This window comes from Dreissena polymorpha, chromosome 12 (genome assembly GCF_020536995.1).
Source record: "Dreissena polymorpha isolate Duluth1 chromosome 12, UMN_Dpol_1.0, whole genome shotgun sequence".
NCBI lineage: Eukaryota > Metazoa > Mollusca > Bivalvia > Myida > Dreissenidae > Dreissena > Dreissena polymorpha.
The window spans coordinates 37,684,808-37,756,896 of NC_068366.1; the positions used below are offsets into that span (position 1 = coordinate 37,684,808).

At 33.0% G+C, this 72,089-nt stretch overlaps 2 protein-coding genes across 5 annotated transcripts; one reads left to right on the forward strand and one right to left on the reverse strand.

The window, feature by feature from the left end:
* Positions 1–14,624: 14,624 nt before the first annotated feature.
* Positions 14,625–27,914, reverse strand: LOC127852534 (dynamin-binding protein-like). The gene is made up of 10 exons (XM_052386489.1): positions 27,821–27,914; positions 27,148–27,231; positions 24,666–24,772; positions 24,000–24,108; positions 23,321–23,404; positions 22,910–23,016; positions 22,156–22,264; positions 20,028–20,054; positions 16,867–16,916; positions 14,625–16,750 (listed from the first exon to the last, which is right to left on the reverse strand). The coding sequence occupies exons 1-10, from the start codon at positions 27,912–27,914 to the stop codon at positions 15,581–15,583; spliced, it is 1,941 nt and encodes a 646-aa protein (XP_052242449.1). The 3' UTR covers positions 14,625–15,580.
* A 7,580-nt stretch (positions 27,915–35,494) lies between these two features.
* LOC127852905 (T-cell-specific guanine nucleotide triphosphate-binding protein 2-like) lies at positions 35,495–43,449 on the forward strand. 4 transcript variants are annotated; one of them, XM_052386943.1, is made up of 5 exons: positions 35,495–35,627; positions 37,777–37,876; positions 38,311–38,388; positions 38,530–38,621; positions 39,755–43,449. In XM_052386943.1, exons 2-5 carry the CDS (start codon positions 37,789–37,791, stop codon positions 40,940–40,942), a joined length of 1,446 nt encoding a protein of 481 aa, XP_052242903.1. In that variant the 5' UTR covers positions 35,495–35,627; positions 37,777–37,788; the 3' UTR covers positions 40,943–43,449. The 4 variants fall into 4 exon arrangements, with proteins under 4 accessions (XP_052242903.1, XP_052242904.1, XP_052242905.1 ...); XM_052386944.1 differs by having other exon boundaries at positions 35,509–35,627; positions 37,743–37,876; XM_052386945.1 differs by having other exon boundaries at positions 35,554–35,688; positions 37,743–37,876.
* The last annotated feature ends 28,640 nt before the right edge of the window (positions 43,450–72,089 follow it).

The window sequence follows — 72,089 nt, forward strand, 5'->3', positions numbered from 1 at the left end:
GAAAACGCATTTAACAAGCAAAAATAACCAATTATTAATCACAAGTTAGACTTTTATCTTATACTTTATCACAAATAAGCAAACCTTCAAGAAAAAGGGTACTTAAGTTTGCGAAATTTCGGTTTCGCAAAGTTTTTCCGGTGGCCGTTAACCTACGAATACATAACATGGTCTCAAATATGTATGTCTTGGACCTTAATAAAACAACTGAGCGAACTGTAAGTGACGTTTGGCAAGTTTTTAACGTTTATAAAGGAATTGTAGCAACGCTGGGATAGGTATTTAGTTTTATCTATTGATATTAAACTAAAGAGGTCTGCATAAAATTGTTCCTTGTGTGTTTTAAAATAAGCGTGTGTGCCTCTCTATATGTTCGTATCACAATTTAATGAAATAGTTATAACTTAATAGGAACACTCCATCACGAGTCAAATGAAGCATCAAATAATCTATAAATTATTAATTTTATTATACATGTTTAAAATACGAATGATTAAATTCTTCTATATATTAAATAATTATGCAATGTCACCACGCAAATGTTTTATATTGTGTATCGTATTATATAATATGTTATCAGGATATGGAATTGAGTATATTGCCTCAATTTGAAAAATAATTTGTTGTTTCTAAAATTTAAAATATGATCGATTTGCTATTCTGTGCATGAATTAAGACATCAATTCTTTTTTTAAGATATTTAGAAAGGCGCACCGGCCGAACAGTTTGACTATTCAGCATAATGTTAGAACAACAGGCTTTACACCTATACACGGTCATCAATCCCGACCAGATCCTGGCCTGTCTTCTTTGTCGCAACAACTGGTCACGCGTCAGGAACTGGAGAGATTTCATCTGTCTTAGAGTATGCAAACTACCCTGTCTTAGTAGATTTTAATAGATAAATTAATATATTTGTATTTAAAGACAATTCTATGTGCTTCCTGGTTATATAATTAGATTAACTTTTTTTTTTACCTGAGCTTTTTATATTATGTTATTTAAATCAGAGGATATCCATAAGCGGGTTCGTTTCCTGGACCATTCTCTTAACTTGAATGATGATTGGGCATGAAATTATTTTAACGCAATTGTCCCCCAATCTCTAGTAGTACAGTTATTGTCAGTTACTGACTCAAGTATGATCACTTAATAAGTAAATACTGGAAAATCAAGTAACCAGGAATAGTATTGGTAACTGATTGGCGTTATATGAATGAAAAACTGTTTGAAATAGCAAAACAACGTAATACATAGTTTTTATTTTAAGTTTTAATGTTACCATCAAAATTACAAGTATGCGAACATATTATTTCAGAGTAAATTACAAGGCAGCAAACAATAGGACAATGGTGGCGATGAATGTAAGGAAGGGATACACGAATATTCCATGCTTGCATGTTGAGGATTTTCACTGGAGATCAACAATGAAAATTGCGTTTAATTGAAGTTCCTTCTTGATCAAGCTTATCCAAAGTTGATTGCCTCTAAAATCCCTCTCATCCGACTTTAGCAAATTCGGAGTTTTGAGTGTGGAAGAAGTCAAGGTTTAAGGGCAAGCAAGGCGGAAACAATTTGTACATTAACTCATAGAAATTGGTACATGGTGTCTATTGCTTTAACTAACTTTAACATACCATAATTATGATATAAATATAAAGAAGTGAAACTCCAGCTGCTGGAGCAGTATTGAATTTTTTATTATAAACACTAAGTTGGTCCTTTATTTAAGGCAAGTGACAAATCGCCCAAACAGTACAAAACAGCACAAAACGGCAAAGTACAAACCAACATAAACACATATAAGAATAAAGCAGGGGACACCCCCTTGGAACGGTCAATGCAAAGCATTGGGGGTTTAAATGGTTTTAGAGCGCTCAACCTCACACTTGGCCCAGCAATATTAATGAAACATTTAAGAGTAAATAAAATTTAACCTCATAGCATTGTAACTCAAATTTAACAGTAATAAAAGGGAATTAAAACGCATTCAATGTAATTACCATTTAATTACGCAATGGTAGGAAAGATACCAGAGCAACAGAGTGACAACTTTTTGAGGAACGATGAAATAAAATTATACGAACAAGTGTCATCTACAATTCTTCTTTATAGAACAAGATTTAAGAATATAGCGTCATGAAGTTAACATTTCACATCATCATCGCGCAATACAGGAAGAAGCAGCAATAATGGGTGTAAAAGATCCATATTACATAGCTTGGTTGTTTATGTGACTGCTAAAAAATAAATCAAACAACAAACGCCTGTAAGAGAGAAAATATAATTAAAATTGAACGCTTTAAACCCAATGACCTATGCATGTAGATTAAAACAGTTAAAGTATGTGGTATGAAGCAATACAAAAGCGATGACGTCACAAAAATCAATGTAGCAAGTAATAGAGAAAGAGTATCGTATGACGTAATTGATAAGCGAAATCACGATGACGTGAACACAATCAAGGGGCAGTACTGTAACATAAAAATAAAAATATTAAAGGGGCGGTACTGTAAAATTGAATTACCAATAACACCAGCTTAGGTGATTAAATATTTAAGAATCAAACGTATAAAATTGTAATTCCATTAATTGTTCCAAATTTTAAGAGAAGAAAGATACAGTGAATCGAAAACCAACAAGCATGTGTTTTTAAGTACGTTAACATCATATTCTTTTGATAAAAATGAGTTTATTAAATTGAAAAATTTAATATAAACGTTTTCTTTAAGATGTTTAAGTTTGCGAACACGCTTCAAAACATTTCCATTAAATGATGGGTGGGAAATTCCATTAATTAAATGCCATTTTAAAGAAACATTATATTAAGAAATTAAATCACAATACTTTGAGTGAAATTTAGCGAATTAACTTCAAAGGTTATGATACAAAAAAACTTGTTTTAGCAATTTCTTTGTTAATATATGATTACGATAGTTCAAATCTTTAATACATGAACATGCTCTGGCATAACGTACCAACTGCAAAATGTAAATACCATAGGATGGACCTTTAGGGCTGTTGCCATCTAGGAACGGTAAATTCACAATTTCAAAGTTAAAGTCGTCCCGTTTTTCGTATAAACTTGTTTTAATCATATTATTATTGATAGTAAGAAGAAAGTCTAAATACTTGTAATAAAGACTTGTCAAAGCTGTCTTAATGATAACAGACTATGGGTTGCAACATGTGTTGTGATTTTGGCAGCATGGCTTTAAAGGATATAATACCAGTGAATTTAAAAGTTCATGTTTAACGCTCGCTGTTGGTTTTGTACTGTCACTAGATAACCTTATTATTTGAAATGATGCTTGAATTAATTTTTTTGCAATGTAAAGGCATGATCAAATGTGTGACATTATGGTACTTATCATCATTATGAAATACTAGTCTTAAAACATTCTAATGTTTAACAATAAATTGTACACTGCTTATTAACAAAGGGCTAAAATATCATTGTTAAAACACTCATGAACATACATGGGAAAACAGGGCTTAATGTATTTGTGTTACTATTTTTAAATTACAAATCACCTGTACAGTCCGCACTTATCAGGGGGACACTGGCCGCTGTTATTGTATTTCTCGCTTTAAAGAAGTCTCTTCTCAACAAAAATCTAGTTGAGACAAACATTTCCCCCTGATTAGCTTGTGCGAACTACACAGCCTAGTCTGGGACAACACTATGTACATGCATGTAACCTCCTTTTCCCGTAGCGAGGCAAAGCGAGGAAGTTTTTATTAAATGTTTGATTAATTATTCTCACTTCAAATCTTTTTAAGAAAGACTCAGTACAATATGTTTATTTGATAACAGGTTCAGGAAAATCAGTAGTGCTTAAAGAAAGATTATTAATGAAATGTACATGAAATTCAATAGCAGTGTAGATGAGTATAAATTTAATTGCAGTTTTTCATTTGTATTATTTTTTACAGAAAAATACTATAAATATTGTTTATGGGTAAAAACGTTTAACACGTTTGAATATGCATTGCTAAGATAAATTTTTATTTTCTAAGGTCTTCTCATTTATTGGAGAAATACTGTAAATATGCCTAGTAATAATTATAACATTAAATTCAGTTTTCATTTAGTATACAAAGGATAAGCTTCTTGATGCTCGTATTACTTTCACTATAATCCAAGAAATTAAGATTATGTCATTTGATAAATAATGCATCACTGAAGATTCAAATTGTAACAACCATTTATCCACTTAAATATTGCAAACATTATTAAACAATAACACTTAGTAAGCTCGGTTAACAATGATTTTATTTATTGTTTTCCGTGCATAAAAAACTGAAAAACGCTAAAAGCATATAATTCCTAAGGATTTAACAATTATGATGCAATGTCACCATCCTACTCCTTGTCCAGGAACAAAACCTTAATAGTTTCCAGTAAGACTTGGATATTAAGCAGTGATCATCTTCACACAACAGGCAGGTACAGTTTTGCGGTCAACCCGTTACAGGAAACTGTACAGGTCATCCGATTGAAGGCATCCCTTTATCCAAAGGATGTACTGTTAAAGGCAGCATTTCTAATTGATCTAGTTGTGTCCTCCACATCTACAGTCTGATATGCAAACAAATTGTTCTGAAACGTTTGCTGGATATGGAGGGTAAGAGGAACAGTCACCGCAAATCCCATTTCCTGAAAAATATGGCCACATTAAAAACCTCAAAACACTGATAAATCCAGACATATAGCTATTATTGTCCAATCTTTAGGATGCAGGGGCATACTTGCCACTATTTTGACAGTAAATGAATTAACTTTTCTAATTTTTATTTAGGTGGAAACAATGTCATGGGTAGTTTTAACATTGTTTGATATTTATATAACACATATATATATATATATATATATATATATATATATATATATATATATATATATATATATATATATATATATATATATATATATATATATGTTAAATGGGTCGGATTCAACAACAGTCAACAGACCTGCCTCTGGCTTGTACAGTATTGTAGGACCATACCAAAAGAAAGCTGGTCTTTGTCACGGTCCATCAATTGACAATTCCTGCAAACACACCCAGAATGGTTTGATTAAGTATTGTCCAGACTGGTCTGGGACAGGCTGTCAGGAATTACTGCTATATGTCTGGCAGCAATTTCCTTTAATATCTTCTATGCTCCGTGAGAAGTCAGGTGGTCTATGATATCATAGAAAGGACATTTCTGCATTTAAACAAACATCAATTGCTGCAACATAATATCACAATTATTACATTAGCTATAATGATGTTTACACATAGAAAATCTAATTTTTCATTGACCTTATTTACCATCTGTTGCAGTTTTTTTTGTAAAATGTCAATATACATCTAGAATAGTGTCAGAGCATAATTTAAACTTCGTTAGTCATGTAGCAACACAAGCCTCCCTCTTTGACAGCCCCAGCTTCCCACTTTCTTTTTGCTTTGCAAGTAGGCAATATTTTTTCATATTAATCACCGGCAGAAGGTGTTGATGTTGATAAATCATGATTAACAAACAAATACTTTTTATGCATTAATGTTCTTAATTGTGTTCTTTTCTGTTTCAACATTATTTTCACAATCAAATATATATGTATCTAACATTATCTACACATACTTAAAATATTCTCCAAGGCAAATGTAATAAACTAAACCAAAATGCAGCTACACAATCATACCTCTTCTGTCCGTTGCTGGAAAGTGACAAAGTCGAGCCCTGATCCTTGTAGGACAATTCTTCGTGTACTTCTCCTTGATTTAATTATGGTTGTATCCTAGTAAAAATAGTAAATTCATACTAATTTAATTCTGTTGTATTATTACGGTATATGTTATCTTCAACATTTAGGAAAATACAATCTTGAGTAAATTCATTAAATTTCAAAAAGGAGAAAATTACATTACTATTTTTTAAAATATTTTGACATTTCAGGTTATTTATAAGTTGTCATTTATGAGAATAGTAAATACGTCAGTATTTTGTATAAATAATTACAGTATTCTGGTGCTTCCGATCAGTGATGATCAGTACTAATTGTTTACGCTTATTATCCTTACGCTTTTCGGAGAAAAAAGTGGGGATATTGTGGTTTTCTCCGTCTTCCATCCGTCCGTGTGTCCGTCCGTCCGTCCTGGCCACTTTCTCCTCCTACACTATAAGCACTAGAACCTTGAAACTTACACACATGGTAGCTATGAGCATATGTGCGACTCTGCACAATTTGGAATTTTGATCTGACTCCTGGGTCAAAAGTTATGGGGGTTGGGGTGGGGCCGGGTCAGAGATTTTTACTCATATATTTAGGTTATTTTACTATAATTTCTTCATTTCTACACCGATTGTCTTCAAATTGATACTGAACCTCTCTTATGACAATACGGTCTATCTAAACTATGCATGACCCCATAACCAACCCTGGGGCGCCCCGCCCACATTGGCCACACCCACCCAAAATTGCTTTTTACTATAATTTCTTTATTTCTACACCGATTCACTTCAAATTGATACTAAAACTCTCTTATGACTAAACGGTCAATCTCAACTATACATGGCCCCATTACCAACCCTGGGGCACCCCGCCCACATAGGCCACGCCCACATACGCCACGCCCACCAAAAATTGCCTTTTATTATCTTTTCTTCATTTCTACACCGATTCACTTCAAATTGTACTGAACCTCTCTTATTTCACTATGGTTAATCTCAACTATGCATGGCCCCATAACCAACCCTGGGGTGCCCCGCCCACATAGGCCACGCCCACCCAAAATTGCCTTTTACTATAACTTCTTCATTTCTACACTGATTCACTTCAAATTATGCTGAATATCTTTTATGACAATACAGTCAATCTTAACTATGCATGGCCCCATTACCAACCCTTGGGCGCCCCACCCACATAGGCCACGCCCACCCAAAATTGCCTTTTACTATAATTTCTTCATGTCTACACCGATTTACTTCAAATTGATACTGAACCTCTCTTATGACAATACGGTCAATCTCAACTATGTATGGCCCCAATACCAACCCTGGGGCGCCCCGCCCACATAGGCCACGCTCACCCAAAATTGCCTTTTACTATAATTTCTTCATTTCTACACCGATTCACTTCTAATTGATACTTAACTTCTCTTATGACAATACGGTCAATCTCAACTATGCATGGCCCCCATTACCAACCCTGGGGCGCCCCTGGGTCAAACATGCGGCGTGGGGATACGCGTCGGCCTCTGCCGCGCCGTTTCTAGTTGTAACTTACATTTATTCTAGACTAAAGTCAACTCGGCATCTTTTTTATGTCTCTACTCTACTGTAGACTCTAATTATAAACGACAATTATTATTGGCGCTATGTTTCCTGTATATGCGTTTATTTATGAAACAAAAACGAATATTGTATTGGTTATATGTATAAAAAGAACTACGCACAATTCAGGTAAACGATATATACAAACATGTTTTACTTAACTATTTCGTGTTTTATGATGCAGGTCCCGCCATTTTGTTTACGCTTTGTCTGTCTAGCTTAGCACGTCACGTCATTGTACAGTGCGTTTTTATTTTTAGACGGGCAAACGAGGTGTTTGTGATTGCGTTGGTGATGCGAGTGGAAGAACGAGACCGGTTGCTAACGACCTGTCCGCCATTTTTTAGACAAGCAGTATGCCTAGTTTTTATTTATTCACAAGTTTCGTTTATTTTGTTTGAAACAATTGGCAATGAAATATAAGGAAACGGTGTAAATAAGGTTAATGTAACTCGGACAGTCGTTATCTAGATATATACATTATAGGAATTTATACAATTTCCAACGCGGAAAGGTGGTCCTGACAATTGCGAGTTGAAGCCTCAATTTGTAGAATTAATAACATTACCGAAATCCCCCTGTCACGTGTATATGTACACTAACAGGGAATGTTGGTATTTGCGTAGCGTAACAAAACAAGAGAAAACTATTTGATGTTACTATTTGAATAACAACGTATCGATCCCACCGTTTAGTTGTTCAGCTCCTTCAATTATGATGATTGATAAATGTCCCATAATCATTGTTTAATAGTATTATTATATCACGTTGATACGTAATACTAGTAACATGTGGGATTTCGGTACCCGCTCGGCGTCAGAAAGCGTGTACAGCTTAAGCAAAATTCCAGTTTGTGTCAAATACATGTGGACAAAATGTTCCGTTAGTATTTTCGTAAATCAAGTGGGTAGTGTAGAGATGTTAATTTATTACTAATACTAGCATTACACTTAATAACAGGTTAAATTTCGTTAAAGGGGCAAGCGTTAGGGAGCGTGTTTAAAGTACCGAAATACACGTTATACATAGCTTATGTTCTTTATAAACTTATATTTTTGTGCATTGGCATAATATATATACACACAAACCCTTTTACCGATGGTATAGGGTGCAAAAAAGTCCATAAAAATCATCCGGAATGTCGCGTAATCTATAGGCAAAGAAGCTTCTTTGGTGTTAGCTTGTCTAGGTTTTCTAGGTTTTCTAACCGCTAAGCCACGTGACTAAATAGGCGGAGCGATCATCGTTCAGGCGAAATGTCAATTAAACGTGCTTTTAGTACTTATATGCAGAAATGTGTCAGTAGAAAGTGTATATACTTCATTTCTAGGTCATATTTACTAAGAAAAATAGCAGATATAGATATATGGGTAATCTGCGAAAAGGCCCCTTTAAAATCGCATACGATGTTTTGACTCCAACTGTTTATTGTTTTATCATTTTGTGAGGCATTTTTGCTCTCTCTATCTATGGTTTGAGAGTTCTTTTAAAAAATGGTATTAAAAACATCTCACGTTCAAAAACAGATAATTTGAATTCCAGCTAAATAATACTGTTCTAGCATTTCAATGTTTTCAATGAAGATTTGTTATATACGCGATTCTGGTTTAGCTACAGCAACCAAACATTCCAATTTATTTTCTTTGGTCTAGTATCTGTCCTATTTTGTCCTAATTTAGACTGTAAAGGTAATGTAAACTCAAACAATTGAACAGTTTCGTGGGGATATACGCGTTTGGATTTTTTCGTGTTTGACTGATCGTAACCTAATTTTGTTTTAAATCAATACAAATGTATTAAATGTAACTAATCAGAGCGTCTTTTCCCCATTGATTTAAAGTTAATGAAATACTTGCTGTTGATAGAATGATCAGGTATTCGGACGTTTTAAACTTGCGTACAAATTCGGTTATGAAATGTCACGAAAAATATCTTAATCGATGAATACTGAAGGCTTCCTGAAATAACCGTATATAATTCCATGTATATTTCCATGTATTGTGTTTTATAAAATAAAATTGTGGAGTCTCGTCAATTTTATTATACAGGAATATAATAGTGAAAAACAATATTTTTGCATGAACATATTTTCGAACTGTTTGAGTAAAGAGCACTGATCGTATTGGTACATTCCTGGATATCTATTTCCTGGTCAAAGCTATTCATGTTCATAAGTTCCTCTTTAACATAAAGTTTTACTATATTTTCATTCCAATAATTGTACAATTTTATAAAACAATAAAAATAATTCTCAGTTTCCATAAAACTATTTATTATGCTCTCACCCTACCGCTACAAAGAATTAGATGTATATTGTTTTTCACCTGTCTGTCGATAGTTCGGTCGGTTAGTCGGTACGTAAACCATTCGTTTCCATATGTATGATAGAGTAACCAAAACAAATCATGACCTTGTTAGCGTCTAATACAAATGTATAACTTAAGCGTTGTCAAAATCATGAGAAAAACCTTCACAACATTGTGTCTGCTATAACCCATGGACAAATAACTCAAGTTATGGATCACGGAGAATAATAAGTGTCTTGGACATTTACACTTTATTGTGATTCTTTATTTGAATTAGCAATCAGATCGATAAAGACATACGAGTGTTGCTCGTACCACAAAATTATAGCACTATATAAATCGACAAATCGACGGACAGACGGATCGACACACCGACAGAGTCTGAATTCTGAGCGATTCACATATTTCACCGCTAAAATGTCTCGCTTTTTTGGGGGAGGGGGTATTCACAGTAACTTATACAGTTTGTTTCTTTTTGTCGGGTTTTATATTTTGTGATTCAATACTGTGAAGGTAATTAAACAATCTTAAATAATTTTTTTGTCTAGGCAACTTTGCTTTTTAACTTGCCTGAGCGCATGGTAAGCTACTTTAGGCATCCTATGTCTGGCGTCCGTCGTCGTATGGTGTGTATCTTGACACGACAACCTTCAGCTCGATTTTGCACCAGAGGTCTCATTTTCATATTTTATCTAAACAAAACTTGCTCAGAATGTTTATCATGAAAATACATTCGTGAAATTTTAATTTCGGCCATGTGCTTCCAAAAAGTAAGTTTCCAAGTCAAATCTTAGAACAACACTGCCATCACTGTAGAGGCATATCTTTGACTCAATCTTGATGAAACTTGTTCGGACTGTTTATCTTTACAATATTAAGCTAGGGCTTGAATCTGGTGACGTGGATTCAAAACGTAGGCCTTAGATCGAATCTATGAATAAACTTTAATCAGTTAGGAAGCTGCATTTATAACCATCATGTTCGAAAGTTAATATTGACCATATGTTCGACAAGTTTGAATTTGTGTCATGTGCGTTCAACTTTGACACAACTCAAGAAACCACATGTGTCCCTCAATATTGACGACACTTTGTCAGAAGGTTAATGTTTGCTATATCTAGGCCGTGTTCGATTATAAGTCGCATGCGTCCAATATATACGTAATGTGATCACGTCTTTCATAACAAATAATTCATTTAACAAATCTTTCAACTTGACTGATATTGGTATTTCTATATAAAAAAGGTAGATATATCAATGCATACCATTATACAGACCCAAAACGCACATTTCACAAACACATACACATTTATGAAGCTTTTATTCATCTCCATATATCACAAAATTTATTGTAAAAATACAAGTTAATCGGTTAGCATATAATATAGTTCCTTTAATACATTTTTAAAATTGCTTGATATATTATATGTGATGTTATAATAGAGGCAGATATTTCAATGCATAACATTATACAGACACTTACACACATTCCACACACACTCATACTGTACATATACAGCAATCTGTTATTGTAGAAACAAATGTTTTACTTCCAACAAATATAAATCTTTAATCATTGACAAATCAAATGACCATGATAGTACTTATTTCAGGAAAATAATACAACTTACAGTTAGATTACACTATTGGTCTTCAAATAGTTTTACAATTGCTTAGTTCATTTTAAATGTCATTAAAAATATTAACGTTGAATAAAGACGAAACAACAATAACCTCAATAAAAATCAGTTATTGACTACAAACTAGTTTATTGAAGTATACCCATCAGTATAATGTTAAAGTATTTCATGAGACACATGATATATAGAACAATAACATTTATTATAATGCAGTTACATATTCATATAAACAATGCATAGATAACTAGTAAGAAACAAATGATGAGGCACTAGATGTATAGCATTTTAAATGCGTGAAAACGATGAACCTTTATAATTTGGTGCAATTAACTACATTGGTGTAATTTTAAGAATTGTGTACCACTTGTTTGTTAATACATGAACTTACATTTGTCGCAAACATGTTCGTTCTACTAATACTAACAACGTCATGCGCAATTTGCCGTAATGACGTTAATCGTAACAACTGAGTGAATTCAGTTTATTACGTGGCGAATATGGCAAGTCGGGCCCATTCTAATATGTTCAATTTATCTGTATAATTAAATATACAACAGCACAATGATAGATGAATCCAAGTCCGATGTAATATTCGTGTCCATCTAAGTCTATGCTCAGATTCTTTTCTAACAAAGTATGCGAGCTATATACTGCGAGCTATCTGCTCATCAAACAAACATCTCCATATTCAATTTTTGGTTAGTCAATAAAACTCCGTCCTCGCACGTGGTCATTGTTTGTCGGCTGATACACTGTTATGCTGAATAAATCACGTAGTAGGAATTGGCCTAGATTACATTATACTGTGTTTTAGTGTTGATTAGCGAATAATTCTAGAAGTATGGAAATTGCACTCTGATAATTAATCATTTTGATGTCTATTACAGGGTTTTTTTTGGCCCGATTTTATAGCCGAAATTCGGCTATGTTCCCAATCCCAAAAAGTATACTTTTTTCCCAAAATGTAGCAAAAAAATCCCAATTGCCAAAAAAAAACAAAAAAACAAATTATTATTTTTTTATATTTTTTTTTAGAAAGAAGTCTTATGTGTATTTTATTTCAATTTTAATTCAATTACATCTAACAAAGTATTATAAGATTTTTTTCTTTTAATTTGAATGATTATAAAGAGTTAAATCAAATTTAGTATTTCCCTAATCAGTGGACTTTTCGTGTGGAAAAAAAAGGCTAATGAATTTATTTTCCCAATTTCATGAAAATGCCGATAAAATTCCCAATTCCAAAGCCATGGGCTATCTTCCCAAAAAGTGGAAAAAAAAACAGTATTATGTATATTAATTATTTCGGCATCTGTTAGGTATATGAGCCTTCAGGAGAATTATTTTTGTAGGTACACGTCATATTGCTGGTCTGCAAGCAATACATATTCACATTATGTTTTCATAATTGCACTCCGGTAATTAATCATTTAAGCATCTGTTTCATGTTACTTTGTTGGTCTGGAACAAAATATCATATGCGCCTGCATAGGGCTGGAACGGAATAACATATGCTCATGCATGTTTGCGTTTTGTAAGGAATACATATTAAATTTTGCGTTTTCTTTTTGATGTTTTACGAAATATTTTATGTCCGTTTGATAAAAGATATATTTACTATATTTTCAAAAGTTAAATTATAATATATATTATATGTATACGAATTTTACATAATACTACAATTCATTATTAAATGTAAGCGCTATTAATTTTGCTTTAATTTTTAGTATATTTATATAAGTTACTAAAATTGGAAACTCAATAGGCGGTACATATCAAATCAATACATTATAGCACAGCTGACATTGAGCAAAGTCTTAGCCGCCTATATCAACATCGTCTGTGTTATTAATGTCGCCCAAATCAGTAATTATTGGATAATAGGTGTTCACACAACTCACACAATAACATAACATGAGACGAAAAACTAATGCATAATTATGTTCGGTTCTATAGCATATGTTAGACAGCTAAGTTGTAAATCAATCATTACACAATAAGTATCACTATAACTTATTAATCCGTTTTCAGTGTTACCAAACCCTTCTACCTTTATATTGAATGATATATCAAAACGTATATTTAACTTCATCTGAAATTTTAAACAGGACGAAATAAAAGACAGGAAAATATTATATCAAGATTGTGAACGCGGAGGTAAGAAATAAACAATTATATATGACCGTTGACATTAATAAAAGGTGATCTGGCTAAACGTTATTGGGATAGAGAAACATAGTAAGAAAAATAAGTAGAGAAAATGTATTTCGTTTCATGTTATTGAATAATTGTGTTCTGTTAAAATAAGATCATCATACAAAACAACTACATGAAAGGGTCAATTAATTTGAAAATATAAATTTATAACAGTGAGTGGTTAAAAGATTAGTAATTTCTATTGATTATGACCGAGGAATAAAACATATAACAAACTTTACGACCTTAGAAAAAAGATGACTGTATAATTTTTACAATATTCAATACCGTGTTAGCATTAAAATAATGAAATTCAATATATTGTTTATATCTTTTCAAAAACACTTCACATTTAGGAACATTTGCGAAGACACATTTATCACATGCGATATTAAGTCCAAAACGACCAAAAAAGAAAGAATAATGGCTTAATAACGAAGACAACATAACAATTAAAAACACATGGAGCATAATAATTTATGTTATGAAAAAATTAAGGAGCATTTGTATGATAAAAAATATATATAACACCTGTCGTTCAACTAGTGGCATGCAAAGGCTCAATTTGTAATACATCTTAATTATGATAATCTTTGCCAAAAATACATATTATTACAACTACTACATACCTACAGTAGAGAGATTGTAGTGTCATCAATCAATAAATACAACACAATAAAAAATAAACAATAGTAACAGTAGCATTTAAAGTTTGACTCTCACAATTTTAATGAATCAAGCTTGATGATATGTAAGAACCATACACTACACAGTTACAGACAATTATATTGAACTTACAAAGCATGCAATGGAGTTATAAATTAAAATCATTTAACAAGCAACGTGTAATTTATACATATCACATATAAGATACCACTAAGATACATAGAGAATAATAGGTTAGTGTTGATTATAGATCAGGTTTATCATGCGAGTCTTAGAAATCAAAAAGCACGAGCCTTGGCGAGTGCTTTTTCGTTTTCGTGCCGAGCAGGATATATCTGATCTATAATAAACACTAATCTATTATTCTATTTATCCCACGTTTTATTCAGTTAACCTTTTTATTTAGTCAAAATCGGTTTAACTGGATGATTTCGCTGGATATATGACGTCATTTCGTGCTGTTGATTATAGCAGAAATTTAATCAACGGGGCTTTAATCAACCGAAATCGCTGTAAAAGTGGGATAAAAATAAATCTTCCGAGCGCTCCATGTTAACATCTTCAATGAATATTGCAGATTTATAAGTAAATATTTCATAAGTCAACATTCAATTGAGTCTCTCGCGAAAATATTCATTCATTTAAAAATTATTCTTGAAACATATTTAAAAATGATCTTAAATATACATAGCATGAACGTTCAATCTGCTTCAAAAGTACGTGGTTTGCCAATTACAGATTCATAAAAGATATTACGGGAATCATCGAAAACATTATGTACAAAAATAGTAAAAAAGACACATGCTATAAATTAACTTCTTTTAACGGTTACACCAGTTTCATCCTTTTTCGTGTAAGTTTGTATTGTGAAGGTAATTGGTCGCTTAGTCTTAAGTAAAAGACTAACGCTTTGGGGATCATTATTCATACAACACAGTCAAATGCAATTCTTAAAGAAACAAATCGGAAGTGGAGATGGGATGGAAATCAAATAGTGGAGAAAATAGTGCGTTATTGAACAATGACAAATTTACACACATTTTGTACTTTTTACAAGTTTGTTCAAAATGCAATGCAGGCATTCATAACATTGCAACATGTAGCTATATACAAACGTATAAAGTATGATATATACTCAATTTACGTAACTGAAATTTACCTATGCCCTGATTTCTATTAATGATTTTGCATTTCATTGTTTAAAACCGTCAATTCGTAAACGTTCGTAAAACAGCAATTATCAAGTGCCTTGATTGAAAATTTGGTTGTGTACGTTTTTGAAATACATGTATGTTTACATTGCATCATCTTAAAAGCGTCATTAGTGTTGACGTTTATTAATAAATGTTAGTCAATACGCCGCATTTGATTCCTTATTTAGTAAGTTCGATAAGTATATTAAACAGTATTGTTCGTTTACGCGGCATTCTCATTTGTATTCATATGCTTTTAATTATATTCTTCTTGCGACATTATTGCTAAGTTTGTTTGAAGGCTTTGGTTTTCTTTTATGCATATGTCCAACATGCTTTTGAGAACCCGACCGCACTGCCTCTGGTATTTTCTAGTTCGTATAAATGGAATGATACTTCCACGTTTCGAACCGATTTTGTCATATCTGCTATAAAAGAATTCGAAACCTTGCAGTATTGCATGCGACTGGGAATTCATTTTAAGGTAAAGATCTTCAATGTCAATATTAAATCGGCTAGCCAGAATTGTCAAAGAGTTGGAGTCAATTCCAAGCTGATACTTGTAAAATTTAACTTCTTTTCTTAAAATGTCAATTTCTAATCGTTCATTCTGCACTCTGTTTGAGTTTATGGCTGCCATTGCAGCGCACTTGGAAGTGTGGCCGATTCTGTGTTTGAGTTGTTTGATTTTTTCATTCACAACTTCGTTGGAAACAACAGACAGGGAAAGTACTAAGGCGCCCCGTTTTTCAAGTTTTACCTTGTCGATAAGCATGCTGGACAACTTTCCAAAGTCGAAAACATTTACATCATGGCTGTTAACCAAAAATATACGTGGATTTTCTATATTTGCTTTCTGGAGGTTTTTAAGGTTTTCATCTTTTATGTTATCAAGTGTTTTTTTCTCCTCTTCCTTTATCAACCCACGCCTTTTTCCCTGTTTCATATTGTACAGATCGCTATCTACTTGTGTTCTCACAAAAAACAAATTTGCGCCTGGGTATTGTTCAACTATTTGTTTTGCCAGCCAGGTATCATTTGTCGTATACCGCTTTGAAGAAACTAGTATGATAAAATCATACTGTTGAAAATTTACCTGTTTAAGATAGGTACTCTGCGGAAAATTTGGGGTTCCGACTCCGGGTAAGTCCCACACCTCAAGGTTCCTATTGTTGGGGTGTGGATAAGGTGTTGGTTCAGAGGTTGGTTCAACGCAACCTGTCTTTGCGGCTCCCTCGTCATCATCTTTCAGATTTAGCAATGCATTGATCAGAGTTGATTTACCACTACCAGATTTACCAGTAACTGCAATTTTTATTTTGATATCCTTCCACGCAGTGTTAATTTTGTCAAGCCCCGTCATAAGTTCTATGTATCCACATTGATGAAGTACTTTTTGATAATCCTCGAACTCCTTTTCAGTTACCTATATTTTTACATGAAGACGATGTACTAAACATTTTTTAATTCATAATCCAACGGGGATTTGTACTTTAAATAACATGCTTTAAATAAAATGAGAAAATCACAATTCAAACTTACAAGGTCTTCATTTTCAATGAAATCACTCCCATCTTCAAGGTCACTTAAGTCTACAAAAAAATCACATAATGATATTTAAATACTTTAGGTAATCGATAATGTGTATTAATAATATATATACACATATAATTCAATAGATGTGTACTGAGTCTGTTGACAGCGTGTAGACGTTTAAGCATTTATACAACGGTTCTCTATTTCTATTACTATGAAAAAGTATAATTTTTAATTGGCATAAATACAGTCTTATATACATGTTAACATTTAAATTGTCAACAGTTTAACAACTTGTGAATTGCTAATATATACCACATGAGACAACAATGCACCGTATTGTAATATTTTTATGTTATGAGTTCGTTGAAGGGACTTAAGAATGTCATACATCTATTTATGATATGTATGTCGTTCAATGTTACTGTTTCGGTGGCAAAGTGGCAAATACCGTACTTTTTTAAATTTGAGCGGCTTGGTTGTTGTAATTAGACGGTAACAAAATCGCGGACTTATACTGAGCTCATTTGTTAAGACTTAAAGTAGAATGTAGAAAGTATTCTTAAGAAGGCCATCCGCAAAAAAACGCGTGTTATATATCAATTACCCTTTTATTTGTATGTTAACACACATAGCCATATGACATCATATTAGGTTACGTTATTTATGACGTACTTTTCTTTACAAAAGAACTTACTTATGCAAACAATGTATTGATTTGACCTTCATAAATACTGGTAAATTATGAAAATGTTTACATTTATTGTTATGCATATATCTTTGAGTAAAATGTATGTAATAAACCAGTAACAAGGGTCGTATTGATACTTTTGCGGAGTCATTGGCACATTTGCTAGAGCCCTCTGGCAACTCGACCGAAGGTGTTCCAATACGCGCCACTGACACACCATAACCGTGTTATAACCTTTAAAAACTATACTACGCCGCCAAATAACTTATCACCAACCGGAACAATTACAATGACAATATATCAAATATATATAATTTATATTTCGATGTTATTATTCTGGAAGACTAGCTGACGTCGTCCTGTCTTAACTAACGTTCTACAACCCTGTGAAGTAATTTAAGCTCCATTTCCACTTTGTTCAAAACAGTGACTAGGCGCAATATAATGAAGCGCTATACTGTTTGTTTTTACCACTTCATTTGATGTCTTTCACCTTGTGTTGTTTAACCAATACCATTTTCATAATAATGCCAGTAAAATGAAAGAAAAATGGGATTAAAAGAATTCGAGGCTAGTCGCAAAGGTTTTCATAGCATCGCTTAATACACGTTTTTGTATTTAACACTAACTTCGTATATATATATATATATATATATATATATATAAAGTCAAATTGAAAGCAACGTCATGTGCAATACAAAAACACCATCGACATTGTTAAATAAAAAAATCACAACAGCATGTTTCACTTGAATGTCAGAGCCTATAGACTACAAAACAACTTTGAGATTGAGTGGGGTTTTCTACAATCATGCAAAGTTGAGGGCTTCCGAGCCGACCAATCGAAATATTGACAGCTTGATTAAATGACAATTTTCGGAAATCACAATGTATACCATTTACAAAATAAATCAAATATTATTTTTAGCAAAAGAAATAACATTAACAGACTAAAAAATGCAACAATATAGATTCGTGTATGGACTATTGGTAAATTGGTAAAATAATTACGCGTGTGTAATGCTTCTCATCGATACATTGTGGAATACGTGTATCGTATGCATTTTCCCGTATTGCATGGATCATTGGTCACTTGTCTTTAATTAAAGACAACGGGTGTTAGATGGGATTTCTCTACTGATACTGTTCCTGGAGTTTGAGAGTTTGATTATCATTTGTATTACTTACAAAGCGTACACAATACGTTTGATATATATACGACAATCCAATAATACATTTATCAGTATTGCACAGTCGCTGTCAAATAAGAGCCCCTGACAACTGTCAATATTGGATGCTTCATTTTCTTTTGAAAAGTCGACCACTTGTTAAAAATCGCCCGAAACGGCTGTCCATCAGATAATATGCGAACCATTGTTAAAACCGCTGCAACCAAATTGCTTATATTGCGCCCATCCTCATCGGCACATTAAATGTCTATCTATCAGATAGTTTTCGTATAAATCCTATCACAACAGAATGGTCTTCATCTTTGCAAGAATTCAGGTGTTGTATTGAAACAACATTTCTCAAACAAACATTTAACAGTTATTTTACTAATCATTTAGATGCCATAATTCAATTCAATTTTACACCGTAACACATTTAAGCGATGTATGAATTTTAATTACTTTAAAATATTGCATTGATTAATTTCGAAACATAAATAGGTAAATAACAAATATATATGTTTTAAACTAAGACAAATGTGAGTATTGATATTACAATAATTTAAAGTTTAAACAAAACAAATATAGAAAAACAAATCTTAGTGGACTATTATTTTGCGACGGACGAGAGCTATTGAACCAGCTTAGAATATAACATTTCTAACTTAGTGAATTAAATTTTATTTTGAAATCTAGCCAATGCTTTTCGCAGATCGTATATTAAAACGATTAAAGTAAAGCGATGACAGACTGGCTATGACTTAAAACTAACCAGAATACATCTGGAAAAGAACCATGTCAGAAACACACTTTCCGCATTGAGCCCGAATTTCGCAGTGTGATATATAGCATAACACATTTGTTTTACAGCATAAAGAAACCTACTGTATCTAAATTATTTTTAACTTGAAAAAAATGTTATCATTAGTCTAATCTTTTTATACGTATGTGATTTATATATATATATATATATATATATATATATATATATATATATATATATATATATATATATATATATATGACCGAACTATCGGGAAAGCTTTCAATCATGACTATTAAAAACTTGTGTCGGCTTCATAAAAAAAGATTCACTCATTAAAGCTTGATCACACGGTTAGTTGTATAACACACAAGCGAAACACAACGCTAACATATATACCTACCGCATGGGCAAACATCCTCGACATGAATGACGGACTAATAGGGAGGTCTCGGATAAAAAACAAGTGCATAAAAAGTACATTGGAAAAGTTAATAAAACCCAGGGAACTTGTATTATTGCGTGACCGTCATGCATAACTCACCATCCGCAAAGTCGTCCGCCTGCTTGTCTGAAAATAAATAAATAAATTGTATATTAATAAAAATATTCGTGTAACCTGTGCAGTAATTGTTTAAATTTTTGTATTTTATCTTTACGAAGAACACGTACAAACTAAAGATATGTCCATATGACATCTTTATACCTGCTAAATGTCACTGGACACAACAACCAGTTAAGTGTCTCAGACATGATCTGCTTACAAAAAACCACAGTTAATACAATAATTCAGAGGTATAAAATAGGTCGATACATATGCAAGAGTTTTACCATGTTCACGCATGCTGCTTATGTAGATCCATGTTGTATTTACTTGCATATGCACAATGTTACTTGGAAACTGCATTTTGTTTCTTGCATATGTGGTGGAACAAGTATCGGTCATGCTTATTGATGATTATTTTTAGCCCCTTTAGAAATATTGCTTCTTTTACGTGAAATAGATAAATGGTTTTAAATTTTCTGCTTGCTTACTGAAACATTGGAATGTTTATTCATACTTCATTTAATTATTTATGTTTACATTCTCTGTTTGTCTACTGCATTTGACTGTGTTGCTGGTAAATCCAGCGAGCGAGTAGCGACCTCGCGGAGCTTTCTTGCATGATTATGCGTTATTAGATAACATATATTAACTAATGAACAGCAAAGAAGTATTGACGGGAGAAAACTAAGTCAGAGCAGAGGTTCAATAGTTTCCGGGATGAAGACTTTTAGATTCATAGGCGGTAATGCGGTCAGGATATCGCATTCTCGCATCATGATCTCGCCTTATCACAATCATCTTGAAATTAAAGGTCGATAATTCGAAATGTCGATGCGGTAATACGATGCCAGTTAATAAACCGCATTAAACTGTATACATAAAACACAATATCTCCTGACGATTCATATGGATCTGTGTACATAGTGATTAATTGGCAGGGACGGACGTATGAACAAACTGGCATACTAACGTATTAACTATACAGCAATTCGGCCCAAGGATTTTGCTTTAGTATACGTTTCCGCAAGGCCATGTTTTTCGTGTCGACGAAAATTAGCCGGTGGCTAACAAGTCAAGACAAAGCTTGGACTTTAGAATTCCCGAGCATTTGCGTGAAACTGCCCATATTTATGGTTTGTCGCTTTATATGAAAACATAAAACAAATTCTTAAGTGACATTTCATTCATACGTTGATTCACGTCTTACGAAATAATGTATATATATATATATATATATATATATATATATATATATATATATATATATATATATATATATATATATATATATCTTTGTATGATTACTGAGGTAATTACTAGTGTAAAGTTGTAACGTAAACACTAAAACACGATTATATTTAAATAATCATGATAACAAATGGATGCGTTTTCAATAACACTTAAGAATTCAAAGTTATTTTTGTTTATCTAATAAGGGCAATAACACTAGTAGTATGTACCACCAAGTGTTGTAAGGAAGCAAACACGAGCACAGAGTTGCAGTATGTGTTTTATTTATAACAACCATGCAAACAGCATTTGTCATTTACCAACATGCAACTGTAAAATGTCAGATCGGAGATGTCTTGAAGCAATACAAATGTCAATAAGTAATGTGAAATTGTCATTAGCAACATGAATTGACTGATGGACATTCTCATCAATATAAAAAATGTACTATAGATGTTCGTGGAATATATTTATCTTTATTTAACCTGCCGAGATTGCTCAAAACTTAAAATGCATATTCAGAGGCATTTACATATGGTTGACTTACTGATTACAAAGCTTAAGCGAAACTTCGATCGGTAAATCCTATGAAATTTTTTACACGGGTACGGTGTCGTGCTTTAAGCACGCCGATGTAATAGATACGTCACTCTTAGAATGATTTTTGATTTTTAAATTGATATTCATATTTGTAATTATAACATATATATAGGATCTGGCACGAGTTGTCATATCATAACATATGTTATTAAACGAGTTCAGGAATTTTGTTAGTAAGCGAGCCTTTATCAATATAAAGCATTTAATGACAAACTTCAATGCATGCCAAAATATGTGAAAAGGCCCCTTTAATCTTACGCCGTGAATTGAAAGTGACTACATTAGATTATTTTACCAGCTGCGTTAGCTCCAGCTGTTTCTCCTTCTTCGATAACATTTACATAATTAGCAGGGATCAAGCCTCGTTTGCCGTTCAGTTCTGCCATCCACCACGCGTCACAGACCTGCAGCAAAGCACTTTGTTTATGTCAAAGTTTTCTAAGTTTTCCGTGTGAAATTGTTCAACACGTATAGCCACGTAAGAACAAGTCATACTATACCCATAATTAGATAGGCATTAACAATGCATGGAAGAGAAAGGCAACTGGTACGTAGATAGAACCTTAGCACATTCATTTTGTTTATCGAGGCGAATTATCATTGACATAATATAGGTATCGGCATCCTGTTGTGTGGTGATCCTTACCAGTTGATAAACAATATACTGCTGCAGAGAAAACAGCGATTTGCTTATGTCAGCTAAGACAAACAATTGCAGATAATGAAACTCTATAGTCGACCAATACATGGAGCTGCATACGCCGTGGATGAGACGGGCATTTCTAAAACAGGGCCTTTAAAAGACACCAAAATATCTGACTGACAGACGGAACCATATCATTTGTCACATCACAACAGCATATCCTGAACACTGATTCATAGGTATGTGCAAGGGACGAAAATGTTACAATAATAATAATAATAATAATAATAATAATAATAATAATAATAATAATAATAATAAAAAGTAGTTACTGTAATAATAATAATATAATTATAATAAAACTGTTTACACGAGATTTGTATATTATTCATCGACGAAACATTACCTGCTTCACAAGTTCGACAATGTCACCAACTTTTAGCGCAAGCTCATCATCAGATGTCGGATTAAATGAAAAGAATACCCGTGCGTGTTTCTTTTGTGAGCGTTCATCTTAAAAGCAAGGGATTTTCATTGATTGTAGTTTAAATCGTCTATACAATTCATGTTTAAACATCATTATGGTTGTTGTTTATTTCATAACGACAACTCTGGTTGTTCTAAACACATTTATTGATTGCGATCATGCCTGTATACTGAATTATGAGATCATAGTGGATTTGTTTTGTTAAATGCTGACATTTGATACTAAACTGCCTTTGAATACTTCATTTCAACAACTCCGACAGAGGGACATAATAGATAAAAATGCTACCATAGTCAAGTATACATTATGTTTCAGCTGAAAAGCACTTACTGTGCGAAACATGAGACTCAACAGCATTGTCGTTTATTCGTTTAGTTCGAAGTCGTACGTCAACGCCGCCTGTAGCCCCTTGGTCTACATGGATATAAAATATAAATATTGCTTATTTATTAATAAGAGTTCGTATATTTTTTTCAAGATACATTAATTAAAGCCTTCAATACAATAGTATGAAGCAAAGTTGGAAGTGTTAAATCCAGCATTTAGAAATGTTTGTTGATTGACGTTTTACTTACTGCCTGGTATTTTAAGATGCCCCAAATCATCTGATAACGGATTAAATGAAAAGAATACTCTTGCGATGGGGAAAGTAACGTTTACTGGTACTTTATAAAGAATGAAACAATCGCTGATCGCTATTTTATATATGTAATTTTAATAACTGGTCTTCAATTGAAATGTTTATTTAATATGTAAAAATGTATGAATAATACAGAAGTGACTTTTTTCCCCGAAAACTTACAAATGTAATGCATAATGTATTGTGTTTCTACATTCGATTGTCTATCTCATGTTAACAGTTGACACAAACAGTAAGTAATATATAATATACATAGGCAAGTCGAATCCTACATGTAACTGTGAGCGTAAGTTTCAAATATTCAGAAAATGATGAATACATGTAAAACTCGCACTGTTGATCGTAAAGTAATTATACTAGACTATATACCAGCTGCGTGAGCTCTAGCTGTTTCTCCTATTTCCATAATCTTTACGTAATTTGAAGGGATTACGCCTCGTTTGCCGTTCAGCTCTGCCATCCACCATCCCTTAGGGTCCTGCAGGAGAATATTTTGTTCAAAAATATAATAAAATAAAGCTGTACAAACGACTTAAATGAAATTGAAACTGATGAACGAAACATTACCTGACACAGGATTTCGACTACGTCACCAACTTTAAGCGCAAGCTCATCATCTAATGCCGGATTAAATGAATACAATACCCTTGCGTGTTTCTACATTCGATTGTCTATCTCATGTTAACAGTTGACACAAACAGTAAGTAATATATAATATACATAGGCAAGTCGAATCCTACATGTAACTGTGAGCGTAAGTTTCAAATATTCAGAAAATGATGAATACATGTAAAACTCGCACTGTTGATCGTAAAGTAATTATACTAGACTATATACCAGCTGCGTGAGCTCTAGCTGTTTCTCCTATTTCCATAATCTTTACGTAATTTGAAGGGATTACGCCTCGTTTGCCGTTCAGCTCTGCCATCCACCATCCCTTAGGGTCCTGCAGGAGAATATTTTGTTCAAAAATATAATAAAATAAAGCTGTACAAACGACTTAAATGAAATTGAAACTGATGAACGAAACATTACCTGACACAGGATTTCGACTACGTCACCAACTTTAAGCGCAAGCTCATCATCTAATGCCGGATTAAATGAATACAATACCCTTGCGTGTTTCTTTTGTAATCGTTCATCTAAAAAGCAAGACATTTTTATTGCATAATCGATTATAAACATAACTTATAAAGTATTATAACGCTTTTGCTCCAGATTGTGTTGATTGTCTTTCTTATAAATGAATAAATTGTTACTTTGTCTACAAAATTACGGTCGAATGATAAATGAAAAAATGTGCATACAATTTTATAAATCCTTAACAGCATTATGAAACAGAATAATTTCTAATCATTTAAACCACATATACGTTCTAAAATCAAAATTTACTCAACTTTAACTTGATATGCTTAAGCAGTTATTCGAAAGATAATTGAAATGCATGTGTACTCCAAACAGCCTTTGACAAATCCTGAGACAGGTCACTAATCATGGTTACAGAGGATGTATATGGCAATGTTAAAACATAATACATTGTTTTAACTAAGACAACATGCTTTGAAAATTATAAGTTTCTTTTTTAAAACTGGTCGCCAACTTTAATGTAAGCAAAACCATGAACAAAAATGGTGGTATTAACGTCGCCGAAAAGTGTTTTTTTTAAACGATGCACGAGTTTTTACCAAATTAAATAAGGATACCGAATGAGAAAAAATTTCAACATATGTATTAAAAATTATTTCTTTATGTGTACAATGTCATTAAGCAAATGTGATCGAACAAAGCAAAATACATTTTTGTTATGTGGACATATGTTTAATACATACGACGATTCCATGGATTTATAAAGGCGGGATATTTTCACAACATTTTATTGTTTATAAACACATATCAATACCTGCGTCAGATATAAACGCTATTTTTTTTTAAGAGATTCCAACATGCGAAATCTTTATTATTCAAACATTATACTACAAGGCTATAAACAACAAAAAGGATGCAGATATAATATGTTGTAATATTGAAAACTTTGTTTAAATATCACAGTTTTAAATGTCAATCTTAAACATCAATTACGTCTGCGAGACAGCGCATATAAATACGCTTTCAATCAGCGGGAACATATTCATGCCTTATCCCGTACGTCGATAAACCAAACTTGTAACAGATAAACCAAACTGCAGACGATTCAATCTGCATTTGAATGGTAGGTGCATAGTTGTATTATTTCCTTCGATTTTATGATACTAGTTACATTCTTGATGCACACATGTATGAAATGATGTCTGGAACTATTTTGTTTAAAGTGATCTGCAATAAATCCATAGTTTTATAAAAAAAATAGATAAATATGTCTTTGTAATGTGCATAATTTGCCTAAAATGTATTGTTATTGATAAATGTTTATATTCTTCATAGACCAGATTATAACTTGCATATCTCTTCGGTGTTATTGGCGATTGCTCTACCAACTATAAGGAAAAACAACACAACTTAACAATAAGAACGCCTTACTGAAAATTTTGTATAATAATGATATTTATATAAATGTTACCATTAGTATTTTGTTTAATCAGTATTTAAGTCTAGACAATAAAACATAAGCACACTGATATATTTTTTGGAGATAAGGCATATATTTTTGATATGCATATCGCAAAATGGTTTGTAATATCACTACATTTTTATCAGACAGTTTCAAATATTAATTTGTATTAGTTAACATAATTTGCATCTTGCCATTTGAATTCACATCTATCATCCAGATCGAGACAAATTGGAAAATGCCGCGTATAAAACTCCCAGTTGCTGCCACTAAACTAATCACAATCGCTTTTCTATGACTATCCCTAACTAAAACTAAAATATGTTCATTTTTATCAAATGATTTTTTGTAAAGAACCATGACGACCTACCATGCAATATCTGCTATTTCGCCTTACACTTAATTTTAGGAAAGAATCATACGATAATAACGCAATTAGCCTTCTGATATAGTAAATAATGGCGTATTGCATACTGTATCTAAATTACAATAAAATGTTCGTCTGTGGATAACATATTTCAGCATCGTTTAAACAAAAATAATAATAATACTTTTATTAACTTTAGTTTGCCCGTATCGAGTTACAAGTATATTTTGTCAAGGTTTTCCCATGGCCTTTACAGTAGCTTTTTGGCAATGTATCGTCCATTTCTTGACTTTAACTATACAGTATCACATTTGAACATTATACCCTGTTTGGATGTTTCATCGAATTGCAATGCCTTCATTTTTTTATATTCTTTTCTAGTTCCTTTAACTAATTTGGAAACAAAAATAAATGATAAAAGATAATAACCAAAAATAATTGTCATTTTAATAAACAATTATTTTAATTTGTACAATATACAAAATTATTACAAATCATGTTTAAACATCATTATGTTTGTTGTTTATTTTAGAGAGGGACATAATAGATAAAAATGGTACCATAGTCAAGTATACATTATGTGTCAGCTGAAAAGCACTTACTGTGCGAAACATGAGACTCAACAGCATTGTCGTTTATTCGTTTAGTCCGAAGTTGTACGTCAACGCCGCCTGTAGCCCCTTGGTCTACATGAACATAAAATATCAATATTGTTTAAGAGTTCGTAATTTTTTTTTTCAATATACATTAATTAAATCATTCAATAAAATAGTATGTAGCAAAGTTGGAAAAATGTTAAATCCAGCCTTTAGAAATATTTATTGATTGAACTTCATTTACTGCCTGGTATTTTAAGATGCCCATCACATTTTACGAGGGCAAGTTTTCCAATATCTATGCAAAAACTGATGTTACAAGCTTTGAAAAGATAAGATTACACTAAAGCTATGTTGAGAGCATACTTCTTGAACAGACCTTCTTTTCAATATACACCAACAGTGGACGAGTTTATAAATATCAAAATAAATATTTATTAACACATCATAGACATTCTGTCATATATGTCATAGATTTGCATGGGCAATAATATTTTTCAGCTTTATTTCTTGGATATTTTTTTTGTGTGTTTGGAAGATATTAACGCCAAATTTGTAGTGCATATTCAGCTTTTTCCAACTTCATCATTGTTTAAAAACTAATCACGTGTATATCGTTTTCAATACATAAATTGAAAAAATAAAATAAAGATATACAATTTCAATTAACTCTCATTACCTTTAGCTTCTTTGATCTGACGATTTTGAATACCACAATTGACACAGAATGGCTCATGATCCAACAGTCTCTCTCCACAACATTTACATATCATTCTAAAACTGGTATAAGTAAAATAAAATACTTTTTAAAATGATGAAAACAAGCTTTCACCCATACACCGATCGTTTTGTTTTTGTCAAATCATTGGCAATATGATAATAATAAAACTACATTAACATTATCGGGGGGGGGGGGGACTTCTGGTTAACACCCGCTGGTAAATGACCAGTTACTTATACAGCACAAGGTAAAACAAAAGAACTTCATTCAACATAAAAATGTTATAAAATGTATTTTCCGGAAAATTGTATGCAAACCGGACAAAAACTCATTTAAGCGAAAGGAATTGTATTCTTAAAGGCACACTGAAGCAATAGATCGCAAACTACACTTTAACATTAAATTTTTGTTAGTTTGTTTGAACCCCGTTCGCAGGAGTCGTAGCCCGCATCCTCCCTAATTGATGTATCTATTAAAACATCATTAAAGGATACGGCCTGCGTAATATGTAACCTGAGCGGTATTTTATGAAGACAATTCGTTGACATGCTGTATTTGTCAATTGTACATTGGTTATGTATATATTCCAGTATTTGTGTACGTTATATGAAATGCTGACAATTTTCATGTATCAATTGTTTAATTTAAATATGTACATTTGATTTACTACGTGATTTGGAAAGAATCTTTTCAATTATTTATCCACAATATAAGTGTGTGTTCCAGAACACGTTTAGTTTCAAACTATAAAACTGTGCATTATATCTCTTATTGTAAGTACTGTTTACTATTGTACCATACATTGTGATGAATGCAACGTGGAAATAACACTTATATCGTTCCGTATCTGAATATGCAATATTGATTTAATTTATGTTGCATTGTCATGTAGATGGCTGCTAATAAAACTTCAAAAATCTTAAAGCCACTAAATGCATTTCAGAATAATTCAATAAGTTACCTTCATTCTATTTCTTAATATTATTAAATCATTAAATCTTTATAGATAATTTTTGTTTAAAACGTGACCGCCACTTAGTATACAAGTTTAATATTTAAATCAGGATGTACAGAAAACATAAAATCATTCCGCGAGGATTTGCCAAACAGTGCCTCAGCAATTTTCTTTTGAAGAAAATATCTTTATAATTCAACAGTCAAGAATTGAAATACAATTAAATACTTAACAAAGGCGCCATTGTTAAAACAGTTTTGCGATAGGTATTATTTTATTTTGTCTTTTCTAAAAGCCACTAACTTATATGAGCACGTACATTAAGATATAATACTTATTGAATTAAAACGTTATTTCATTCAAAACGGCGTTATTCTGCGTTTATGACATGAAACACAAAAAATGACATAACTTCGTCATTTTTAGGAATTGGATGCTCAAATTTTAAATTTAGATTTGTCAGATGTAGCACTTTTATAATATATGCTTAACTGAAAAAGTCATGGGTCAAAATTTTGTTCCCAGCCACTTATACAGAATATTTTTGTGTTAAGTTTAACGAAACGAAAGCGTACGATTCAATGGATTTTGGTATTCGTTACACTTTGATTTCAAGGAGCAATATTATGAGGCCTGTTATGATGATATAAGAAATTTGATAATTGTGTTTGAGTAGTATGATGATGCAATTTTATAGAAGATAAGTGACTTTTGCCGACATTGATTTTTTTTTAGTTATTTTAACGAACTTCGGAATGGGCTAGAAGTAATATATGGAGTCACAGACGATTTAATGTTAGTGTGTATATAAGCCAACGTGTATGGTAACCTACGCTTAATAATAGTATGGTAGGCATATGACATTTAGGTATTTCATGTCGAATCACGACTTGCCCAATGTAACAGACAAAAGGATTTTTGATATGTGAGTTTTGTTTTACAAACGAAACATTTTACCTACGGACCGCCATTAAAGCCTCAAGTAAACACAATTTATAAGCAATATAAGCAAGAAGAAAATACTTGTCAATAACGTTATCAGTTTATTAATATGTAGGTTACGTTCTCCCAAAGTTAAAGGGAGATAAATAAAAAAACAAACATATATTAATCGCATTTCGAAAGCCTGATTTTTTTTTTGGATAAAACATGTTAAGCCTTAAAGTGTACGTAAAACTTATAGTAGCAGATAGTCTGCGTGAAATATTTGTTAAACTACGGGTTAAGACAACAAGAGTGGCTGCAATATCGTTTTGCTTAGATTAGATTAACACAAACCTCACATTATATTCATTCCGTTCTAATTCGACATGTGACATGCTGGGCATTGCTATAGTAAAAGCGTATGTTATTTTACTATCATCACACCCTTTTTATTTTTCGTTTACAAACCATTACAACAAATGGAAAACACGTGCTTATGCTCTAATGTTAATTATTAATATAACCAAGATATACATGTCAACAACGAAGGGTCGAATCGCATGGATGCTCTGTCTAAAGGAACATATGTAGTGAAGATGCATATACTATTTCAATCATGAGATTCGACTAAAACATAGCAAATAACTCTGAACAATACTGAGGAGAGAGTTAATTTCATTGCACTTTATACTTCGATACATGCACAGTTACGCATCTAAATAGAAGCAGTAAATATAATAGCAAAAAGGCAATAACTCAAAATATACTGACTTAAAAGTTGCAGTTATTATACTATGCACGAACTATAAATGCTCTCGATCAATTTACAAAGTTTTAATTCAATATTTTCAATACAAAGCAGAACGATCCCATGACAAGGTACAATTACAAATAGAATCACGAACAGGTGGTCAAAAGTTAAAACAAAGGAACAAATAGTGTATCGAAATTTAACTTACTTACCTGACGGATTTCACTCGTGAAAATATTAGTTAAATATGAAAATATTGTTTTTGGAGCCATATATGAACACGGTGCATGCATAGTTTACAGATTTTACAGGTTTCCCTATTATTTACAAAGTTATAAATAAAATAACCCACTTCTTAAACCTAAAAAGGTTTATCAATAATTTATGAAAACGAACAAAACATATTTTTAATAGGATATTAATATTTAAATTACTCTCTTTAAATATTAATTAGTATTACTTACAAAATTATGAATGTTTTAAATATATACTTAATTTTACCATGTAATTCCTTGCTGAATCTTATAGTCGATTGGATCGATAGCTTTCGTGGGGCTGCATCAAAAGTCGGATAAGGGAGTTTCGCTCTGCAAAAGAAATTTGACTTGTGAGCAAATAGTCTGTAAATCCTGAAGGAAGATTCGTGGTCCTTGTAATATGCATATTGCCTTAAAGCGCTCTAACACGATATTGGTCATGATATGACGTATAACGTGAATCTCTTCAATACTAAGTGTACTTGAGTAATACACTGCAAAAAGCGTAAAACGACTATCCAAACATTAAGCAAAGAGACAAAACTCCAAAATTACCTATATAAGAATTGTGGTTTTTATGCTATGCTGTTTCTATCAAGTTGTGTTATTAATGTACACAGTTTTATGTGAATAACTTCAATGCTTAGGGACTTATTTTCAGCACAAGACGGACAATTACGGTGTAAAACCTTAAGTGCGAACTTGATTTTAAATGTTTGTTCACCAGTGGACTTTGGAAGGGACATGTCTTGGTTAGCTTCATGCAAGTGAAAATTTCACACACAAAAAATGAACAAAAATGAATGGTTTGTATAAAAGAATGCTTTGAAATGACTTTATCATGGAGTATCACACGTGGATAATATGTGAACAATGTTATATAAGACAGTTCCATTTACGACTATTTTGCTTTCATCAATTTTTAATAATGTTTTAAAGTTTTAATTTATTTTCGCAAACTGTGAAGTTCCAGTTTTAACACCGCATGGAAGATTTTCCTAACAAATCATCCATTTTTTAATAATTCAAACAAATTCGCACTAAACTAGTCTGTCGGGAAAAATAAAAATCAAAGAAACATAATACTGTTTGCTTTGTGGCTGAAATTCTTCTTATTGAGAACTTGAGCGAACGTTTTGACTGTGTAATGTGTTCAATTTTTATCACTGAAGTTTTGAAAAAGGCCAATTTAAATCAAAGTATGAGATAATTATCATCTCATCCCAATCTTGTCTACTCTCGACATGAAAACGTTCATCTTTTTTTAGAAACGAAATATATTTGCAGTGATAAATTTGTGTTTGTTTTCCAAATAATTGTTATTGTGCAAAACTTAACTATTTATTATTTATTATTTTTTGCTAGGTTCAAAACTGTTTACGTACATATATCCCAAAATATAAATATTGGATTGTAAATGCGTATATCCGCGTTTTTGCAAAATATTCTATTTCCATTTTAAACTGGACCGACTTTTGAAAAGCTATGCTAAGTAATTTGCTATAAAGGTGGTATAGGGCTATCGGTAATTGTTGCCCCATTGTGTGTTGTGATAAATAATGTCGCATTGGCTAGTATGTTGAATGAATTAAACGACTTATTATTAAAAAATTATAAAAGTTATGTTGATACATCATTTTATTTTTTGTATTGAATTATTATCTAAAACCTAGATTTTTTTACATAAAAACTTCCCATAATTGTTCGGCTATGGACTGGTTGTCGTGAGAAAGACCTTAATGTGTTTGTCATAATTTGTTTGTATTTGATTTACACATATGTATTGCTTATTATTTTATCGAATTGATTTAACATTATAAGGAACATTTCAAATTACATTTCGCCACCGTGATATATTTTTTTTATTCCGCCAACTTCAACGTTATTTCAACAATGTATAGGCAGTCAATTAACCCACACTTTCCCTGAGTTATCAGGTTTACCAGTACAAAGGGATAGAACTAAGAAGGAATGCTAAATAAGAACGTTCTGACTGCAGGATTTTCTTCCCTTCGCCTTCGCGCAAAAACGATCGGCATATCAGATTTTTGGCCTGGGGCGAAGCCCCTAGGCCATAGTACTGATACATATTTCTGAGACGAGCTGACTTGGCTGGCTGCCATAACCAAATTTGTATAACTCCGATTTACCACTTAATAAGAGCGTGCGCAATAAAAGTAGTTCTTTTCAGATCTCAATAACCCGGCTTGTTAATGCAGAACATCACTATATAACATGACAGTGTCATACAAAGTGTAAAAAAAAAATTCTTGAATCAAAATTGTTAAGCATTGGCTACGACATAGTTTTTATTGTTTACATATCAATGCGAGAATAAACTCCTCACTGTACGGTCTCTAACTACCGTTTCGCGGAGTTTGTCAAAACAAGAGCAACTTGTTTGCCATTAATAATAGTTTTACTTTGAACTTTAATACATGTAAAAAATATTATTGAATCAAATTGTTAAGCATTGGCTACGACATAGTTTTTATTGTTTACATATTCATGCGAGAATAAGTTGCTCACTTGACGGTCTCTAACTACCGTTTCGCGGACTTTGTCAAAACAATAACAATTTGTTTGCCATTAACTCTGAACTATAATCTAAACCAATAAAAATAAGTCAGTGGAACTTTAATTTTCCGTATTATCTCTTGAATTTTCATGGTTTAAATTAACCTCAGCAGTGGCGTAGCCAGCCCCAAATTTTAGCCGAGGCAGTATCTTAGGTCATTCTAGAGGTGTTTAGGGGCATGCCCGCCCCCCCCCCTGAAATTTGGTTATACCTAGAATGGCTCTGGTGCGTGTTAAAGGCAATTTAAACCATATTTTATACCTAAATTATCGGAATCGTGGACGCTACATATGACCGTTTAGTATCAATAAAGTTAACAAAAAAAATCTGCTACAAGTTTATTGTCAATTTTAGATTATGTTGCCATAAACGGTTAACGATTGGCATGCTACTATATAATATAATATTTACTTAAGATTTAATTCGTTATGAGTTTTTTTTATAAATTTTATTTTTTAGTTTACATCAAATCAGCTTCCGCTAACTTGCTGTTGAAGTTCAGACTAGTTCACCGTGAGAAAATTATTGGACGATTTTTTCCATTTAGAGCTTGAAAGCACCATAGGGCTCTTTTTTCCGAAAAATGTTTAAATACATTAAATCAAAAGCGTTTCAATCATAAGCACATATAAAAAGGATTATTGATGGAAGTTATTAGGAAAAAAGGACCTACTGAGGCTCGAACCAACGCAGTGACAATATAATAGTGGTCGATGGATCCAGAGTCTGACGTATTACCGATTGCGTCTCAGGGACATATTGCTTATCATGAGGAGTACAAATATTTAACTTAAATCAGTAAAGTTTCTGGCCCTTTTTTCAATTTTCTTGTGTAAAATTTTGTTTAAGCACTGCGTCATAATTTTCTGTTTTTTTTTATCATCAACTACATTGACTATTAAAAAGAACAACTTCTTTATATAGAAAAAGTTTAATACGCAGCCGGGATGATTTGAAAATTCGTATGTAAACAAAGATTCTTCCAACTTGAAACGGTCCCGGATTTAACTCGACGCCGGTCATAAAAAAGAGAATACCAATAAAGCCGAAAACGCCAACCACCCGAAGTGTGTCCAGGTAAAAATAGACCAAGACCTGGCCGTAAAACACCCGATTCTATATCGGTACGTTCCAATGTCCACCATGATTATAGCATCGAAGTGTACAGTGCGACGCTTTGTTTAAGAAACGGGTTTCCAAATCATTTTGCTGAGCCAATTTGACATTGAAGTTATTAAATTGAAATAATTATCTGCCTCAACATGACCCAATTATACTCAATTGAAGTTATTAAATTGAAATAATTATCTGCCTCAACATGACCCAATTATACTCAATGATAATATTTCTTTGTGAATAGTATAGTGCCTTAAATTTATTAAATTGCCTCAATTTCTTATATAGATTTTATTTAACATACAACATTTCCAATGCATCTTATGTGTGTACCTTTGAATGAATTTATTACATAAACCTGAACCAGCGAGGCACTTTCCTGACCAAATTATGCAATTTTTGAATATATAAATAGACCTACACATTATGCTTGATTGTACAACAACGAATGTATGGTTCACAGAACGGCTTAGAACTATACTGATTTGCTTGACAATGTAAAATAATTATGTTTAGCACTAAATGAGTGTTATCAGCGTTTAAGAAAATTTAACCACCGAAAGCAACTCTGTCTAAAACAAGGGATTTATTTTGAAAACAAAACAAGAAAGCAACTTGGGTATTGTTTTCTACCGAAAAAAGTTGCAAACCAACATAGAACACGGGAAATAACCTCCAGAAGCATGGGTTCGATCGAGAAATCGCTTAATACCGGAAGAAAAAAGGAACTCTACAGAAAAAATAACCACACACGTATTCAATATAACAAATTAAAAGGCAACCTGAAAAAATACTCACACGTTACAGATCATTGAAAAACGAATTAACATTATAATTAAACTATTTTAAGTGCAACATTTCAGTTATCTTCCACAAGTAGAATTACCCCCAAAATGCATTGCATTTTAAACGAGAAAAGAAAAAGAACTCTTCATAAATAGGCACTACTTTGGAATGGAACACACAATTATACACAATGATTTATTGGAATGTAACCTCAAATTAAAATAGTTCTACAGATGTCCCATAATAAAACGCGCAAAAGTACACAGTTAAGCTGAAAAGCGACGCCTGGCGACACAATGCATTTTGGTCACAAGTTGTTTAAAACAGATGAGTTAGGCCAGTGATGACGCATTACATGGTTTTAACGCGTTTCTGCTTGATTGTGTTAAAGAAGGAAGGTGAGGGCAGTGTGTTTTAAATTTAAAAGGGAAAAGTTATGGAAAAGCCTTGACATAACGCGTACGTATATCATTATTATCAATAAATCAATTACTATTTTTACTCCCGAATATTTTACATAGTTGCTGATAGGAAGAATAAATCTTACAGAATGTCGAAATGCTATGCTGCGAAGAATGTTCCTTTATAAAGCATACATCTTCATTGCTTAGCGTTATGGTTACCGTTTGTGAACATTTTTAACATGTTAAGCTCTTGGACGTATTACAAAATGTGCTGACTGTCTTTTTGGACGTCATTTGCAACAAAAAGCTTACTAACAGACCTCTTGACTGATACAGAAAACAAATAAAACTTATAAAAATATTGTCCGTTAAAGGGACTTCACAGTTTTTTTAATTTCGTCGTTAAATTATTTTAATTAAAACATGTAAATATCGGAGCTCCATTATTAACAAACGTGAAGATAGAAAAAAAAACAGGAACAAGTTTACCCCCAAAGGGGCTCGAATCACTAACCTATAGATTATACAGCTATTGCCTTAACCACTTCGCCATCCTGTCTTTTTTAGCATTATGCATTTCATACTAAATATACGCAATCCACGCATTGTCAAAAAATACTCAGAAAACCGAAAATGTATTCCATTGCTCCGTGTTTGTAACGCTTTAAAATTGTATTAATTTGTAAGGATGATTATTAATAATTGAGAATGTACGTTAAGTATGAGTCTACGCAAGTGGTTATATTTCTCTTCCTGATATAAAGTTTTTGTTATTTTTGTGAATCCGTGACATAAGGTTTCATTTTTGTTTCGACAATATATGAACAAATTTCTTTAAAGAAACAAAACTAGAACTCAATTGTTCAATGCAAATTTACAACAAAAAAAACTATATACCCTGCCAACACGAAGCTTTCCGACCGCCTGTCGCATGTCATTGATAATCATTGGTTAGATGAGGGCTTTATATAAGATGTGAAAATATTTACCCGGTAAATTGCCTATGCATTTATATAAATTGGCACCACTCAAAACAATGGGTACATTTTTGTTGTAAAAATACTTTATTTACATAGTCTTTCAACTTTATCGGTGTTCGTTCCTTATCCAAAACAGGTTTATATATGTGATATCAGCATTTGGTGGGCGTTAGAAAGCTTCAGTAATAGTGATTTTGTTTTAGCATGATTTAGAGACAACCAAATAACCTTCCACACCGTTTGTTTTAAGGTTTCCTCGTACAGAAAAATCAGCATAAGCTATATAAAAAAATCAACAATGATTATAGCATAGCAACAACAAAAATACGAAAGACGGAGGTGAGGTGGTAAGAAAAAAACGGGTTTATCAGGCCTCCGCTACGCTTTACATAGACGGCACCTTTAAGCGCGCGTAGGAGCACGCCGTTGGTGATGAATCAAACCTGTCTTGAATTTGATGATATGAAAGTTAAATGCAATCTCTCGTAAAAAAGGCAAATTATACTCCTCTCGGGTGATGATACCAGGGGTGATTACAGTACTATAAAAGACAATAGGGCTGTTAAACCTTATCATTAAAAGAGTACTACAAAACATAAGAATAATTGACAATATACAAAGGAAGTAGTTGTATTCAGAATTCGGTCTTGTTGGAACTAATGCTGTAGAATACAGGCAATAAGTCAGAAAATTTATGTACCGATATCAATGCGCATTCGATAGGGAGACTGTTATCGGTGCTACTCTCTATTTATAGATGAAATTAAGCGTTTTTTAAGTTAATTATATGCGTCAATTAAACAACAATGTATTGAATCGGTTACCGATTTCGAAGTGACCAAAATTCATCAAATCACTTTCGATTTCCGATAAGCATATTCATAACATTATTAAGTTATTAGACATATTTAACAAAAAATATTGACACGTACAATAAAGCTTGCACAGGAAATTGTTTGGGTTATTACCAACAGTTTTTCTACGCTGTCGGAGTTTTGATTTGCAATTGTCAAAACAGTGCCATTTTATTATAATCTATCACATGCTATTTGAGGTAATACGACGTATTGCATTTAGGAAAAGAGACTTTTAACATTTGCACATGATATTGTTCCTTGTATCATTTAAGCCAAACACTATCATCGCAACATATTGTATTAAAGTCAAACCATAAGATGTATTGCGAATGCTGTGGCACTAAACAAGAAGTGACGTGGAATTTTTGCAAAGGATGCGGAACGAAAATTGAAAAACAATCAGACGGTACATGCTTTTTGTTTGATTCTGTGAATATATTTGACATGTATGTCTGTGTTTGAAATGAAAGCTATCTTTTTCTGGATAAAAATGTTAATATGATCATTGTTCATTCCAAAATCATAATTTAATTTGATAACTATGTGTGTAACAACACACTGTCGTTATATTTATTTAGCAAAATAATGTTTGAAAAATATATTGTGTTCAATGAATATGTTGGTATCTTAGATGACAGCTATGCTTTGGGCCAGAGAAGTCAAAAACTAGCTGTTATATTTTTTTATATACAAAAGAACACTATTTTAAGTATTGCTTTTATTTTAGTTTTTGCCGGACACAAACGCGAAAAGGGCGCTTAAGACGAATGACCAAGTTTGTTCATGACATGGCAGTGTTAAACAAATACAAAATGAATTAGAGATATGATACGCTTTCAGGATTTTGCGACGGTAGAAGGAAAGAATCTGCAAAGGCAGAACTTTTTTCTCAATTTGCAGCAGCTTCGCTTTATGAAGGTATATGAATAATTAATTATATATTTTTTTATAATAATGTATTTTTTTACGAAACAAAGGAGTTTCGCCCCCATTTGAATTTAGGGATTGAAGTGTTTAACATATTCAATAAACAATCATTATCAAATAACGCAATTTCAGGTGAAGAGGAACCTATAGATTTGCATGATTCAAATGACGAAGTTGGACATGAATTAGCAGAATTTGGAAGTGACTGGTATGAAGAATTGCCGGTAAGATTTTACATGTGATTTTGTAGGAACTGATAAATAATTAACCAGAGTTCAAATTCCCACTAACGTTAATGTTACGGCATGTAATTTTATTTTGCGTAAAAGCACATCAAAAATGAGTTATGTATTAGGATTAGACCGCGCCCAGCAGAATATCGCAATTTTAATCGACCTTACGGGGGCTTTGTTATTGTAGTTTAAGCAGTGAATAGGAACTTGGGTAATTGATCTTACAGTGATTGTATTATGTCAACAATATTAAGTTTAAGATATTTGTGTGGGATATGCGAGAAATCGTAAAATATCGCTTCTTTCGCGAACGTGGCAATATTATTGACTGGAATAAATCTGTTTGTCTGAAAACTCAAGATTTTTAGTCGGTATTCAGTGGGCCTTGATCGGATCTTTGCGTTGAGAGATTACGCTATCTCATCAAATTGTTTTAAAAATAAAAGCCGTATTTAATTCCATGCATATTTAATGCATCAGTTAAAATGAAATCAAATGACTTATAGTTAACGGAAAACATATTGTTGCATTTGTGGATGTTTATATCTGAGATTGCTGTGTGCGCATTATATACGATACTAGTTGATTTGTACAAACGTTTACAAACGTACCTACTCAGTTCCTTTACGAAGCATCACAGGCTTTGGGATTTATTGAAACTAGATCATACATTATTAGAAAACGGTTGATTTTTGAACGATTTAAATTTCGTTGTTTTTGTGTTGTTGTTTTTTTTTTGTTGGTATTATATCCGTTGGCTAGGTTATCTGCAGTTGTTGTAGGTTTTGAAGAGTAGTGTTTTAATTCGACATGAGCTTTATACCTGTGATGTTAAACTGTTATAATACAATATGTAAGCATGTTTTTTTGTTCAGTTGTATTTTCAGGTTTTAGATATGAGAAAAACTTGGTTTTGGTTAGGATCACTATTCGATTTACGAATGTTATTCTTTTTAAACTATAACTTATTACATTACATTACAACTTAAAGTGTAACTTATTATTTAAAAAAAACATATTGCGTGTAAGTGTAGCCATTGTTAAACGTTAATCTTGTATTGATATATATCGGCGTTTACAAATGTTTTGACTACGGAATTGACTTGAACACAAATTATTACCAGATATCGGAAGCAGAGATGACTGAGTATGAGCGTATTTTAACCGAAAGCGGCTACACCGAACTTATCAAGAAACTAGACGAATCAAACAGCGAATGGAGACATTCGAGTATAAACATTGCCATAACAGGAGAGGCAGGGACAGGCAAATCTACTTTGATAAATTCTTTGAGGGGATTGAAAGCAGACGATGCAGGCGCAGCAAAGACTGGATGTACAGAAACTACAACGGAGGTTACTTGTTATCCGCACCCAGAATATAACTACCTGAAGGTATGGGATCTGCCAGGGGTTGGAACGCCAAAATTTACACGTGAAAAGTATTTCCAAACTGTTGATTTTAATGAATATGACTTTTTGTTACTTGTTTCGAGCTCTCGATTTAAGGAAAACGATATGTGGCTGGCAAAAACCATTATAGAATGTAGACCAAGCGCAAAGTTGTTTTTTATCCGAACAAAACTTGACAACGACTTTGAGAACTTGAAGCAAGAACGGCGAAAGCCTTTGAATGCAGGAGAACGAACAATGATAGTTAAGAAGATAAGAGAAGATATTCTTGAAAATCTAAGAAACGGAGGAATAAAAGAACCGAATGTTTTTTTGATAAATAGTCACAAGCCTGAAACGTTTGAGTTCAATAAATTGAACATGATTTTAATCGAAACCGTTTCTGACTTGAAACGAGATGCAATGGTGCTTTGTTTAGCCAGCCATAGTGAAGACATACTTAGTAAAAAGGTTGATGTTTTAAGCAAGCGTATTTCCATAACTTCAAAGAATGCCGCTGTAAGTGCGGCATACAGTCGCGAACACAATGAAAAGCCTGCACTAACAATTATAATGAATGAAGCGCGTTTGTACGCAAAGCAACTTGGAATCAACACAGAATCATTAAATCTTGTTGCAAAGAAATTTAGAAAGGATATAAGTGAGCTTAAGCAAACGATACACATGCACTCTTCCGCTATTTTGGCATCCGAGAAGAGTTTTGCACAGTACTATGAAACGTTTAACAAATACCGTTTTTCATTTGTTGACACACTTCCAATGATTGGTTCCCAACGTAAGTTACGAAAGTTTCAGCACCAATGCGCAGCTGTACTCAAAAGCATTCTGAATATGTGTAAATCTGAGAATAAAAATCTCCAAACTCAAATTGCTCTTTGGACATACACGGATAGTGAATAAAAGTCCGTAGAACGTTTGAAACGCTGTTTTGATACAAACATGTACACAATCCCAAACTACACCGCATTTCTTTACCAAACAATAACGCGTTTAAAAAGCAAACATTGTCGATATATTATTTCAATGCACTAATCATTTTTCGTTTCAGATAAACGTGTGTTTCTTTAAAATCATTTTTAGGTTGTTGGTCTTTTTTTGCTTACACATTTATCCGTACATATCTGAGTCCAGGCCACACTAAACATCGGCGATGAAACCGCGTTTATTATGTAAATATGCGTTTTCCCAAGCCATTTTTGTTTACTTTCTTTATTGCGATATTTTCCCTGTACAATCCATTGATACATGTAAGGAGTCATAGTCATTGTGTGTGTGTCGTGTTTGCAGTAAAAGCACTGTTTTGCTTGCTTAGATGTGTAATAACAAGACATGTATATTTAACTATATATAACATATTGCTAAGTAATTTTATTTATTATGTTTGTCTAATCATATGATGATTAAATACGTCGTTGAAATATGCATTATACATGTATTCTTTTTTTAAAGTTCAGAGTGTTGGATTTGGATTTGAATTGAATATTTATTATTTTGCTAAACTGACATTAAATGCTCATTTATTATCTTACCTCACTGCTTAGATGAGTGGATGATTGGCTTAATGTAGTAATAATTTAAACTTTGATCTAGTTGATCATGAAATTTTAAAGCATTTCTAAGAAAACGCTTTAGCGATATTTAAGTATTTGAAAACAAATAGACAAAACAATAAAGATCGTATTCAAAACGGACGTTAAAATGTAGTGTATCCCAATGAAATACTTTGGATCCGTTGCTCTTTTTTAATTCACATGAACATTTTCGACCTACCTTTTCCCATCGTTCGTCGTGCGTCGTGTGAAGTAATACGCGCATTGGCAACATTTACCTTGTTAACACTCTATAGGCCCAATCTGTATGAAACTTGCTGGGAACATATGATATCTCGGCTTAGTTAAAAAGAGGGTCACATGGGAGAAAACCCTAGGCCACAGTGACAAAGTGTGTAAACACTATGAAAGTAATTTTTTCGCACATCATGAAACGTGTTCTTAAAATGTATTCTTATGATATAAAGGCTTAGAATTGCTATAGTAAAATCCTGTGAACTATTTTTACATCCAATTTGTCTCTCAATCATGAAACTTGCTTAGAACATTGTTTAGATATATCGGCCAAGTTAGAAAGCATATCTAGCAGCCTATTTAGCGTATTTAACTTATTTTTCAAGTTTATAAAATATGACAAAGTATACAGCACATTTAGCATATTAAGCAGTCTATTTAATATATTTATCACATTCAGCATTTTAAATAAAATTAAGTAATCATACAAATTAAGCCTATTTGGCCAGCAAGTTAGCAAATGTATTCAGTTGGCGTGTTATTTTTTTCCCGTTCAATATACATGCATGTTATTCTCCTCGTCAATAGGAGTGTGTGGGTGGAGGGCATCCCACTCCGCACCGTACAGAGTTCACAAGCAATGTATGCATATTACAACACGTTACATACATTCTATAATCAATAGCTTTTACATTACAGTATACACAACATGTTATTGTTGGAATGGGTTAACGTACATGATCACAACTACCGGGAAAGAGGTTACTAAAGTTCCCATTCTTTACTTTTACGCAAATCGTTAAAAAATCAATTGTGTTAAGTACATGGCAGTGCAAGGACAGGTACGACTTTGCTCCTTTAAGTGTTGGCATAGTGTTGATCCTTTTACAGTTGTAAATTAAAACAAATATCAAAAAAATAATAATTAAAGAACCAGTTGTATTTGCATATCCCAGTATAAAGGAAGGCATATTAAGAAAATTCAAAAAATGATTACATCCACAAAAAAATTCTGTTATTAGCTGATTGACAAGCTTATACTCTTAAAATATATGCTGAATAGTTTCACATTCAGTTTTACAAGAGGCACAAATAGCCGTTGATGCATATCCAATTTTAAAACAAAATGAGTTCGTACCTATGATTCTATGTACAATTCTATATCGAAACCACTGCACATTGGTATCCCGTGTAATTCAAAAAGGCATATAAAAAATGTGTCTCCATTTGTTTGGTTCAATATAATTAAACATATTCGACCATTGAGCAATACACACTGGCAAAGACTCTTTTTTGTAATTATATCATACATAGTTTGGTACCCTTTGCGTTTTCTAACATGGACCTCAGGCTGGTGGGGATAACAGGCTTCAACACAATTATTTAATTAGTGAATTTCATGTACCTTGTCACTGCGTTAATAATACCTAGGAAATGTACGTTGTTTGGATGGAAGTTATATACTTTGCAAAATTCATCACACCTGTAAATGGCATTAAGTTCAGTATTGTAAATTAATTATCCAACAAAATGAACGCCTTTTTAAAACCATGTTTATAAACATATTATTGTGTTACCAATAGTTATATCTGGTATATAAAATAAAGGATTTTGAAGCAGAAACTGATTTTTAAATGGTTCTTTACTACAAAGTTCAACAAACGATTTTAATGTATCTTTCCAAAATGCATGTGGTATCATGTTAATTAAGTTTTCGGGATAGTGACGTCCACAGTTGTACAATTATTGATGTCAATCATTTTATTAACAACATGTATCCGTTTACCATTACCAGTGAGAATTCTACGCATCCATGAGCATTTTAGAGAGCTAACAAAAGAGTACAAATCTGTCATCTTTAAACCTCCTTCTTTACACAGATAGGAAGAATTAAAGTAATTAAAACTTGAGTATTACCAATGTTAAATCATATTTTAGTTTCCTTGCCAAATCCACCGCATGCTTTTTAAGCAGATATCAATTAACGTTTTTTTGTGTGCGATGGTAAACCACGTATTAGCAAAAAACATTTATTAAAGAATATACAAAATCCTTATTGATCAGTTTTTTAATAAGACTTTTATTTTGATTTTTTTTGTCGACATATTGTAGTTCTATAATTTCTTGAAGATCAATATGAAAGTTTAAGCCAAGCATGTCAAATGTTTGTTGATTCCAATTTCATTTCCATCTCGTTTTAATGCTTTCGGAGCTAAACTTATGTTTACCTATCCAGACCACTTTTGTTTTGTTGAAATTAATTTAAAAGGATAAAATGTACAGCTTATTTAGCTAATTACGTCTATTTAGCATCATCTTTAAGATATGTAGCATATTTAGCATGTTCACTAAATAGGAGGAAAATTAAAGCTATTTAGCATATAAAGCCTAATTTGCAGTATTATTAAGCGTATTTAGCAAGGTGATATTACAGGTTAAATTATAACGCATCTTTGTACAATTAAGCTCACTGTGAAGCATAAGTAAGATATTTAGCATATTAGACATTTTAGATATATTGGTTTATACAAGCATGTAAAGCCTATTTAGCAAACAATTATGCATATCTAGCCTATTGAGCCCCTGCCTATATAAGCACGGATGGATACGGCAGTCTGGATCCGTGGACTTTTTGGATTTGTGAGCGTCAACAGTCTCCAAACCAACATCATCCCGGTGACAACACATTCACATGTACAAACCTGGCAGCAACACGCAATCAACACGGCGCCCACACTGACTCTCCCGGCAGAGCTGCGTCCTGTTACTGAGCAACTCGACAGAGGCTCGAATATCCTTGGATAAACACGGACCAAAGCGGCCCCTAGAGTATCCTCCTCGATCTGCACGACAACGAAACGGACAAACACGGCAGCGATACGGATCAAACACGATCTGTCCAGGACCGACACTAACAGCTGTCGTCGGTCTCCGAACAGCATGGCGATGTTCTTCAACTCATCTAGCGTTTCGGGAAAAGTTATTAATTCAGTTCAATAGGTGCTCTGTGCGACATCGAAGCCGTACCTCGGAGAGTGGTTGCTCTCCCCTGATGCTGGCTATTGCAATGTTATTGTCAACATAATATCGGCTGTAAGAGGCTTTCTATATTTTGACTTTCTCTGCTTGTTCTCCTTTTCATTCTATTAACCGCTGTAGATACCACCTTTTTCTCAACTTCTCTATGTATCTGTCGTAGCTTCACTTTAGCAATCGCATCAACATCATCTTGTCCTCGGTCGATATCTTTTCGCCAATGTTGTATCTCTGTTACAGGATCAAAAATCTATTTCCATATTTCCCGTATTTATATAAACATCCGCCATCGTTTATGTTATTTTATGTTCCGACGTGATACTCAGTGTTTTCACCCTGTTTACACCGTGCAAGTTTTTACAAGCACCCTGTTCATCCCGCTTGGTCAGTGTTATTCGGAGTTCTAACGTGATAGGCCGTGTATCCGCCCTGTTTCTATCGTGTTTGTCTGTGTTTGCAACCAACGTCTTCCTCCTTAGTAGCTTATTGCTGATCCGAGATCGTAGCGATGCAATCAAACTGTACCGTCTTGTTTCTCGTAAACGCCGCAAAGGGTCCGGAGACAACCGTACAATTTCCGTCATTGTCCTTAAGGGTCAGGGTTCAGAAATATGTTTCCGGACTTTTAAGGAAGCAGACGGACCAGCAAGGAATAAAAACGGCTGTCCCTGGACCATTTACGGCAGCTAAACGGAACATCCCGGATGCTGCTATCTTCCCGGTTCGTCACGCATCAACACGGCAGTTTACAACTTCCCAAAACTGCCGCGTTGGCCGCCCGGCAACCCAAGAATATTGTCGAACGATCAAGGACCTACAAGGAACAACACGGAGATACACGGTGGCTACATGGTTTATATGCCGGATCGTGCCGGATACGATCCGACTTGATCCGTTTTCTATCAGGGGCTGTGGAATTAAGCAAGTTAATAAATATTACACAATATAAAACAAATTGGCATCTGTATCAAGCGTATAAAGCATATTAAAGAAACATTCAACATATTCAGCATATTTCTTCTTTTAAGAAGAATATTTAGCAGATATATTTTTTTCATTAAATAGGACAGAATATACAATATGTTTAGGAAATTACGTATATTTTGCGCACTATTTAGAATAATATTTAGCATATATAACCTATTTAGCTCGTTTAACCAAAGCATACAATATTTAGAATATTTAGCACATTTAGCCTATTTAGCAGACTATCAACATAAAGTTGCGTTATTTCCAGTGCGTGGGTATGTAACTTAAATGGCCCTTTTATGACACAGACGAGTCATCCCCCGGAAGTGACCTATTGAACGCAGGCCTCCCGTCGGCTGCCTATCGTGTTGACCTCGTTACATCAGCAACGAGATTATCCTGTGTTCTTGATCTGTACTGTAACTGAGATTGGTGTAGTTATAATGTCAAGTTTTTAAACCCGTAAAAACACACACTTTGATTGCATGAAACTGGTAAACAGTGAAGTGTTTTTTTCCAAGTCAAAATGAAAATTGTTACGTTTTTATTTTGAATAAATGTATAATTAAAAACGATATTTGTAATTTTAGTAATTTAAATAATTCATTAACTTGGACCAAAATGCATGTCTTACACAATTGTATTGGCAAAAAATCATTCGTGGACATGACAATCGGTTTCATAAAGGAAACACATCCTCAAGTATATAATCAAATGATGGTATTGTTTAGTTACAGTGTGTGCTTTAGACGTCACTTACTTGCTCTTATATACTTAACATTAACAATAGACCAGCCGTCAAACATCTTCTTTATAAGGGAGAACACTGATAGATCCAAAGTACGGGTTGAAGTGTGAAAGTATTTGTCTGTATTGAAACACTTGAACACAATCTGCGAAACGACAATCCCCAATGCGCGTGGATAATTGTTAGAATTGTATAACGCTATTTCATAGAGATGAACGCAATATATTCAAATATATGACTTATTTTGATAAAATGTTTAAGCTGTATAATTTAATTTAAATTTAATATTATTCGCACTGGTATCTTAGAGACCTCTGAACATATAATACAGAACTATTCTATAGTGTTCAAAAACATTATGAACTTTGATTTAATACTAAATCCAAGAATTTATTGTGAATGGCCACGGACAAAACCTTTTCAATTATTTAACTGATGCATCGCAAGTGCAACACAAACCGGTTAATGCACGGAAACATATTCGCTATATACATATAATCGCAATAACCTCACTACCAATAATGCAAGGTGCATGAAATATCAATGAAAAAATGAAAAGCATATAAAACAAGGATTGATTGAAAATTGTTTGTACGGCGTTACCAAATTTTTTACCTAAAATGTAAAACAAAATAGAGAAAAATTTATGAAGGAAAACAAGCTGTAAACTTGTTAAGCCAAAGACCATTCAAGAGATTGAACGGTACTTCTAATTCTGTGCTGAACATAAAATATCAAATAGACACAAACATATCAAATAAAGCTATACGCTTGTGTCAATGTTTGTGTTTATAGAAGTATGTGAACAAGGAAATTTGGAATATCTCTGTGACAAATTATCCGACCGGACCAACCTTATGCATGACAAATCTCGAACTCTTAATATTTTACAATCGATTACACTCTGATATTTCACTGACACTATGCGCAGACGCCCTTTACAATGATATTTTAGAAAAATATTTATACAATGTATGTGTAGATGATGGTGGTGATTAATGATGATGATGATGCTGATGCTTATGCTGCTGTCATGATGATGCTGCTGATGCTGCTAATGCTGCTGCTGATGATGATAATGATGATGATGGTGATGATGAGGATAGTAAGGAGGAGGAGCAGGAGGAGGAGGATTGGATGGTGGTGCCTGAATTAGTTAAAAGGGTAAATGGGATAAATGTGTCAACCTATTTAATAAACTTGCTAAATACGTTAAACGGGCTAAAAGACTAAAACTGCTTAAAAGGATGTATGTTTTAACCTCTTTAATGAACTTGCAGAGAAGCTGAATAGGCTAAATAGGGCTACTGAATAGTCTAACTAGAATATACGTTTCGACCTACTTTATATTCTTGCTTAATATGCTAACTAAGCAGGAAAGAGAGCATAAAAGGCTAAACGGGATGTACTTTTCAACAAATCTACCAAACTTAAAATATATTAAAGTAGGATGTACTTTTCAACCTTAGCACTCAACTTTTTCAATAGTTTAAAATGGGTTCTTAATAAGCTTAATAGGATGCTTATTTCAACATATCATGTACTAAACATGTTAAAGAGGCTAAATAAGTTTAATATGCTAACTTGACACACGTCGTTTGATATTTAAATTGATATTCATGTTTCAAATAAAATACTATGTGTAACCATAAAAAATAAAACTTGTATAACGAATAGAAATAGTTGTAGTAGTAGTAGAAGAGGTTGCTCCACCCTTTTTCCATACAAGAAGTTGCTAACACGCGCGAATGTGTCTAAAATGATAAAGACCAAACAAAACATGTTATTTGCTCGTATAACAAATCATCAAATGAACTGGTATTAAAATGTGCTTTTCTTTAAACAGCACGCAGTCGAGTTACTTCTTTTGGGTTTTTTGTATGGCACAAGTTGACGTTAATTTCCTTTTGAACTATTCAGTAATGTTTACTTTCTTAAAGCAACATACATACTAAAAATCAACGAATATTTCAATAAATATTTCGTAAAATAAAGTTTACCCATACAACATCAGTGTTCCTTATAGTAATAGCCGAAATTTCAAGGCTAGTTGGGGTATGGTAACATAGATTTAACGAGATACAAAATGCCCGTTTTTTATTTTTTCTTGACAATATATTCTAATAGATGTGAATTTCCCGCGACGATATCCGAACATTTACGAGCGAACGCGAGATTGACTTCGTGTAGCTCATGAGAAGCCGATCTCGCGTTTGCCATATTCAAATACATTTTGAACTTCTTAGTCAGTTGTGTTATTATGCTTATATGAACAAAAAGTTACATAGCGTATTGAACCTTGACAAGTGTTTGTGTCATTTTGTCAAATTGATTGAAACTCATTTAAATGACAATTGACGCTTACAGCGAAAGTCATTTTGATAGCTGATCACATATAATCATAACGAATCTTATATGTAATTCCGTGCATAGAATAATAAATGTTGCTCAATAGGATTACAACCGAAATATTTGTTTAGGGTAATAAGAAAACATGTTTGTCCTTCACGAAGCCGTTTGACACGAGATGTTTATTTTCTTATGGCATTAAAGTATTAAAAAATACATGACAATAATGTTATCAATTTCTTTGAGCGCTTTATCATCCTTAATAATACTACATTGTACATTACTTCGTTTTATTTCATTTTCCAGCCCTCGAATTACTGCCTGCCTGACTGCATGTTGGAGTAATATTGCGCGGTTATATTCTCGTATTTTTACGTATATGAGTTAATTGATATGCATATGCACATGTACTGTAGATACTTATGATACAATGTAGATACCTTAAAGCGGGCTGTACATGTCAATATTACTTTTTAGTACAATTTAAAATGTTATATTTCAGATAAAACCCTCACAATATCATAGAAATTATCATAGAATTCTATAATCAACATCGAATAAATACTACGTTATTATTATGCCGATCTCGTTGTCAAGAATGTTATTAATTTTATAATAATTTAAAAATAACGTTGTCTTTGAGTATTGATCGAAGGAAACAGACAATGTGCGTCTTTCAAATCATACCCGTAGCCAGGGGGGGGGGGGGTTCGCACCCAATTTTTTTTGACGAGTTAACATAAATCGACTATAAATTGCAACCAACTTTATTTGACGCAAAACGGTTATTTATTTTTTCCAGGAACCCAATGAATCTTCGTATTGAAACGTACAAATAATGTTGTATTAAATATGCAACCGACCGACAGGTCACCATATAATTAATTTCTCGATTAAGTCATAGAATTGTTGAAATCAACAGAAGTTTTGACAGCAAAATTTGAGAAGATCTAGAAAGCCGGTCCTCGCAAAATGGAATTGGAATCTTTGTTTTAAATGGAGATTTGTTTTCTATATAATGCATAATTATTAACTTGACACTCTACTCCGTATAAAATCGATACTTATGTATAGATATTTGATACTAAATGATTGTTTTGTAACTTTTGTTATCGTTATTTATATCTGTTAAAGCCATTACTTTAATAGATATCATACCAAAATGATGAAGCCACGACTAAAACAATTACACATTCTGCACAGCATTTTTTACAGACTGCGTTGTTGTTTTGTTATATCCCCGTACTACCATTTTCGAATCCCCTAAATGGTTTTTCAGCAACAGCTTTTTTTGTAGTTTACCAACACTAAATGGCATCTGCTCTGCTACACATACATAACTTTCCACAATGTTTTAATTATGTCAAACTTGACACTAGGAATGTCCTACTCTCAACTAGTTGTCATAATGAATTTAAAACGTTATAACATATGATCAGGTGGACGTTAACGTTTAATGTGTATCAACTGTGTCTGATCTTGAGGGAAAATAAGTACATCTTTTTTCTTCGAAGTTTTGGTATACCTTGTTAAAGACTTTGAGACCATAGGGCCAGTAGTTTGTGGTAATAGGGTCTTAATGAAGCCTTGAGTGTTATATTTCATCTGAAATTCGTTTAGAAAAAGATAACTTATTTGTTAAAAATAGTTATAAAAAAAAAAAAAGTAACCAGTCAAACCATTTTGATTTCTTCTTAGTATTGCTGCAGATTAGAGAAGACCCAGTTTTGTTAATCAGTGTTTGTTGTACAATACCCTATTAGCACGTTTAAAATCAGTTTCTTAATACAGTTAAAAAGTGACCAGAATGCAGTAGTTTACGTTTCATTTTCAAACTTTTCTAGGGTAGGACCTCCAAAGCCCCCGATTGCAGCCCCTCCCGCACATACCCCCTTCGCCACTTCGTTGCTCAAAAACAATCGTCGATGGCACAAATTCGCCCCCCCCCTTTTCAAAACCCTGGCTACGGGCCTGCACATGCGTTGTTGTGTATTGTTTTAAAATTATATTTTGAATGATTAAGTTACACTCTGCAAAGCTTCATCATGCGCTGATTTAGATCAATGATATATAAGAATGACAATAATATTGAGCTTGGGACTTATGGCTTGTTATGTTATACATCGTTATCTAACATAGAACATTTCTGGCAAGGTGTATTACAATTGACCGATTAATGCTTTACACTTAAGTTGCAGTCCTTAAAATCCTGTATGATTTTCATTGACAAACTAACCTAGTTTTTGGGACCAAGTAAACAAGTTAAAAAACTACTCATACGTAATATAGTTTACAACTCTGGCTCTTTGAACGTAAAGGTAAATGGTGATCATGAATGTAAAGGTAAATGGTGATTACAGACATGCCAAGGCAAAAAACACGATCAGAAAAAATATCAAAATGATGAGTTAAAACAGCATCTGTATTAACTTATTGAGTTATCACAGGGCTTTGATTTATAACAGAAAGAACACAGAATGCATATCAGATTCTAATATTTTCCAATCTGGAACAACTAATGGTAAGATCGCAATTTGAATAAAATAATGTTAAAGCTACACAGTTTAGTGTTTACTTGTACGCAAATAAGTATGACTTATATCTGATAAAATATGTTAATTTAAACATTCCGACACAGATTTATGTGCATGTACATGTTTAAACCTTGGTTTTATCATAGAAAACTCTAGTGGAACATCTGAGTTGCTAGCCAAGAAGAGTTTTCTACCTTGCCAAAAAAGCTAACCAGGTATGCACAGGCAAAGTTATTTAGCCAGACCTGAAAAGTTAGGTATTATAGAGTGATTATATTTAGTTATCGACATCAAATATATATGGGCTAAATTGTAAAATATGATGTACGCAAAACCGTTCTGAATGTATATTATATAGGGCTCCCACGGGTCAAAAAATTTCTTCGGGTCGGGTCGGCGGGTCAAAATTTCAAAGTACGGGTAACTTCGGGTCGGGTCGGGTATTAAAAAAAACAATATTGTTTTTGTTAACTACAATAAAACATTTATTTTTTTAAGGATGAACATATCAGATACACTTAACAAATAACCGATGTGAAATAAGACTAAATTGCTTCACAAAAAGTATTCTTTATGTAGAATTACCATATTCTTTATAGTAATACATGAATTTATTATAAACTGTGAGTAATAAAACCTCGATTACGGGATATATAAAGACAAAGTTCAGCAAAATAAACTGCAAATGAGTTAAAATAACCCTTTTAAGCAAAAAACACTTTTATGATGTGCTTTCTCTATAATAATACAGCTGGTGTATCTATTAGAATCAAAATGACAAGAGGAAATAAAGAATATAAGAGAACATGGGAATAGATGTCAATCTTATTTCGATATGTAGTATTATTTTCTTTAAATTAGGCATACAAAATCAAAAGGCTAAACTGCGCAATATAGACTGCTTAAAAACAAATCCTTCATAACTTAGTTACAATAATTGTGAACAAATGTAACTTGATGTATCTAACTGTAAACAAGATCTTATCTCACCATATCAAGACTTAAATAAGAAGTATATAAGATGGAAAATGACTAGAAAACTCGGGGAAGTAAATATTATCTTAATTAATTTAAATTATAACAAATCACTAAGTTCTTTTTCAAAAACAGCAACATATCAACATTATCACTTTTCATGCAGGATCTTTGCGCAGACACAATGTAACCAGATGTGGAGAACACGCGCTCACTGGCAACTAAAGTTGCTGGAGTAATTAAATACTGCTTGGCGATGTGTGCTAATTGTGGGTATTTCTCCTTGTTGGAATTCCACCATTGAAGTGAATTTTTGTCCAATTTGATACTTGATTTAGCATGGTAACCATTCAGTTCAGTTGATACTTCATCAGAATCAGGAACACTAAAACAACGTTCAGAAAAGATATCCCCAAACAGTTCAGTAAGTGCAGTTTGTTTGTTACATCACACCAGAGAGCTTCGAAGTGTTGTTGTTATCATCAGAATCTTCACTGGAAAAACGACTGGACAGGTAGCTTCACCACTTCGACAGTAGAACGAGTTTTGTACATAAGTTCAACTTTACAATGTTTACAAACAGTCATGCCTTTGTCGGTTATCATAATTACCTTTGCGATTTAAACACGAAATACGCCCATACTGGCGAATTTTCCCCCTTACCGCGTCAATAGTTTTCATTCCTGTTTATTCACTTGGTAATCAGTACACGAAGATTGACAAAATACATATAATTTCACAGAAACATGGGCTTTGAAACACGAGATTTGAAACCACAAAATAATATTATTTATTTCGGAAGCGAGATGGAAAGTCAGAACAGCACATTTCAAAACGGCCAGAACAAAACGGCAGAGTTGATTTTACGCCGTTCTTTTGAAAAAAATATTGACCCGACCCGGTACAGTTTGCGAAAACTTTGACCCGGAATCGCGGGTATTTTTTTGACCCGCGGTTTCGGGTATTTTCGGGTACCCGTGTGAGCACTAGACTCTACCTGGTCATACACAACCCTCTCAAAGATCTTGGAACCAATGCTTAAAATAGAAACTGGGCGATAATTGCCAACAGCTGTTTTATCATTTTTCTTAAAAATAGGAACGACCCTATCAGACTTTTACTCATCTGGAACCACACCCTTTATAAGAGAAAACTTGATAACATGTGTAAGCGGATAAGAAATAGCTGGATCCCCATCTATAATACATCGAGAGGGAATACCATCTAGACCAGTAGTTTTATGTTCACTGAGTTGAGATGAGTATTTAAATACCTGACTTTCAGTAACAAGTGAAAATGAATAACTATTTAATGTGACACCTAATCTTGCATAAAAAGCAGTAACAAATGATTCGCCAAATTTATTAACCCTTGCTGGAAGTTTCTCAACAAGCACTGAGGCAACAGTAGTGTAAAATGTGTTAAAAGATTTAGCTATAGATTCTTTGTCAAAACAAATGTTCCCATCACTATTAAGACAAATACTTGCACTAGAGGAAGACAAAGGTTTCTTTGCTGGTAAGCCAAGAATTATTTTAATTCTCCAAAGTGACTTGGAATCATTTTTATTTTCTTCAAAAGCCTCTGCAAAGAAATTTTGCTTGGCTGTACTAATTAGGTATTGAGTCTGATTACGTAACGTTTTAAAATAATAATTTTTTTATCACTTTTGTTTTTCTTATATTAAGAAAAAGCTTTGTCTCTCTCATTTATTGAATTAAAAATATCTGAACAAATCCAAGATTCTGTCCTTTGTTTAATTCTCAATTTCTATACAGGAGAAATATTGTCTACAATTGACATTAAAATTTTCTTAAACTGTTGATCAATGTACCTATGAAATTTCATGATCCTAGGCGTAATCATTCTTAAGTTATCATCTGGAAACCACTTTACTATATCGAGTCACCTTGAATTTTGACCTATTGACCTTAAAATCAAAAGGGGTCATCTGCCAGTCATGATCACTATACCTATGAAGTTTCATGATCCTAGGCGTAAGAATTCTTGAGTTATCATCAGGTAACCATTTTATTGTTTCAAGTCACTGTGATCTTGACCTTTGACCAAGTGACCTGAAAATCAATAAAGGTCATCTGCCAGTCACGATTAATGTACCTATGAAGTTTCATGATCCTAGGCCTAAGCATTCTTGAGTTATCATCAGGAAACCATTTTCTATTTCGAGTCACTGTGACCGTGGCCTCTGCCTTAGTGACCTGAAAATCAATAGGGGTCATCTGCAAGTGATTATTAATGTAACCTATGAAGTTTCATGATCCTAGGAGTAAGCGTTCTTGAGTTATCATCCGGAAACCATCTGGTGAACAGACCGACCGATCGACCAACCGACATGTGCACAACAATATACCCCCTCTTCTTCGAAGGGGGGGGGGGCATAATAACGTCGAATTACAATTTTGTACGTCGAAATACAAAAAATGTACTTCGACGTACATATTGTACGTAAAAGTACATTTCTCTTTTAACCTACTAGGTCTTGTTGACTTACGACCCAAATGGTACGCCATAAATGTGTATTCATACTATTGCTTTCAAGTTACTTATCCGATGTTTGACGGAAAGGGCCAAGAATGTGCGATTGTGGGTCAAGTTCCCCAGGGGTACTACGTCCCCGTACCCCCATTTTTTCCGTACCAAACTTTTTTCGTACCCAATTTTTTTTGTACCCAATTTTTTTTTTCGTTCCCAAATTTGTTTCGTACCACAATTTTTTTCATACCCAATTTTTGTTTAACCCAATTGTTTTTCGTACTTTAATTTTTTTTTCGTAACCAAATTTTTTTATTGGCATAATTTGTTCGTACCCAAAATGTTCGTACCAAATTTTTTTTTCGTACCCACATACACAATTGTGATGATGTAGATCTACTTAAATTGATGCTTTTATATCCATCCTCTTCAAAAGCATCGTCACACCAGTACTGTCAGTACTTTGATTAATACCTGGTATAGATATAACAGTGATGAACTTTACATAAAGCTATACATATTTAACGCAACTATCATTGCACCAACGCTTTAAAGTATATCCTTGCCTTTTTGTACCTTTTTCATTAGTCGATATTCAAGTAAATACAGAGACTCACAACGTGTTCTTTTTGGCTATCAATGATTTTATACATAACATGAAGTATTTATTGATAGCATCAAATTGTTGTTAATGAAGAACACATCTCATGGAATATATGGCGAATGTATAATTAAAGATAAGTACTTAAGAAGTGGAAACAGCACAATAAAACCACTTAAAATGTACAATGTTTACCATCCGACGACTTCTCACGAAAGAGGACAACCTTTTCAGTTCCCACATCTGGCTTTTTTATTCTGGCTAAAAACCTAGTAAAGCTATCCCAACGGCATTTTTCGGCTGCAATAGTCGCCTCCTAAATCAAAGGAGATATATTTTAACAAAAATGATAAGATATTTTATAAAAGTGTATAATGGTGAGACAGGTTAGAAACTCTGAATGTTTTTTATCATGTTAGTTTGTAATTTAAGGAAACAGAAGATGGAAATAGAACGATATTCTCACAATCAGTATTCGCTATCATCCTTTTTATTTGTTATTCTAGTTCTTTTATGTCTTATATATTCTATCTATTTAAAAAAAAACTGGACGTATTAATGTATAAAATTAGAAAATTGCTTGCCTGGCGTGGTTTGACACAACGCAGTGGAGTGTATGAACTGAAGTGCTTTCTGATTGTGGCCTTGTCTAGAGTCAGAGCCAGGTGTGGTATCATGTGAAGATCACCATTGTAATCAAAATTCGGAAGATCTTTCAAACATGCAATAAACTTGTAAAATTCAATGACCAGTAGGCATGAAAAGTACTGCACAAGATTGACATTATATTCATGCAAAAAAAAACACATTGCTATCAATATTGTTGCCTCAGGTAAAATACTATCTAATTGTTACAAGATAAAGTTTCTGGAGTTTCATTATACATATTATTAGCTACGATGCCACGCGAGTACGTTACTTAACGCACGGTTAAAATCTGTCACATTTGAAAATGACATGTGTCGATGAGCTTACGATGAAGATCATGAGTTAATTTGTATAGACAATCATGAAAGTGGGAAAGTAGTTTATTGATAAGATAGTGACACTTTCAAAAAGTTTTACGGAAATAAAAGCACAGTTGATAATGATTTGGACATAAAAACACTATCACCGTAACATTATGTTTCGAATCATGCACAACAATTATGCCATGTATTCTTGTTATGTAACTTTATATGTATGTTTATTTCTTGTATAATATCATGCAATCAAATTATATCATATCAACTGCACTTGCAGAATAAGTGATGACATTTCGTGCCATGATTAAACATAGGTATCCTTCAAATATGGCAGTCGTTTATTCACGCAGCTATTCACGTGCTTGTTATCTATATCATTGTTAAGCATTTTTCGTTTATATGTTTGAGGAGTTTGTCAATATTCTACGATGGGGCTTACATAATATAATATCGCATCATTTTATCTGGTTTGGAGTTCGAACCCAAAACATCGCACTGACAACCGTTGCAAATTTTCCAGTTCAGTGCACTGCCAACAGAAGCTTAGTAACAGTAAAATCTAAACGTAATGATTACTTTCACTATGTCGTATATCTGCGAAAACTGAAAAGACTGAAGTTTTAAGTTCAACACAATATGGTACTCTCAATTCTTTTAACGGATCTTACTTTTCCACAAATTTGACGATCTTAAAAATATATTTTTAAAATGCAGTAAAGTGACTTCTCGCGCCGAAGAAACACTTGCTACTGTAAAGGTCAAAATAAAGCTTAGGGGTAAAATTACTGAAACTCTTGAGAATAAATAATAACCTGTAGGTACCAGAATGTTCTATTGAAAGCAATTATCATAACTTGATGTTAGAAAATAATTACTTCATATATATCTGCATCAAAATAACAATCTACCGTAACGATAGCTCTAGTCCGAGTCCTAAGAAATTAAATTATGGCTTATTGAAACGTTGCGGAAATAAACATACTGGCAACTCACACGTGGTCGCTGATATTAATATTTAAAGCTTCATTTTGTTTGTTGTTTTTTTGTGCATATTTTAAAAAAGTGGTGTAATATTATTAGATAAGCTATAATCTGCTACGTCGAAAGAAGATATAATTTGTTTCAGGTAAATTGTACTGTAATAAAGACATATTCCTCTGAGTTCGCTGAAATTGATACACATATGTCTCATTAAGTAGTAAGAGTATAATTTAAGAAATAACATAATCTTCGTGGCATTCATATCTTTCATTTGAATTTTAAATTCTTGGTTAACTGATGAACGTTAGATTTTCCAGATGATTATTCTTTATAACAATAATAAAATGATTGGTTTTGCATGCTAAAAAGCTTTTAAATGTGTTTATCAAAGTGTGCAAAGTAATCTTGAAGATGATACATGTTCATGTTACACAAGCTTTTATATTATTTATACTTACATACGTACTCCTTCATATAGGTGATTTACATAATCTTACATGCATTTACAGCTTGATATATATTGATATATTAGGCTTCTATTATTTTTAAATCGTCAAAATAACTACATATAAAACTAAAAGTCAAGTTATTATTAATTTGAACGCAAATGTTTTATGAATGCCAACAATAATTCTCCTTAATTATATGTCCGACAAACATAGTAATCATATTGCTATCACCCGCTTGCACACATTTCAAAACTACATTTTTAATAAAATAATCGAAAATCGTTCAATTGATTTCGTTTTATTTAAGAAATAATCCACGGGTAACCGTTGGTTATTGCGGTAATAACCAACGGTATGGAGTTCCGATGCGTAGGAATTAAACCACGAGGGCGTAGCCCGAGTGGTTTGATAACAAGCATCGGAACGACCCGGATCGGTTACCCGTGGGACTTAACACATCTCTACTTAAATTAAATTAAATGGGTTTTCATATATTTATTAGTTTATTTACCATTGAAGGCGTGCCTTAATACTGCGTTCCCAATAACACGCTTCGCAGTATAACACAGTTAAAGGGATCTTTTCACACTTTGGTAAATTGACAAAATTGTAAAAAGTTGTTTCAGATTCGCAAATTTTCGTTTTAGTTATGATATTTGTGAGGAAACAGTAATACTGAACATTTACCATGGTCTAATATAGCCATTATATGCATCTTTTGACGAGTTTAAAACCTAAAAATTATAAAGCGTTGCAACGCGAAACGATTGAATAATTTGGAGAGTTCTGTTTTTGCCGTTAAATTTTGTGAAACTACGAAGATTGCTTATATAAGGTATAAAATACGACGAGTTTGTGTGCTTGGCGGAATAGCTCAGTAGGCTAAAGCGTTTTTACTTCAGGACTCTGGCAGGACTCCAGGGGTCACTGGTTCGAATCCTGCTCCGGGCAATGTTTTATCCTTTTTTTAATTTTATTCTTGATTTTTTACTGGAGCTTTTACGATCCAATGTTTACATTTATCAATATAAAGCATTTAATGAATAAGTTAAAAAATGCCAAAATCTGTGAAAAGGCCCCTTTAATACCATATATCATTTTGCCTCAATTTGTTTCATATTTGATTATGTTGGTGTTTTTATGGGTTGTTTTTGCTGTTGTATTTGCTTTGAAATTTGTTTAGCATTTTTGACACTGCATATCTCAAAGAATTGTGGTTTAAATTCAAAGTATATATTTAAATTGTAAACCCAAAAGAGGAATACCGACTGAGCTCATTTTATTTTAAAACTGCGCTGTTGTGAACCGCTGAGACATTTCCAGCGGAGATTAGATAAGAGAACAATCTTGAACAATTCAGAATTTATTGACTGGTCACTCTTAGGCGTCGCATTACATACATAGATTGATAGAGATATAAAACGTCAATTTCTTTTAGGGTAATGAGAAATGCAAGTCGTCACCCATGAATGACAGAATACAATTGTTTAAGGGTATATTTAAATTGGAATGTCTAAACACACTGACATTAGACAGTTAAGGCTTTCGACTTAAGGGAAGAAAAGGTGATTCTGGAATTCATCTGCCAAAAGTACATACAAGATATGCAAATCGCAAACATAGTGTAGAATATATTTTAGGGATGTAAATGTTCATACTACTTTCAATTTCATAGAACGTTTGTTACTTCTTGCGACGTAATATTGCGATACATAAACTATTTTTAAGACATACGGATGTTTTGAAAGAAACATATTGTCGCCTTGAATGGAGTCTTGTGACAGAAATATACATTGTAACCTATAAGTTCACTAGTTTGATGCATCACTGAAGGCTACTTCCTGTTTAAAGAAGGGTTTACTCCTCTCGATAAGAAATAACTACATCCCTATCTATACTCCATTACAAGTTTACAATTGGCTAAATAATTTAACCTTAACGTGCAGAAAAGTAACGGACAATGACAGACAAAGCATACTTTATAAAGAACTTTAGATTGACTGTGCAGTTGTTGCTTTTTACCGCACATTTACTATGGGCAGTATTTGTTTACAGAAAATTGAGGTCGAGCGAGATATTGCAAAATGCCATATCAAAAGCTTATCAGTAACTTTGTCGTCGATAATGATGTTTTGCAAAGAGAACCGTGTGATGGAAAGGCATCTGGTCTCACCGTATAAACGGTATGCTCATCAAAGTTCAAGTTACTTGTGTGTGTGAAAGTCTCTGGTATTTTTCACTTTATACAGATTTTAGTATATCCATTTCCATCCATCATGTCATATTTGAAAATTGAATGTCTTGTTCTCATGTGTCACCGTTTTAAATTTCAGCAAAATAAAATATTAGCAACCAAACTGATTTCATTGTAATAAATACATTGTTCGATATCTAGCGAACGCTTTGATTTACAACCATGCACATTGATAGGATGATAACTAGGAAGAACAAACAGATGCCTTTAACGTTTTGTGTCAAGGGTTCAAAGGTCAATGTCACGGGTGCTCGTAAAATGTAAATAAATAGGTACAATAGTAATACAAATAGTACAGTACCGTTGTTACCGACGAAAACCATCATTTAAGCAGGTTTTCCATTGTAATAAATTCCTATCATAACTCAAGTACATGATTAATGGATAGTTCATGGTACGATCAACTGTACGAGCGTTCAAGCATCGAATCCTGATTGACATCGTGCTTGCAAATAAACCTGTTTTAACAAGTATCATTTGCCATATAGGGATTTGTATTGCTTGCCGATGTCTGTCCTGGTAACCGACCTTTACTTTACTATGCAGTGGTAACGGATTGGCATCAACCATATATAATGCGGTAACAATACTGTAATACATTATGTCAGCAGTTTGTTATGGTATGTTGGGATGGATAATTTAACGAGTTCGATGTTAAATTTTATAACTTCAAATAATATATTTCGTTCTTATTATGGAATATCTTTACAGAAATGATTAATAGTCTGCGTCCTAAGATAGGAGTTTTTTGATAACTCGAAGCCGAACAGCAGCTTTCACATAAAAGCTCTCTAAACATTTTATTTATAATCAGCAACAATTGTTGAATGCAACTTCTATTGGAATGGTATACGCTTTGTACGTACGGGTTGTATCTTTGTGTCAACAGTTTTTCAAAGATTTGGATTAAATATATGGATATTAAAGTGTATTGGTGATGTGGGTCGTATGTGTGTTGTTGTTTGTGTGTTATCTTTTTATGGTGTCTTGTGATTCGATAATAATATATCAAAGACATAATGTATTAAACCTAAAACTTTAAATTAGTGTACAGCTTTTATTAACCTTTTCTGTAGATCGAAAAGTACGCTCTTGGTTTGAAACAAATTCGATTTGTATGTGTGTGTTATTTGCATAAATGTGTTTTTCCAAGTAAAACGTTGAACATACCTTGATTTTTAATCAATTCATTGACGTTTTACCCTAAAAATAACGCTGCCTTATGAAATTTGCTCATGATTCATATCTTCAAAAGAATTTATAATGGCATATGAAAGGAAGGATTAAATTTTATCTAACCATTTCATTGAACAATGAAAAAGAGTACATTCCTGTTATTTGGAGAAACACTAGACGTATTTGAATAACATAAACATACAATGTACTTGATATTAAGATCTTTATGCCACCGATAACGATACGTTCATGTTCGGAAGTCAGTACGAAGGGACGAAAAAAATATTTGAAAGCGTTCGGATACGAACGTCATGTTACACAAGAAAATGGTTCGCAGAGTTCAAGTCGAATCTGATCAGACCGATTCAAACGAGTACTGCTTTTTCGAGATAAACAGTATGCATTTCGAACGTTATCCAAAAATGAGCACATGTACATATAGATTTACGTTTTCTTCATTTATTGAAGCGATGAAATGTCTAAAAATCATAATGTGTTTATTTTTAATGACATGCTAACGACAGTTAGTAAAGTAAACAATACCGATACTTCAGCCAGTGCCACTTAATTGAATGACTCATGGAAATGCGTAATCAATCTTAATCTTTGTAATCAAATGTGATAAAAAATTATTTTTTAAACAAGTATGTGCCCAAATTTTACATATAAGATTGAAGAACTGATTTTCAGGGGAATAGATTGAAAGACAGACAAATGACAAACGGATAGCCCAAAATATACCAGGTTTCAAGATAAGTGCTTAAGTCTGTTTTATCAATTACAATAATAACCTGTATCCTATTTCTAAAAGTGACATGCCCTTCGATCTCCAGTGAAATAAGGCTGTGCATATAATCGTAAAATTACCTGATATAAGTAACCATTGTGTATCTTTTTTTAAATTTAAACATGTTATACAAAACATTTTACCTAATGAATAATAAATTCCCTGAAAGGTGTTTATTTAAAAAAAATGGATTAGCCTTTTTGTCTTTGCCGACCGATGTTCTTATCGGCTACTTGTATTGCATTTTCGCATATTCAAATACCTCTTAAATAATCTTAACTGCCTTAGCTTCTTTCTGTAATTTAGTCCCATATTACAAGGGAACACCTTCATATGAAATAACCAATAACAGAAAACGCCATGTAAACGACGAAGGACGAATTGGAAAGAATTCTGCATTCGATGTTGTTAATTACTCAGCAGTCATTTTGAACTAGTGAATATGTGTTATGCGCATATATTACCTCAGAATAACAACAAACGTGCATATGTTGTTGTTTTTTATTGAATTTAACTATTTGAGAAATACAGGAAAATATATTAAATAATTCATTTATTTATAAACTATTAAAGTTTTGAATTGTACTTTTAACAAGATTTTAACAATTTCAATAGCCAAATGCAATTGGCATTTACTAGTGCAGTGATTAACCGACGTTAATGTTAGTACAAACACTTTTGTACATATACAATATAATACTTTTAGTCGTCTAAACTTTACTCAGTTTTCTGCAATAAACATTAATATTAAAATAGTTTCTGTCTTTAAAAAATATATCAAAGAAGGATATTCTAGAATAAAAATTACAAAACCAAATATATTAATGTAATTTAATTCCCTTGCATAGAAAGGAAAATATTTGTAATGGTTAAATAGGAAATTAATCGACTAGGTAAAGTATAATTATATACATTAATACATATACTGTGGTGTTTCAATCATATCTACACAATCAAGTACTTGCATGATTTATATTATAATGAATATACATTGATTAAATGTAGTAATTTATTTACATACAGCGCGTCCTCCAACGATATTTTTATCTTATCTCATATAATCCAAATATGTTTTCAAACTCAATAACTGCACCTTATGTTCATTATTTAAATGTGCTGTTGTCATAATGAATGTCAGCAAACGCGGAAGAAGCTCGATCTTTTCACCTGTCAACTGTCCTTGAAGATATTGGTGTCTCCACTCCAAGTGTGTCATATTGTTAAGAAGAAACACTTATCTACAGTAGAGTTATTGTTGACCGCGCAAGTACGTCTGATGGTAACGATAACGATTTGTTCATTTTCGGAAGTAAGAGCGAAACGATGGCAACAATTGGAATGCGTTCGAAAACCGATGTTGTGTTCCACAACAAAATGTTTCGCGGAGTGAAAGACGAATCTGATCAGACCGTTGAAAATAAGTGCATTCCTTTTCGAGTTCTGAGAAATGTTAGGAATTGATGCATCCGATTTCGTTTCCACACACGACGGCCAAACGTTCCTGAAAACAACATTTCAATTAAGTGAACTGCGACTAGGTGACGAAACAATAATTAGACATGGATCTTGGGACATATCTAATGAATGAATGTTATTTTGTTTTTGATCGTATCAGACAAGGTCACTAGCAAAAAGCATCAACAATGGAGTTAGCAAATATATAATTGACATGTTTTCTACCACAAATGCCAGCGGGCCGGGATAATATAATGATGTTTGACGTGAAGTCAAAAGAAGTGAAATTTCACGTACGTGTAGGCATTTCTGATATATTTTATTAAGGCAAATAATTAAGATTCCCAATACCAACGATGGAACGACTACTTAACATTGATGTGACCATGAAAACGATGGGAAAATAGTTGTTTTAGAAAGTCGTGAGAGACCGATTGAGCACAAATCACTTTAAAACTGCGCTTTTGGGGACCGTTGAAACATTTCCAACAGAAATGTGGCATGACAACAATCTTGAAAATACATTATTTATTGACTGGTTACCCTGAGGCGTTGGATGGGGCGTCACTACTGTCTCCATTTCAAAATTAGGTATATCAACTTGTTTTCATGAAAGCTCACGTACGCTTAGTCTCCAAAATCGATTCTTATTCTGAAAGAACTAATATATGCAAGGCTAGAATGTCTTAAAGAGCTGGCATTGGAGACTTAAGGGCATCAACTGAAGGAACAAAATAAGCAATCTGAAAAGTCGTTGGCAAAATTACCAATTCGTTCTGACAATCAACAACGAACTGTAGAATATCTATTTGGAAATAACATGTATATATAACTTTCAATTGCGTTGAACGTATGCGATATCTTGAGCCATAATTTGTGTTCATATGATATCGTTGATCGCTGTACTAGGGTTTCATAGAAAACACTTTGTCATCTTTCATGGAGCGTTTTGATTAAAACATACATTTTAAAACAGCCGAACAATCTGTTTGCTGCATCAGCGATGGCATCTTCGTGTTTAGAGAATGGTTAACCACACTCAACGGAAACCACAAAACAATCGTTGAAGATCGATCTAGTATTGGTTCGATTGCAATATGGTTTGCTTTGGTGAGGAGCGGTTTGGTATGTCAAGTAACTTGTTTAAACCTTCAATGCTTTGGATTGACCGTTTCATGGTGGTGCTCCTATTTAAATCCGTTTTTATTTTGTAATGCGTGTTATGTACACTATTATGTATGAGTTAGTAGTCAATTGCTTTTTACAAAGAACACTTGTAAATAGATGTTTAGGTCTATGTTTTTCCATATTCTCTGCTACCAGTTATTTGTGGTCAATGTTTCGGAGGCTAAAAGTTTATTATTGGTTGACAAAAGTATACATTCGAATGCATCAACAAATTAAAATGATCAAATTATAAAGACCAGCATTAATTACGTTTTTGCAATTAAAAGATTTATTATTCTATATTTGGTCATTGTACAACGTAATCAATTTGCAGCAATATACATCAATTTATTAAATAAAACTGTCTGCAGCCCTTAACTAAAATATTTACACAAAACTATCTCCATCACAAAAATCATTAGCAGGTATTTTTCAAAATGTTAATGTAGTTCCAAAATGTTGTTAAATTAACATATATTCATGAACCTCTGATCATGTTCAAGAATATAATATAAGAAATAATAACTGACCAAACTGTAGCTGTATTTTAAGATCTATACATATATTAATTAGTGTTTATTATACAATATAATATAAATATGAGGTAAGTTCTCTACAGGTGGATGGTAAACATTAAGCGCATGGACCACGAACATCAACTTATACAGTTTGATAACTTTTGAAACCTTAATTTACGTTTGTGTTTTTAAATTGCAATAAGTTACATCAGTTAACATGAAAATAAAAGTTGAATAAAAAGGGCTTTTTTCAATTCAATCACTGACTCATCCTTTTCAGTGTACCAAATAAACAACTAACACACTACTGCCGCCAGTACTATCTCACCATTATACTTTCCCTATCCACTACCTCCAATACTATCTCTCCGGTAAAACATCTTAAAATCAATGGCCTCAAATGCTATCTCTCAAAGTAAAACATCTTACTATCAACTGCCACAACTAATATTTTTCCAAGTAAACATCTTACTTTCCACGGCCTCCAATACAGTCTATCCTAGTATAAAACCTTACTATCGACTGCCTTAAATACCATCTCACCAAGTAAACAGCTTACCGTACTCTCCAAGTCATCAAATTCTAATTCTAGAAGTAAACAGCTTAGTATTCTCTACCTTTAAAATTATCTCTTGAAGTACACAGCTTACTTTCGACATCCGTTAATACTTTCTCACCAAGAAAATGGCTACTATCCGCTGCCTTCAATACTATCTCTACTAATGACCAGGACTTAATGTCGCGCAAACTTATATAATTGTAGGTATGCCCTATACACTCTATATGTAGAAGTTTGGTGAAATGCGGGTTTCTTAATCATCTATTGAACTTAATTCTATTTTATAAACTACTACTCGCCAGTATTAAAAGAATCATATTGTTGCAATAGAGGTAATGTGTATAAACACATAAATCTGACAAGAATTCAAAAATATAATTGGCTCTAGTATTCACATGTTATTCAAAGAAATGTAAATTTCTGTAAGTTTGTTTTATGTACATACTGATTGCAAAAAGCCTGTTAGACTTTGGAACAATAGTGTCAAACACTACATATTTTGCATTCTATTCAAGATATTTGAGACACATTTCCATTTTAGCGCCATCGTTGTGTTAGTTCGTTTTGTAAAATTATGGTTAACAATATTATTTGCTGTTGGAAAAACGTAATACTCAACAATAATATTAGTTTATTGATTATCATGTTGTATTTGCAATCACTCATAAATTCTTTTCATTAAAACAATCTGATGAAAGCAGAGAGTCATCGATAAACTTTAGCATTTACTGAAATATGGACCTTTTAACAACTGTTTACAAACATGCATGTATACTCAATACGGAAATAAAAAAAACATATTTGACATTTAACAAGATCAATTGTTATGTACTATCATCTTTTCATTTTAATTTGAAGTGGATGATAAAGAATTATGTGTATTTATGACCAAATCATTTGCTGAACGATCTTACATGTGTCACGTAATCGAATGTCAATGTATTTGGTGAAAGTAAAACAAGTATCTTACTTCTCAAAATTATTTCTTTTATTTTTCTAACTGTTTCCTAACATCAAAATTGTATTTATAGTTTAAACATTATTTTCTAAGTCTAGCTGTAGTATCTTCCTAACCTAACCGCGGAGTGCCCTTTCCCTCTAAACATCCCCATTTTGTCTCTAAATTAATTTGCATATATTTTATTTTAAGATTTTGATTGGTCCTCAGCTAGTATGGTTATTATTCATTGGTAGATTCGTCAGAATATTCTAGAAGGAACAATTTTTCATGTATTTACTTGCTTGGCGAATATACTAAAATCTAATCACTTTATATTGGTACTAATCAATTTATATTGGTATAGAGTAATTCCATTACGTTCGTCAGTACCATAACTTTTGTACCCCAGACAATAGGTGACCCTTTCATCTGTGCTGTTTGTTGACCATGCGTGTTACTTATAATTTCGTATCTATATGCTGACTCTGGACTCATTGTGTTCTTATTTGGATTTAATCTTAAATCAGGTCTGACTTTCCATTTTATTGATTCCAATTATACCCCACCCTGAGTGTTAACGTATTTGCGTTCTTACTTGAAATAAATCTTAAATCAGGTCTTAGTGTATGCAAATACCTCCCAAGATGTATTATTAAATTCTCAAACTTTATCTTACCATTGCATATACATATTATTGAAATATACATATTATCCTTATTAAGTTCCATCATAAGAATAAACTCATAAGAATAAATGATAAACGATATGTTATAAACTGTTACAGTACACACAAACTTAACATTGCATATTGCTATTACGAAAATATACCCATTATCCTTATTAATTTCCATCATAAGAATAAACTCATAAGAATAAATGATAAACGATATGTTATAAACCGTAACATTACACATATGCTCGATAATTTACATTAGAGATAATCTAATATTGCTCTAGTAAGAGAAATAAACTGAACTTTTTTGTTTATAACTGAATTGTCAGACAAACCAATAAAAGCCGCTTTAACGAATGTCATTAAAGATTGTGATTTAATAAATCGCAGAAATGAACGAGGCCAGTATTGGCTCAAAAAAAAATTTAATAGGAAATACTGGGGTCACCTTTTTCGTCTGTTGGCCGTTGGATCGGTATATATGTTAGAATTAGTTGTCTTGTAGACAATAACATCATATTTTTCACGCATTATGTTCAAAATAGCACTGTTGCATGACATTTTAGCCCGATAACATTAAGAATTGACGACGTATTGCAATCATAAATGCAAGTACTTTGTGTCCTTTCACCTACGTTTGTATTGGGTGTTCAGTGTATATTAAACGACAAACAGTTTATATTTGGAAAGCAAAGAAGTGCATAATTTAAGAATTGATCATTTTCACGAATCCCACCGTTGGTTTGATGAAAGAGTTTAGCGGCATATTTGTGCGAAATATAAGACAGTTCATCAACATGGTTTCTTGTGAAAGATTTTCATGTGCGAAGTGTTTTAGGAATACAAACTGCTGACATAAACCATACATTAGATTTGTCTGACCTTATAAATGCGTGCTTTTGTGATATGCATAGTAGAAACGTTGCAATAATAAATAAATATAAGTCTATTTTGCCTGCGAGATCAACACGGTATCCTTAATCTTAAAATAATATATGATAACCGAAGGTAAAACTACAGTAAAATCCAGCATTTAAATGTTAACATCTTCATATATGTCAATTACGTATTTGATGGTTGTAACCACCTTGCGTGGAAACAAAAGTATATTGTAAGTACATGCGATCCATTAGCAACGATAACATCTCAGCGTTTATTTTCGCTTCATTTCGAGCATTGTTCGAGACGATATTATAGTGCAGGTTATTAATATAGCACTAAAGGGATTATTTGTATTTGATTCCCCAAGTAGACAATATAACACTTGCCAACGCGGAATAACTTTATAGTTATTTCCTTGCGATGCTAAAATGCCTTAATGGATCCAATAGTTTGGTTGGTTGTTCTGTTTTATACTTGACATGTCTGTTCTCTTTTAAAAGACAATTTGTATGTCATGAGATTAAAAATAGATAACATAACAGTTACTCGGAAGTAAAACTAAAGAGTAAAGGACGTTTGCAAAACAACGGCATAGGCTATTATTTGTTCGGTCCTACATTTAAAAGAAAACTACCAGCACAAACAGACAAACTACACATTCACATACTTCTCATGAAAGTTTTTCAGATGTGTCATTATATTTATATGATGCATCAGTATCAATAACCGTGTTTGTATTAAAAAATAAACCGGGTTATTTTGTTGAAGTTTCGAACCTTTTCGTCTCTTAGCATATACCTACGGCATGTAAACAATTAAGCTCATAACGACGAAATTATTTGGGAACGGTATAAATAATAGTCTATTCCACTTCCTTTTCTCTCAAGCGATGGAGAAACTTGTTGCAATTTTGAAAATTATTGTTTAAAAAGCGTATCGCATCGCAATTCCGCGAGGACGAAAGCGAAAGACGCCTGCTAAAGAGATGAAGGCAGCATTGATGGAGCCCGCGGTAGAAAAACATGCGGGTAGTATCATTGAATTTGCGCAGATCACTCGTGATTCGAATATTGTTCCCTCGACATCTCATGTTGATCAATCTGTCTCAATTTCCAACATGGTCACAGGGTGTGGTGGTGGTGGTGCGTTTGGGTAACTCTCAAGTTCCACTTTTCATCGAACTCGTTGTACGAGCGATGAGGTCTTCGGACATGTTCGATGCAGCTCCGAGAACGCATTTTGAAACATCCGGTTGATAAATTTAACATCAATTTTAAAAGTAGCAACCCCAGCGTATTGGTGAGTATATGTTGTTCATCATAGAAATCATCGATAAATTGCAGATACCCGTGTTGCTTTTGTCTGTTTCTACTGTATGACATATTGTTACATGAAAACAAATGTTATACTATTTTAAAGGAAATTAAATTCGCTTTATTTTGATCAGGGACCTTTACAAACAAATATTTATAGGTCCCTGTTTAGATGTCAGTATCGTTTTTTTATAACATTCCCTTACGAAACTATCGATTCATAACCGCGGAATTTGTTGACAATTACGCACTGCCCCGTCTTTTTGCGGCTGACACGCTGACCTGGTGTGATATGCATAGCTGCGTTTTCATTCGCGGGTTGGAAAAAGCTCATGAATCTAAATGAGCGTCATCGAACTATTTTTAGAACTGATGAAATTTTCCATCAGAATTTGTTGCGTAATTCTAGGTCATTCCAAATCCGAGAAATAGTCCCTCAAACTTGACCTCATTTAATCGAAATATTGAAGACACAACTATGCTGCATATATCAGCTCATTATATCAAAATCATAATTCGGAACTAATATTTACCGACCCACGTTTTAATTTTAATCCTGTAGGTGATGGAAAATCCCCGAAATCCACTACTGTACACAAACGGCAGCCATTTGTAATTTAAAATTCGATTGATGGCTACGAACACATGCTAAATATCGGTGTGCATTCATTTGCTATATTCATTTAAATTCAGGACTGGCATTGTGAACTGGTAAGACATTATTCTTTTGTTAATATTTACAAAGATAAGTTTATTTTATTTAAAAATAAAGTATCAGACATTGCCCAATTTCCTGCTTAAAAAGGCTGTATACATGTTCAGTTGTTTTCATGTGCTATTATTACAACCCTAGTATTATGGGTAAAGATTTTTGGAACAATGGAACCACATGCAGGACTTTTGGGTAAAGTTTAATATTTGAGGTAGTACCAACGGCAAAATTTAAGACTTTTTCCCGCCCTACACGAATATGTATCATAAGTAGGTGGTTTAACAAAACACTAAAAAGTTTTTTGTATTATTGCTGAATAATTTGGGACAACGATATAAAACACTTCCGTAGAAGCTAGAATTATATTTCAAGGGACGTTACCCATGATTTAACTCTATTAGTGATGTAATCCAATTCGAGTTGTCTCCCTCGACTTAACATGTATACTGCTTAGTTGTTTTAAATACACACGCTTATGACGATAAGTCATACAGTTAAAATTGAGAGTAAATGGAGTAAACATGTTTTATGGTGGACTACTGCTCAAACGCTGCGCGTTTATTAGCTAATGCTGGCGCACGCAGCTGTTTGGCTATATAGTGCTGAACGAGCACTTGGATGAAGAATGTTTGGTGGAAACCGACCGACTTACCGTAAGTTTTATGGAAAACTTAGAAGTCGGAGACTATATGGTCCGCGTAATAAAATAGTACGGTCATTTAGTGCTCGGAGAACGAGCCGTATCGCTAATACGATAACGATGCATTGGCTTAAGTCGGAACCGAGATGCTGTTGAAGGCCCTTCAGGAAATAGTAGCGCTGAAGGCACTGAATTTGTTCGCTGTTGTATAGTCTTGGACGCAGCTCGGTTTTCAAAATAATATATGTTATAGCTTTTTATGTCGCGGGTTTGGAGTGGCCTCAAATAGTTGTTGCAGCTATTCTGTGTGCACAGACTTATCTTATTTGATATGCATTACCCCCCGTGTTCCACGAAAGCAGCCAATATGTACGGATTTAAATGATAAACACTGAGCTGGCCGACGTTGTCGTGCAGGCTGTTAAATACACACTGTGTAGTGTACCAGTGAGAACAGGCAGATGAGGTGGTCAAAGCAAACGCTTTAAACACCAGAGAAGCAGTATAAAATGTTTTCTTTTCAATAACACTTGTGTGTAAACGGCAGAAAACAAAAAAGATTAATTTCAAAATATTTTAGTTTGTATTTAATATTTTCCGATGAAATTTGGCATACATATACTTTAGTATACAAACAACATGTATGTGTAATTTGGTGGTTTTAAGTTATATAGTGATTGACTTTCAGAAAGGGTTTTTTGTTGTCTGCTTGGGATTCAAATATCCCTGTAAATGCTAAGCACCGCAAATTTGAAAGGTTATGAACATCTCTCAGCCAATAGCTAGCAGATGACTCAAATCAAGTTTGCATGTAAATACAGATTCAACACTATACCAAATACTGATGCTGTCTGCTAAGACACGTGCTTCTGTTAATATACACTCTAATGTTATCAGCATATCACTGGCAGCTGGACCCGGCCCAATAGTTAATGTGGGTTGACACTTTGCCACCGCTAAATCAAGCAAGTGAGATCCGGCTTTTGGCCAGTTGTCGTCTGCTTAATTTGACTGCAGTTGTCCACACGGGCAGTCATGGGTTGCGGGCCCTTCCGTACCTAAGGCATACTGATTTGCAAAATTGCGT

Bases quoted from the DNA above. Each gene is read 5' to 3' on its own strand.
- LOC127852905 (XM_052386943.1), top strand. From the start codon at position 37,789: ATGTATTGCGAATGCTGTGGCACTAAACAAGAAGTGACGTGGAATTTT. The intron at 37,877-38,310 runs GTACATGCTTTT...ATACGCTTTCAG, and splicing joins AATTGAAAAACAATCAGACG to GATTTTGCGACGGTAGAAGG. The intron at 38,622-39,754 runs GTAAGATTTTAC...AATTATTACCAG, and splicing joins ACTGGTATGAAGAATTGCCG to ATATCGGAAGCAGAGATGAC.
- LOC127852534 (XM_052386489.1), bottom strand. From the start codon at position 27,914: ATGATATGTAAATGTTGTGGAGAGAGACTGTTGGATCATGAGCCATTC. The intron at 27,232-27,820 runs GTAATGAGAGTT...ATGTTCATGTAG, and splicing joins TCAGATCAAAGAAGCTAAAG to ACCAAGGGGCTACAGGCGGC. The intron at 24,773-27,147 runs GTAAGTGCTTTT...CTTGCTTTTTAG, and splicing joins TGAGTCTCATGTTTCGCACA to ATGAACGATTACAAAAGAAA.